Raw genomic sequence first — 72,089 nt, forward strand, 5'->3', positions numbered from 1 at the left:
GCCTGAGATAACTCATTCAACCAGTTTTTGTACTCCCATCCCCAATCATTTTGCACTGCTTTGATTGGTAAGGAAAATTAAGTCTGAACCATGCTTTTAAATATTCGAAAAGAAACAATTGCATGTGACTTGTCCTTCAATAAACAGGCCCATGTATGCCTCCTACAAGCATCCACAAAGAAATATAATATCGAAAACCAGTCGATGGCTCAGGTGAGGGCCTCCAAAGATCAGTAAAAACAAGCTGGAAAGACACATCATAGACTGTGGTAGATTCAACAAAAGGTAACTTGTGACTTTTACCCAAACAACAAGCAACACAAGTGTGGTTCACGTTATTTGGAATGGTAACATCAATGGACTTACAAACATATTTCAAAGTAGAAAAAACTAGTTGCCCTAATCTTCTATGCCAAAGATCAAAAGAGTTATAAGAAACATCAACTGAATGAACCTCTACCTTATTACAATTACTAGATTTACTATCCAACACAAATGTATAAAGACCATCTAACTGCTTCCCTCGAAGAAGAATTTTTCCTGTCACCTCATCACGAACGCAAGATCCATCAACATGAAACTCGAAAAATATGTGATTATCCCTAGCAAGCTTTGACACCGAGATAAAATGTTTAGTGATTTTAGTCACATGTAAAAAATCGGTAAGTAACAAAGCTTGGGATGATGAACATAACATAGATCGACCAACCATATTCATATTAAGGGAAACTCCATTCCCAACCAAGAGATTACTTGGACCATCAAGATCAATTGGGTGAGTAATATTGGAAGCATCATGAGTCACGTGATGCGTAGCACCTGGGTCAACAACCCACTAAGCACCAGAGAACGAGGTCATGGTGGCTTGAGGCATGCCTCCAGTTTGCGTTAAAACAACACCATGCCTGCTGGCACAACATGCACAACCAGGATTGTCAAGGCTAACATAGTTAGCACTACTCGACTCATCCTTGTATTGTGACTGAGCATTATTTGCAAGAACACCTGTAAAATCACGATCAAATCGATATCGGCATCTATCAACCGAGACCGATCTTACCACACAGCTAATACTGTAGTTGTGCTCGACCTTTACCATCAGGTCGTCTATCACGCATCGAGGCTTGATGTTGCTTTTTGTGATCACGAGTATTATCGGATCCTGTAGAGCTGGTGTGCACTTTTCCCTGTACAACATTGGTGCTCATATGAAATTTCTTAGCCTGAGAATCAAAACCGACCAGTTGTGTCTCCGCATTAATCAACATGTAAATCCGATCAAGAGGAAGTGTATCTGGGCTAGTAGTTATCACAGCCATAAACGATTGATACTCTCTTAGTAAACCCTTCAGAATGCTAGCAATGTGCTCGAACTGTGACACCGGGCTGCCACAAGTAGGGGTGTAAACGAGCCGAGTCGAGCTCGAGTATTGTCGAGCTCGACTCGAACTCAAAAACTTTAAATGTAAGCTCGACTCGACTCGAAAACTCACGAGCCTAAAATTTTCAAGCTTGACTCGAACTCGAAAAATAATATTGAAACTCGACTCGAACTCGAAAAGGCTCAAACTCAAAAAAAAATTTCAAAAGCTCGATTGAAGCTCGAGACTCAAGCTCAAATTTGAGCTCGAATAAAGCTCGAATTTAAGCTTAATCTATTATGAAAGGTTCTCACCCTCAAAAATAAATTTAATATCGTATGAGCCATTTACCTACGTATTGAACTATGTTTTGATATAACAATTTAAGGCAAAATAGTTTTTGGACTTGAATTGAATTTACAAAATGTTTTTGGACTTAATTGAATTTATTTAAAGTTTTAAAAGGTTTCAAAAATAATTCAAAGTCCATTAAATTCACATTTGAGCCAAAATACTAAAGGGTGTCAAAGTGCATCCATGCACCCCTGCAGTGCATCCATGCACTCAAACACCGAATGCAATTAGTGCATCGATGCATCCTTCTGTGCATCGATGCATCCTGCTGTGCATCCATGCACGAAGGCTGAAACGGCTAGTAACGGCTAGTTTATTTGAATTTAATGAAGGGGTATCGATGCACCATGATAGTGCACCGATGCACCATGTTATAGGCATCCTTTTTTAGTAGAAAAATCATCCCCAAAAGGCTCCAAAACATCCCCAACGGCTATATACAACATCAAACACATTTCAAGCTATAAATACTAGCTAAGGACACTTGAAGAAAAAAGAGAACAACTATCCAAGCAATCAAACACAAGAGAAGAGTTTTTCAATCTTATTTCATCTTTCTCTTGTAAATATTTTGTTCTTGTGAGCTCAATCTTGTAAACACCTACCTTAGAGAGGTTTTCTTGTTTACTTATTTTATTCTTTTATAAAGGGGAAAGGTTCTAGCTTATCCTCACGTGTAAAATCTAGGGAAAGGTTCTAGTTTAGCCCGGAAAAACTAGGGAGTTGTAAGGTTATCTCTTTGTCCTCAAAAGAAAGAACAAATTAGTGAATTTGTTGGAAAATCCTTGGTGAGGAGATAAGGTAGTGGACGTAGACTTTGGTTTAGAAAGTCAAACCACTCTAAATCGCTGTGCAATTTTCTATCTTTCAATCTCCTTACTCCCTAAACTCAAAAACTATTCGACCCCTCTTTGCAAACCGTTCTGGTTGTCAAATCGAGCTTCCGAAAATCCCAACACTACGTATCAGATATTAAGCTAATAAACACACACTACTCTTGATCTTAGCCAAAAGGCCGAGAAAGATATACTTAAGTTCTTAACACAAGCGTTTAGTCCACTCCTTTTATAACTGCTCTCCAGCGCTCTAACTCTCTTCAGCGCCCGGTGTGGGATTTAAATTCAAAAGGCTTTGGAATAACAATGAGCCTTTATCTCTTCTCTTTATCTCTACCGAGTCCACTATATTACTCAGTCTTTGATATTGCTCTTGTCTTCTCCGTCAACCATGATCCGCTTCTTGAAATATTCGAACTTGAATATAACCCACCACCACCCGCCTGTTCGACTCATCCGTTGCTCAAAATTATCATCATTTCTCTCGCTTTGCAGGGGATGTTGGCAATGATGACGATCTTAAACACCCAGTGTCATGGAAATCGATGGAGGGTCTCTGTCGTTGCTCCGCCAATTACGTACCTTTGTGGCTTTGTTCCCCATTAGCTTCCTGGAGAGAGCTGCAAAGGTTTACAGAGATAGAACATCTCTTGTTTATGGTTATCGTAAGTTCACATGGAGTCTGACGCATCAATGTTGTCTCAAGCTCGCTTCTGCCCTGTCCCAGCTCGGGATTTCCTGGGGTGATGTGGTTCATCTCTCTCTCTCTCTCTAATATAGCTTTCTTCTGCCATTTTGTTTTGCTTTACTTTTGAATCTTATTTTACTATTTGGTGATGGTTGATATCTTCAAGGATTACTTATACTGGATTCTAGTATGATTTTCAGTTTATCTTCTGATTTCTTATAATCAATCCGATGAAAAATATCAAGTTTTTTTTTTAACAAATTTAGTTTCAGAATTTATGGAAAATCAATTTGTATGTTGATTGGACTAAATACTAGTTTAGTTGTAATAAATTCATGATTTTCACTTACACACGGTACCTTTGTGATTGATCTGCCATCAACATTCAACATGCAGAATCAAGCTGACTTATATTCATTTTTAATTCACCCTGATATGTACCTAATGCTTGTCTTTCTCGCCTTTTGCTTTCGTGCTGATGAGAATTTGTTTGCTTTTGTTGAACTTTAACTAGTATTTTATATAATACTTCATGGAGGTGCTGTTTTGAATTATAGAATCAAATGAGATTCCCATTTTTTTTTCTCTTTGTTTAAGCAGGTTTCGACCCTGGCTCCCAATGTTCCAGCAATGTACGAGCTGCATTTTGTTTAAGGTGCATTTACAGAATCAATTGCATATAAGACCCTGTAGTTTATGCGTATTTTGTATTTAAATAATTGGTTTAATTCCAATTTAAGTCAATAATCTTCTTTGGTTATCAATTTTCCCTCAATTATACATTTGAATCGTCCGAGAACACAGTCAAATATTCCGTCAAAGAAACGGTTGCGGTCTGCACAATCTGTTGCTGAGGTAAATCTGTTGTTGATGAGATGTTTCCTATATATTTAGCTAATGTGTTGTAACGAATAATATCAATTAATTGGATTCTTAATTGATGTTTCCAGGTCACATATCCTGCTCCTGCTCATCAAGCTTCATGGTCAATTGATGACCTACCCAAATCTGTTGCTTGAACCATTCACCAGGGATCCAATGCGACAAGCATGTATCGTGTAAGCACACTTAACCCTTAACCTTTAGGATTGTCTTCTTTAAGTAGTTGTGTATATTTATTTTGCATGTTGATATATTTATATATAATTATGCGAATGATTTATTTAAGAGTCAAATAACATCATTTTGCATAATTTGTATGTTAGCTTCATGTGCATAACTTAAACCCTTAACCCTTAGCCCTTAACCTTAAGCTATAAACCATAAACCATAAACCATAAACCTTACACTCTAAACCATAAACCATAAACATTTAACACTAAACTCTAAACCTTAAATAATATACCATAAACCCTAAATCATAAACCCTATCACATAATTATAAAGAATGAGATGTCTTAGTTGTATTATAGAATTTTTAATATATTTTTAAAATTTTATAATTATCAATAATGTATTTTTAATAATGTAATTTTAAAAAATCTAAAATTATAATATAACATTTTTTCGAGCTGCTCACGAGCTTTTCGAGTCGAATATCGAGTAGCTCGTTTCGGCTCGTTAAGAAATCGAGTCGAGCTAGAGTCGAGTCCATTCGATTTGAGTATTTATCGAGCCTTGATCGAGTCGATCTCGAGTAGCTCGCGATCTTTCTCGTCTCATTTACAACCCTAGCCACACGACATAAGAGCATCGCAAACCTCCTTAATACGAGTGAGATACACACACATCGAATCATCAAATTTCCTCAATGATTGAAGCTTATAGTGTAGGTTCATCACCGTCGTCGTGGATTTGTTGGCAAAAACTTAACAATTGTACTCCAAACAACCGCAGCGGACTCAGTACCAACAAAATGAGACAAAAGAGGAGCACCAATCATAGACATAAGCCATGAGGCAAAAGATGAGCACTAATCGTAGACATAAGCCATAAGGTAAGAGCACTGTCTTGTACCATGAAATCTTCAAATGCTTCATTAACAACGGACGCACCATTCACATCAACTACGAGTTCAGGTGGAACCAGCATCTACGAACCGTGAGAAATATCTGTTGTTTTCATAGAAGGAAGTTCGTCTCGTCCAAGATAATGTTTATCTTTTTATTTGTAAACATGACGAATGGCGATGAGGAACTTCCAGCAACTGAAACAGCTACGAACGACACAGAGAAAACACAGCAATGACGATGAAGAAACTCAAGAACCCTTAGCGAAAGATACCGTGTTAAAGAACCCAAGAAATGTGGAAAATTATTACTTATTTTTCTCTAATTCATAAAGTTGCAGTACATCACTTTTATAGCACTCAAGTGCTGAAACTGTTAGATCTAACAACCTAATAATTGAACTTACAACCTAACAACCCTAGGCTTAGCTCACATACATCAAAGTGCACACTATGCACGTGAACCTTAGCACACACCATGCACATTATCTTTCAACATATCTTTTTTTTTGTTTATTGCTTCGATCTTGCTTTTGTTTAAAAATCTCATTAGATGAGAGAAAACTGATGAACAAGGAAAAAAGCTTTCCAATGAATCTTTACAAATTTGACATTCATTGAGGTTTTTCGATGAAAAATCGGTGGTAGATTTGAGTGAGAACTTTTTTTAAAAAAATATGCAAACTCTTTGTTTTAATTCTTTTTTTTCTTTAATCTTATTTTAATTGTTGTATATTTTTTCTTTTATTTTATTCTTAATTTGATTGTGTTTTGAATCTATTAATTTTTTGTTCTTTCCTTTATTTTGTTTTTTTTAATTTGATTTTCTTTCTCAGGTTAGATTTATTTTTTGGGTTATAATTATAATTATAATTATAATTTTCATTTTCTTTCCTTTTTAATTTAATTTTCTAAAATGTTATTTTGTTATTAATCATTTTCTTTTATTTTTATTTCTTTATATTTATAATCTATTTATTTATTTATGGAGTATTTTGCATCAATTCTCGCATATCTTTTAATTTTTTTTATTAATTTATCTTGACATGTGTGATTTGTATTATTCTTTTTATTGTGGTACTCGTGACTCTTTTTCTTATTTTTGCATATTAGACTCAAGTTTTTATTTTTTATATATCCTAATTCATTTATTTTATAGTGAAAAATTCTCAAAGGTAAGTAATTTGGATCTTCTTTAAATTTTGGCTCAAATTTTAATTTTCTTTATTAAGACAACTCGTAATTGTGTTGGTACCGAAAGGGTGATGTGAGGGTGTTCATCATTCTCACACGTAACTAACTCCCGAACCCTTACAAGTGAATATCTGGTAAGACTTAGATCCGGTAAAAAGGTAAAATTTAGGTATTTGAACTTACTTAACCCAAAATATTGACGGCGACTCCAAAAAGGTAAAATTCACTTTAAGTCGAAATATGATCTCGGACCACTCAAATGACCGTTACGATAAAAAGCACCAAGCAACAATCGCTCTTTCACTAACTATGATTCTCCGTCCAAATCAAAAGTAATGAAATACCGATAACGTACGAGATAAACTTATTCTCACCAACACACTTACTAAATCTACATTTACATAGAAGAAACGAAGTAAATATTACCCATGTACTGTTTTTATAGTACCAAAATCCAAATTTTGATGTCTCTTTAATTTCTTTTGTTTGTATAGATTAAACCTAAATCTTTCTTTCTCTATCGATTCCACGAGTTATCCGATCTCATAATAAAAAATTACATGGACTATCCTAAATCGAAACACAGGAATATCTTTTGAGGAGAAAAAGATGGAGTACTAACTTATTGTTTGGTCTCATACTAATTCATGTGATGAATTGCACATCCTGATCAGAGTCCACCTTGTGTGTATTGTTGCCTTTTTATTTTTCTTTATCTTTGCTTTGGAGTCATAAACCAAAGCTTATCTTTCATGACTTTTTAATCACACTCATTTAGGCATAATTGGGTGGTCGGATTAGTGTTGTCTTTTAGCAATTTTAATTGATTCAATGTGTTTTAAGAACAGCTGAATAAGGGTGTTCAAATTTGGGTTTCTGTATTTTCGGTACTCGGGACTTTCGGGTCACAAAGATTCAGCCCGTAGTCTGGCCTGTAAAAGTCAAGTACCCGTAAATCGGGTATTCGTAAAATTCGGGTACCCACATTTTTGGGTCACAGATACCGAATTAATATTTATTTTATTTTATTCTTTTATATTATTCTTTTAAAAAAATCCACATAGAAAAAACACAAAATTTAAAACTTAACAGTTTATAATACATAGCATAAACATAAAATTTATAAATCCAACCTATATAATTTAAAAATAAAATTTAAAAACACAAAATAAAATAAAATTATAAAATAAAACTAAATTTAAGATAACTTGAGATTAAAAAAATAATTTAAATGTTAGGATGAACTAATTTGAATAAATAGAGATTTAAAATGTTATGGTGAAATAATTTTGAAATTAAAATTGAAAAATCTAATTTAAAATAAAATAAAAATAATATATAAAAGGGAACTGGGTCGGCGGGTTCCCGGCTAAGAACGATTTTGTGACTTAGGTCTGACCTGGAAACCCGCTAAAAAGAACAGGTCGAGTACCTGACCTGTAAAATCGGGTATTTACCTCTAAAATACCCGATACTTTTACATTGGATCGACAGGTCGGGTAGTTTGGGCCAAATACTTTTGAACACCCCTACTACTGGAACTTATTTAATAAAGGTAAAGTACATAAATAGTACCTTGACTATAGGACGTTGTTTTGTTGAGTCAACTGATTATTAAAAGTTACAAAATGGTCCTCCGACTATAGGGCGCTACTTTATTGAGTCCTACGACTATAAACAAATGCAAAATGATCACTAGATTATTCGTATGTTCCAAAATTATCATTTTTCGTAAAAAAATATTTGGTAACCTTCTAAGATGGATGTTAAGCTATTGACTAGGACATGATAAAATATGATCTCAAAATTATTTTAGTTGTATTTTGTGAATCAAATCTCTGATTACATTATACCATCGAGCCAATGCTTGAAACATTATGCTGACGAGTCAATGCTTGAAAGTAATGGCGGTGCAAGTAAACATAATTAAAATATGATTTTATCATGTCTCAGTCAGCAGGTTAACGTTCAATTCAGATGGACATCAATTTTTTAACAAAAAATGATGATTTTTGGACATATGAACAGTCGAGTGACCATTTTGTAACTTTTAATAGTCGGGGACTTAACAAAACAACATCTTATAGACAAAAGATCATTTTATAACTTTTAATAGTCATGGAACTCAATAAAGCAAAATCTTATAGTTGAGGGACCATTTGTGTACTTTACCCTTTAATAAAATACATAATACTCATTTTATGTGAAAACTTATTTGTGTATTTACTTGAATGAGATAAAAAATAAAGCTCCCGTTGAAAATAATTTTGTGAAAATAAGATAATACATAATCTTATTCGTAGGCTAAATATAATTCATTTTATTATCTGTAATTTTATTAGAATTATAACATATTAATTTTAATATCAAAGTAACAATATAAGAAAAGGAGAATTAATTTGGACTAAGATTTCCTATTGAGATCATTAATAAATGTTCCATTTATTTGTTTTGCTGCTGCAGGATCATCTATGGTCCCTGTTCTAGTTATAGGGACGAATCTAAGTGGAGGTGGGAGAGTAGAGTTGTAAATTAGTTGAGTCGAGTTCGAGTATTACTGAATTCGACTTGACTTGAAAAGTCTAAAAGGGAGCTCTACTTAGTTTGAAAACTCGCGAGCTTAAAATTTGACTTGAATTCGAAACCATGAATTAAAGCTCGAAAAGGCTTGAAATAAAAAATTCTTGAACTTAACTTGGTTGAAGCTCAAATTCGAACTCGAACCTAAACTTTAGGTACATGAAAACATTATACTCTATTTTTAAAAAATAACACATAAATGTTAATAATTTAATTTTTAAAAATAAAAATATCATATATAATTTTTTTCTAGTTGCTCGCAAGCTTTTCGAGTTGAGTATCAAATAGTTCATTTCAACTCGTGAAAAATTCGAGTTGAGTATTTATTGAGCTTTGATCAAGTCGATCTCGAGTAGCTTACAATTTGTCTCACCTCATTTACAGCCCAGCCCAGCCCAGCCCTAGGAAAGGCAATTGTCTCACCAACTTTGATGGTTTAATTTTTTTAGGTCACACATATTTTTGAAATAATTACAATTAAGTCATTTTACCTCTTAAAATTTATTGGTTTAATTATATTTTGGGACCCTTTCAGTTTTAAAATAAAATTTTGACTTTTAATTCTTCTGGTTTAATTACTTTTTAAGACTTCAATTTTAAAATTAGTAAAATTAAATCATAACTCTTTAAATTTTATAATTTATTCAATTCTAAAGACCTTATGCATTTCAAAGTTAAACAACTCTCCCCTCATAGTTCAAAATGGCTCCGTCCCTGCCTAGTTATGGTGTCTCTAAGTTCTGATTAACCAAATACACATAAATAAAGTGTATGAAAAAATCAATTTATTTGGAGTCTTCGTCTTCTTTAAATTGTTTGTCTGATACTTGTATTTGGCATATTTTCATACATGAATAAGATATTATAAGATTGAAATACTATTTATATTTGGGTATTGGTTTGCAAATTTTTTATATAGGCGCGCGCACGCGCGCGCGCATATATATATATATATATTAACTTCTTGGAGATTACTGCAAATACTGTTTTGTTTTCATAAGCAAAGAGGAAGGTGATGCTCGGACTGAAGAATTGAGGTTTTTGGTGTGATAAGCCAAAGGAGTTGAGGAAGGGGATGTTTGAATATTTCTGTGATTATTATAAATGTAGGTGATGTAACTGGAAATTAAAATAAAATATAGATTTCAACTTCAAGATATTGTTCAAATACTGTATCGAATTAACCACGGGAAAAGACGGTAGTTATGCAGTACAACCTAAAATTTAAGGCTAAAACAACATAACTAGGTGCGACTGAAAATGTTATAAAAATCATAAAATTTAAGTTAGACGCAATAAAAAAATATTACATGTTTTATAATATTTTCATTGGCAATAGAAAAAGTCTGGTCTCCGTTAAATGTTAACGGAAATTAAAATAATAGCTAAGTGATTTGATTGATAAAATTGAAAATTAGTGGTTAAAGTGAAAAGGAACAATAGCTAAATGGTTATAGATATAGTTTACCCTAATTGAAATTAAAATAATATTTTTACTAGCATGTTATGCTTGCTCTTTTATTATAATTTGATTACTAAATTAACTAAATTTAAAAGTAATTAAACGGTGTCTCATGCCTTCCAGCTTAATTATCCTTACAAGAAATGGTTTGCTGACTGTAGAAAGCTGTATATTTCAATGAATTTTAATTTATAATGTTTGTTCATTTAGTTGTTTTTTTAAATAAACAAATGAGAATAGAATATGTGACAATTATAAACATAGATAGACGTAAAATTTTATATTAGAGAACGAGTTTATAAGATTTTTAGAGGGGACAAAATCATAAAATTTAAAAAGTAAAAATATATTTTTAATAGGAAATACTAAAAAAATCTAAAATATATAATAATTTCAAATTTTTAAGAGGAAAACTTTCTCATCCATTTCCTCGATCCATCCTTGATCACAAGCAATTTTCAAGTAAATTTGGTAGGGATGTTCATAATTCGGTTAAAATCAAATTACCCGATTGAATCGATTTTTTTGGTTAATTGGTCATTTAATTTTGGGTTCGATCGGTTAACGTTAATGGTTTTTTCAAACTTTGGTTATCCGGTAATTCGGTTCGAAATCAATTAATTAACCGAAACTATTAAATATTTAATATATTATTTAGATTTAAAAGTGTTTGAACTTCGGTTTTAACCGAATTAACTGACTGAACTAGTTGAATTAACTGAAAATATTTAATATATAATATATATTATTTATAAATTTTGATTAATTCGATTAATGATGAAATTAACCAAACTTAGTTCGATTAGATTAAAATGTTTTTAAAAGTTCAATTAATTTAATTAATGGTTATTCGGTTCGGTCGATAACCGAACTAATCTAATGAACACCCCTAAATTTAGGTACTTATTTTATTGAAAAAGGATCCACAATCTTCTAAAGTAAGTGATGAAATCCAAGGATTTATGAGATGAGATCCAAACATGTTTGTAATGTACCCATACAGCACATGATTGTGACCTACATTATAAATGGTAATGCTTGTGTATATAAAATAGTTTTCTCTAAAAAAAGGTTTAAGAATATTTTTATCCTTATTTTTTAAAATTAATTTTAAATTTTTTATCTTTAAATTTTTAAATTCCTATCAAATTAAATTAGTTAACAAAAAATGACGGATCCACTAAACTGACGTCAATTATTTACTTTTTTTAAGACTGATGTTAATTATTCTTTTGTTATATACAAAAATTAAACTTCAAAAAATAATAAAATATATATATATTTTAAAATAAATAAAAATATATATGATAAAATTATTAAATTTAATATATATTATAAAAAACTATTTTATATTACTCAATTCAATTTAATAAAATTTATAAAGAAAAAATAAAAAAAAATAAAATTAGAATAATTATTTTTAAAATTTCAAATATAAAAATATCATTAGTCCAAAACAATAATAAGTGAAATTATATTTGAAGTGATCGTTGGTTCTTAGACATAGGTACGACTTTTTTTTTGGCAATATGAAGTGTCCATGTAACCCCTAAACCTGACTTAAACGTTAAGCTCAGACCAAGGCTGTCACGTATCGCATTTAGATATTCTTTTTATATTTAAAACAAGATTGAAATCAATGTCTCAGTATAATATGAAATTTATCCATAATAAGGTTTTATACGATAAACATATATGAATACATATTTTAGAAAACCGTATAAAACACATACATATCAAAATACCATAAATACAAATATATCAAGATAGTAGTAACACATGTAACCAAAATATAGCAGAAAGACATATAGAAATATAATGTTTTACAAAAGTAAGAGTAGTCTATCTCCCCTGATGCCAAGTCTACTAGTTTATGTTCTGCTGTTATCTGAAAAGGTTAAAAATTACAAAATGAGTTAAAAAGCCCAGTGTGCTCCATAAAGTGTATAAAAACATACTGATAAAATATTTCAGTAAAATCAGTTTATCAAACATGTTTTAAAAATATGAACACTACATTCATCCAATCACGTCCAAAATGTGTAGGTTCCCCAGAACCATACACCCACCGTCAAGTCCAATAAGGCTCTGAGCACAAAGCCGAGGAGCTTGCATGTATACTTCCTCCAACAATACCCCCCAATGACAGTAATAAACATGTATGTATTTGAGTGAAATTGGTGATTAATCCATTAAAACATGAAAATGTTTCATGCTTGGAAATCATATACAAAAATACGGTAAATCAGATGTCGGATAAATAGTATTCAGAAATCAAGTATCATGTCGTAAAAATATTCATAATTATCACCAATTTGAAACAATTCAAATGATAGTTTAAAAACAGTAGGGTAAAACCGTCAAGAAACACACCTGTAACAGTCTGAGAAATCGGATAGGGAAGCCTACAACTGATTTTGTCGATCACGATCAGCGGCAGTGTTAGATCCTACGAATCGAAAAAATCCATATCAGAATTTTAATATGAATAATCTTAACCTTTATTTAAATAATTTATGGAAACCTACTGGTAATTCTCGTAGAACGCGAACGGATCTAAAGAACGAAAAACACCAGACCTAACTGACCCTCGGTCAGGTGAAACATGAGTACATTCATAAAAATATCTTATTGGATCAATTATATAACTATATCTCAAATAAATAAGAAAATATGCTAAAAATACTAAGCATTTTTGGGTTAACGAGCTCGATTCAGGGCTTTCAGGTCAGAATTTGACAAAACGAACTTCGGAATCGGACTCAGGAAGTCGAAAAACATAAAATATGACTTTTCGAAAATTTTGACTTTTTTTTGTCAAATTCAACAGTCAACGATCAATGGTCAACGGTCAACGTTGGACCAGGTCAAATCGGGTTAGGTCATCGGTTCAGGTCGGGTCAACGGGTTTCAAAGCTATCCACCATGCGGTGGACATTCCCTACGCGCCGCACGAATATTCCATAAAAATTCCTACAACTATTTTAAGGGATTTTGAGACACTTACCAAGCTCGGTTCACAATTTTGAATGGCGGAGAGCTCGATTTTAAAACGTCGAAAACTTTAATTTCCTTACCCCCTCACACGTTGGTGACGACGGAGACAAGAAGAACACCGGTGGACTCGGAACGATGCAAGGAACACGATGGTGCGGGAGGTGTCGAAAAAGGGTGGTTAGATCTACCTGAATCAACGAAAAACCAACGACGATCGAGTTAAAACCGACAAAGGTTCCGGTTGAGATTTACGGCGAATGACGACAATTCACGATGAGATAGAGGTTGGGTTTTGTTCTCCGTTCAATGGTGAATCTATTAGTGGTTTTGAATCGACGAACGGTGGCCCGACGGTGGAGAAATCAGAGTTACAAAAAGGGTTGGCGGGGAGAGGAAATTGGGGGAAATCTGGGAAATCTGAGCACGAGGGGAATTTATTTTTCAACACATAAGAAAAATAGGTAAATTCAGGAATGGGTCCCTGAATTTCTTATACTTCATAAAATGGTCTACTAATTTTGCGATTTTACACTTTAATCCTCAATTTCTTCCAAAATACCACATTAGTTCAATAATTTATAATTTCTAAAATTTAGCACCTAAATTGGGGGGTGATAATTATCCCCTTCTTAAAAGAATTTCGTCCTCAAAATTTATTCAAGTCACAGAAATACAGAATGAAACTTCCATCAATTCTTTCATATCTTCAAGTAGCTTTTACAGAAGTACGGATCATCCACTAATCCTTAACCAGTTGAGTATACATTCTCATCAGAACTCTCCCTCATTCCAATAAAATAATTAGAACGGGTTTATCCTTATGGAATCAATTCAACCTTGGTTACGAGAATAAGTTCGTAGAGTTGTAACTTATCCCAATTTCATTTCTGGAGTCGGGTCAGAATTTCTCGGATAAGTAACTCTCACATTACTCATGTGGTTTTCTACAAAATTTAGACAAACATTACTGATATTTCTTTAAGCAATGATAGAGCCCTAATGAATAGAAAACTTAGGTTAGCTCGTTACAGAGAGGGACTTAACCTTGAAGTTCCGGCTTAGAGAAGTACGATTGTAGTTTAAGGGCATGTACTCATCAGACATCTTTTGACATTCGACCGACCGGTCTATCCAGAAAACTCGACTCAACCTAAGCTTTGATACCACCAAGTGTAACCTCCTAGACCCGGCCTGAAAGTTAGGCCCAGGCCAAGGCGGTCACGTATCGCATTCATATATTCTTTTTATATTTAAAACAAGGTTAAAATCCATGTCTCAGTATAATATGAAATTTATTCATAATAATGATTTATACGATAAACATATATGAATACATATTTTAGAAAATCGTATAAAACACATACATATCAAAATACTAGAAATATAAATATATAAAGACAATAGTAACGCATGTCACCAAAATATAGCAGAAAGACGTTTAAAAATATAATGTTTTACAAAAGTAACAATAGTTGATCTCCCCTGATGCCAAGTCTACTAGTTTACGTTCTGTTGTTATCTGAACAAGTTAAAATTTACAAAATGATCTAAAAAGCCCAATGTTCTCCATACAGTGTATAAAAACATACTGATAAAATATTTCAGTAAAATCAGTTTATCAAACATGTTTTAAAAATATAAACACTACCCTCATCCAATCACGTCCAAAATGTGTAGGTTCCTCAGAATCATACACCCACCGTCAAGTCCAGTAAGGCCTTGAGCACAAAGTCAAGGAGGCTGCATGTATACTTCCTCCAACAATACCCCCAATGAAAGTTATAAACATGTATGTATTCGAGTGAAATTAGTGATTAATCCATTAAAACATGAAAATATTTCATGCTTGGAAATCATAAACAGAAATACGGTAAATCATATGTCGAATAAACAATATTCAGAAATCAAATATCATGTCATATAAATATTCATAATTATCACAAATCTGAAACAATTCAAATGATAATTTAAAAACAGTAAGGTAACACCGTTAGGAAACACGCATGTAACAGTCTGAGAAATCTGATAGGGAAGCCTACAACTGAGTCTGTCGATCACAATCAGCGGTAGCGCTAGATCATACGAATCGGAAAAATCCATATCGGAATCCTAATATGAATAATCTTAACCTTTATTTAAATAATTTATGGAAACATACGGGTAATTCTCGTAGAATGCGGATCGAGCGGATCTGACGAACAGAAAACACCGGACCTAACTGACCCTCGGTCAGGTGAAACACAAGTACCTTCATAAAAATATCTTATTGGATCAATTCCATAACTACATCTCAAATAAATAAGCAAAAATGCTAAAAAATACTAAGCATTTTTGGGTTAACGAGCTCGATTCGAGGCTTTCATGTCAGAATTTGGCATAACGGACTTCGGAATCAAACTCAGGACGTCGAAAAATATAAAATATAACTTTTTGAAAATGTTGAAGTTTTTTTCAAAGTCAATGGTCAACGGTCAATGGTCAACGGTCAACGATCAACGTTGGATCGGGTTGAATTAGGTTAGGTCGGGTGGGTCGGGTCAACGGGTTTCAAAGCTATCCACCACGCGGTGGACATTCCCCACGCGCAGAGGAGACGCATGCGGTGGCCTAAGGGCTCCAAAAATTCCACAAAATTCCTACAACTATTTTAAGGGATTTTGAGACACTTACCACACTTGATTCACAATTTTGAACGGCGGAGAGCTAGATTTTAAAACGTCAAAAACTTTAACTTCCTCACCCCTCACGCGCCGCCGCTGACGGAGACAAGAAGGACACCAGTAGACTCGGAATGATGCAAGGAGCATGATGGTGCGGGAGGTGTTGAAAAAGGGTGGTCATATCGACCTGAATCGACGGAAAACCAACGACGATCGAGTTAAAACTGACAAAGCTTCTGGTTGAGATTTACGGCGAACGACGCTGATTCATGACAGGATAGAGGTTGGGTTTTGTTCTCCGTTCAATGATGAATCTATTGGTGGTTTCGGATCGACGAACGGTGGCCAGACGGTGGAGAAATCGGAGTTACAAAAGGGGTTGACGGGGGAGAGAAAGTTGGGGAAAATCTCGAAAAACTGAGCACGGGAAGAATTTATTTTTCAACACATAAGAAAAATGAGTAAATTCAAGACTGGGTCCCTGAATTTCCCGCACTTCATAAAATGGTCTACTAACTTTGCGATTTTACACTTTAATCCTCAATTTCTTCCAAAATACCACTTTAATTCAATACTTCATAATTTCTAAAACTTAGCCCCTAAATTAGGGTGTGACAGTCCGTTTGATTAACTTCTAAATTAATAATTTTTAACTCACCTCGGTAGTTAAGGAATTTATTGTTATCTTATGATATTTTGAGTTTGAGTATCATATATGTAAAGATATGAACGTTTATTGTCAAAGAGTTAAGTGCATTTAAACATATATTACATTGTATTCATTACAGATTTATAAAAAAATAAATATTAAAAGTTAATTAAATTTAATTTGATTAATATAATAAATAATAATAAATTAAAAAAATAATTTTAGAAGTCATCAAAGTAATTTCCCTTAAGGACTATTATATATGTGAAAGGAAATTTTTAATTTTTTTTAAAGATTATTATGTAAAATTTTTAAATTTCCTATTCATTTGAGGTTTGAAGGGTTATGTTTAATTTAAATATTATTATATATATATATATATATATTATATTTTACAATATAATGTTATAATTATTTTCATTTTTATGTTATGAATTTTTTATAGCTATTAATTTTCTATTTGAATTATTTCTTTATAATGCTTTTTTTTTCAATATTTAAGCAATTATAAATTTTTCAAAAGAAACAGTGGAAATATTTGTTTCTTTTCGAGAAATTTCAAGTATTTCTTTTTAGGGTAAATTTCACATTTAGTATTCAAACTATCACTTTTGTTTCGTTTTGGTCACCTAACTATTTTATTCAAAATCATACCTAAAGTTCAATTTTAATTTTATTTTGATCATCTGCTGTTAAAACAATGATGCTTATTATAAGATAATGTCATTTAGTAATTGAAAAAAATATATTATGTCAACAATTTTGTTATTTTTTAACAATTGGTGATTAAAATGAAATTAAAATATAATATTAGGTATGATTTGAAAAAATAGTTAAATGACCAAAAACGAAATAAAAATAATGATTAGAATACTAAATGTATAATATTAGAATACTGAATGTATAATATTAGAATACTGAATGTATAATTAGACTTTTTGCTTTTACAAAGAGTGAGCCTCCATTAGATATACCTAAAACAAAAAACTGAAAAAAGGGAAACTGATGGAGTGCGATCCAAAATTTTATTAATCCGATATCAATATAAGATATTATGTGTTTAAAAATTATTTGATATTAAACGTTTATATACGTTGTGTTCGAATTAAATATCTTAAAGAATAATAATAATTTTTTAATCAATAAAGACATTTGGTTCGTGTTAAGTGGGACCCAGTTTGACAATGCTTTTAATTAAATCGGACGGAGAATAATAAGTCGTGACAGAGATCATCACGCGGGACGGTGGAAATTAGGTTCATTCTTTTTAACAAAAAAGCTAAATTATCAACATCATGTCATCATCACACCAACAAAAATATTAATTAATTAAAATAATTTTTTAGGAAAAAATGATAAAATTATGTTTATAAATATTAGTATTAAAATGTTTTAACTTCGGTAGATAAAAAAATTCATTTATTATAATTTTTAATTATTTTCTAAAAATAACTCTAAAATATATATTTATCATACAGCTAATTTGTTTCTAAAACTTAAAAATTTTGGTTTAAATTAAAAAAAGTCACTAAGTTATAATTTTTTATTTTAAGTCTTTGAATTATTTTTATTATAAATAAATATTTAAATTATTTATTTTTTTAAATATTTAAATTGTTTTTAATTAAAATAAGTAACTAATTTTAGGCGACATATCAAGTTGAAAAATTTTATTTGATTGAACTTGTTAATTAGTCTCAGTGGTTGAACGGACTTTTGTTTTCCCTTGAGATCTTAAGTTCGAGCAGTTACGTCTGTAGGATATATGTACATTACTAATGATTAAAAAAATATTATAAAAAATATTATCTTATAATCATCACATACTATTCAAAAAATATTCTGATTAAGAAAAATAAAAATATTTAAAATAATTAAAAATAATAATTTAAAATTTTAGTTTGAACAAAAACTAACTTAAATATTAAAAAATTATAATTTATTTTTTAAAATTTAATCTTAAAAATTATAAACAAAATAAAAATTTATTCTATAAAACAATATACTTAGTAAAAGAAGGTGAAAAGCCAAACAAATTCTATTTAATTTGATTTAATTTTTTTTAATTTCTTGTGGTGGCTTTTCCTTTTCTTTACTCATTATTATTTTTCAAAATTTTATTTTTATGAGAATTTTATTTTATAGACATAAAAAACAAAGCTAAAAAAGTCTATAGTCAACAGGATATAAGCAATAAAATTCCTTATCCTTCTTTGAACAATTTTCAATTTCTATTTATTATTACCATATTATTTTTTAATCTTTGACATAGTAAATTTATGAATGAATAAATGGTAAATTACATATTTAATATCTAAATTATTACTTTTGTTTCATTTTGGTACTTAAACTTTAGTTTTTTTAAAACCATACCTAATGATTTTTTATGTTTCATTTTGGCACCCTATGTTAAAAATTTAACGATGATGTTGATGTGTCGTCATAAGATAATACCACGTCATCATTGAAAAATAAAAAAATAACATATCAAAAGTTCTATTAATTTTTTAACAATGAACACCAATATGAAACATAAACTAAACATTAGGTATGATTTAAAAAAAAAAGAAATTTGAGTTCGAAAATAGAACAAAAATTAATAACTTACGTACTAAAAAATTTACCCATAAATAAATAATGCAAAAGAAAGTTGAACAAATTTACTATTCTCTTTTTTCTTTTTCTTTTCACAACCATTTATTAGATTCCTCTCCAATAGTTTTTCTTTTTCGATTTTTTTCTTCTTCATTGGAGTGTTTTCCAAGCTCACATACCCATTTGTAAAATCCTCAAGTTCTTCTTGATTTTTTTTGGTATTTTTGGAAAATTTGTGTTTATTGGACTGATAAAAAAAAGACATAAAACACTTCTGGGTATTTTTCATTTTTATGACATCTTTTATGTTCTGCAAACTGAACTAGATTTCTGGGTTTTTGAAGAAAAGATTTTAATACCCATTTGAATATGTCATATAAAGTTTGAAGAAACCGATCAAAGTTTTTGTCAATAATATATATATATATTTATTTTTTCCTCTCCTTTTTTGTTTTTAAATTTGATCTTTTTTAATCTGTTTTTCTTCCCTTGAGCAAAAGAGAAAAACATGGGTAAGCAAGGACCTTGCTATCACTGTGGAGTTTCAAGTGAGTTCTTGTTTCACCAGTTAATTGTTTGAATATGAAGTCTAAAAAATGTTGAAGTCCTTGGATATATGTTAATGTTCAACCTTTCTATATGAATTAGTGGTTTGGTGTATGATTTTATATGCTTGGATAAATAGTTCCATCATTGGAATTAGGGAGTAACTATATGCAGAAAATGAACAGATTACATGGGAAAATATAATAAATTCTTGAATTTCTGCTGTTCTTTGTGTTATTCTGTTTGGTTATAAATTTTGAGCAACAGTTTTCCTTCTTACTCAATCCATGGAAGGCTTTAAAGTTGAGTTTGTTACTGAATCGAGTTGTTTCTTTCAACTTCATTCACTTTCTCTTCATTATATATTATCTCTTGGAGTTGGTTTTCTTTGACTCTTGTTCAGAGTTCCAGCATATCTCATAAAAGTGACTGAATTCTACTGGATACAGGAGAATTGCAGAGTCTATGTTGTTGAATGCTGTCCAGTTTCATGTTCAACATGAAATTTGCATTGATTTCCCATTGCTCCTACGTGTTCATAAGCTTGAATGTCAAATCAAACCTCAGTCCTCTTGGACACCTTTATAGATGCAATTACCATGGAGTTATTGATGGATTTCTTTCTCATTTTCGATTCTTAAATAAGATATTGTTCAATGTCAAATGCTGAAAACTTTCTTAGCCTTTGTTGATAAGAATTGTCGACCTCGGTTGGACTGGAATTCTAATGTGAACCACTGTATTACTCTTTTTTCCTTTCTTGATAACATTGAATTCTGTTTTGAAGTCCATTGTTTTGCCTCTGAAGCCTTGAAACATTTCAACCTCAAAGTATCATTGTGTTTAAACACTCTGACTTAAGAGTTAATGTTAAATTATTTGTACCATTCTTCAAACATTTTTAAGTGTTTGGAACTTACTGTATTCTATTGTTTCTGTTCACAGAATGAGTGCTGAATTTTTTTTTCAAGTAGAAATGTTAATAGAAGCTCCATTTGTCCTAGTTACCTTGATTGAAGCAAGAGCGAAAATTCTAAATTGTTTTAAGAATTGTTTCCAACATTAAAGCCTTGAAAAATGATTGTGTCAGATGTTGTCTTTTCAGGAAAAATGCAAGTCCCTCTTGCCTTTGGTTCTTACTCAAGTCTTTCCTTGACAATGTTTATCCTATTGACCATAATTGGAAGAAGTCTATACAATGAATTCGGTTTTTATCTAATTTCTATTCTATTCACTCTAAACCTCTATAAAATTTGGCTGATGACTATTGTATAAGCATATCTTGATTATAATTTTTTCCCGTAATTAGTCTATACTTATTAATAACAATGCATTGTGATAGGCACTCCTCTTTGGCGTAATGGACCTCCTGAGAAACCAGTATTGTGCAATGCATGTGGATCACGGTGGAGGACTAAAGGGACACTTACTAATTATACCCCACTTCATGCCAGGGTTGAACCTGATGATTATGAGGATCATAGGGCGTCCAGATTGAAAATCATATCTATAAATAAGAACAAAGAAGAAAAACTGCTGAAAAGAAAATTAAATCATGATAAAGCAGTTGTTTTCCCTGATTACAATCAGGGTAACCATAAGTTTGTGGATGATGATACTAGTAATAGATCAAGTTCTGGGTCTGCCATATCTAATTCTGAAAGCTGTGCTCAATTTGGGTATGCTGATGCTAGTGACTTGACAGGTTGGACATAATTCCATCATGCTCCTCATTACTGTTTCGACTGTGGTAGTATGTTGCATTTTTTTTCTGGGTCATCAAAGGAAAGACCCAGTGATCATATACTTCATCCAATGGAATATACTCAACTCTGGAAAATGGTTGTATATCTTAAAAGCATAAGCATTAGTTTAATACTTGTACTTTCCGAATTTCCGAATGCTCAACCGAAGCTACAAGGTGTATCATATCTTTCAGGTCACTAAATTTAAGTCGTAGTTATAAGTGAAAAGTTGTTGACAGCGTTATTCATATTTTACCTATTATGTTAAAACCCTTCCCTTACAGTGGTCCATCTTAACTCATGCATTCCAACTGCATATTTGAAGTTTTAAAACACTATCAATGATATACTGATTTAAGTTGTTTTCTTTTCTTTCTTTCTCCAGGGCCTGCACAATCTAATGTGTGGGACTCAATGGTACCTTCTAAGAAAAGAACCTGTGTAAATCGTCCGAAGCCATCTCCAATCGAGAAACTCACAAAAGATTTGTATACTATTTTACATGAACAACAGTCTTCATACTTTTCTGGATCTTCTGAGGAGGATTTGCTTCTTGAGAGTCAAACACCCATGGATTCTGTTGAGTTTGGACATGGCAGTGTTTTAATTAGACATCCAAGCTCAATAGCTCGGGAAGAGGAATCGGAAGCTAGTTCCCTCTCAGTTGAAAACAGACAGTGCTCAAGAAATGAGGCTTATTCGCATTCTTCAAGCTTCCCTGCATATAATGATAGTAAGGGCATCAAATTTTCAGGACATGGAATTGAAAGGGCTAAGAACCTTGCTGTGCAAGGCATACAGCATGAGCAACATGATAGGTAAAACCTTTTCACAATAATATTTTACAAGTTGCAACAATGTCCACCAATTACGAAACTAGAATTGTGTGGACCATGTGTTTTTCACTGAAGATATTAATTTTCCAATGCCACTTAAAAAGGTTAAGAAAAGGTACATTTCTTCAATGCAAGGCATGACATTAATCTCAAAAGCTTCCAAGTACTAATGACTCCATTTTTCAGGAAAATTTTGGTATCTACTGTCATCATTACTCATGAGTCATAGGCCTTACAATAAAGCTCATAGCTGCTGTGCAATGGGAGGAGAAATTGGCAATGGTGATAACATGTTGATTAATTTCCTTTTTTTTCTTTTAATTTGATAGGGACAAAGCACAGAATGAAAAATCACTACTGCTGGAAAGTCATAATTCGCCACTGTGTAACATAGATTTGAATGTAAGTTCTCTTATTTATGTATTATTTCTTTATTCTGGGAAAAACCTTTAGAAATGAATTCTACAACTGTGATATTATCAAACCTGTAATTCTTTATATCTTTAGTGACTGAATGTTTCATAAATCTTTCACATAAATACTCCATATTTAGCAAAAGTTGAAGAGTTTCCATAAACAATTCACACCATAGAACACGATTATTGTCCATTGTATGATGATATTTTTTGTATGGCGCAGGATATTCTCAACTTTGAGGAATTTGTGAAATATTTAACAAAGGAGGAGCAGCAACAGTTACTGCAGTATCTACCTCTACTAGACATTGCCAAACTCCCTGATAGGTATCCCTTTTAATCTATTATCAAGAGGTCGAACATAACATCTATACAGTTAATGTTTTGTGTATGGCGGCATGCATTTACTGATAATAATCCTGTTTTTAATTTGAAGTGTCTGATGCACATAAAATGGAAGTTAAGATATTTAAGGAAACTAATAATGGCTATTAGTTACCTATAGAGATGGTCAATAGCCGAAGACACAATAGTGAATCACTGATTGTTGTCCTTGCACCTGCAGCCTCAAAAGCATGTTTGGAAGCCCTCAATTCAAGGAGAACTTCTGTTGCTTTCAGCAATTACTTGAGGAAGGGGTCTTTAATATCTCTTTCCATGGAGTGAAAGCTGAAGACTGTAAGACATTGAAAAGACTTGCATTGTGCAACTTGACAAAATCCCATTGGGTGGAACGTCGCCACACGCTTAAGGTATGAATGAATTGGTTTCTCAAACATCTTGACATGAACATATTTTGCCTATTGGATTACTGAACATAGTAGCATTTATTTGGCTGTAGAAATGTAGAAGTATTCAAGGATCTATGACTGCTAGGGAACAAAATGCTATTGCTTCGAGTAATTTGGCAAATATGAAGAGATCACATGACAACCAAATTCAACATTTTCCAGGTTTGTTATTGTATTGTATGAAATAAAATCTTGTTAAATTTTATTTCAGATTGGATCACTTGGGTTTTATAACAAGGAAAAAGTTAAAATAGTCGTACAAATTAATCAATAAATTGAGTGAAAGTAATAAAGTTGACATGAAGCCGTATGAAGAAAAATTATTTGACTAAATAAATTTCCCCTTTTAAGTCGAGTCTTAACATTGTGAGCTTTTCTGATTGTTTTGGGTTACACTGGCAATTTGCTTAACAAAAACATGTTTTTCATTTTTCAGAATCAAGGACTTTAAAGAGCCCCAAAAGGGTGATTATGAAGGCTGCTTGTGAAAACAAAGAACTCATAGACAATGATGGTTCTTGCTTTAGTCCGAGAAGCCTATTCAACTTGCCTCCTGATGGTCGCTCTCTCGTGCTGGATTCCCTTCATTTTGTTGATGAAAGCTCCGACCAAGATTTGCTGCTGGATGTGCAGCCCAACGGCTCATTCCCACAGGCAGAGCTGCTTCATCCTACTTCAAGTTTTGGGCAACAAGCAAGCACTAGTAGTAGCTCAGCACACTGGCATCGTCTTTGGTAATTTTCAATATTTTGTATGCAACTGTCAATTTTTTTTGCATAGATACATAACTTCATGTATCCCTTGGCCCATTCTCAGCTTATCCCCTTTGGTTTTGCTGAGAGGGGAGTGAACAATAGAATTAAAGGTATATCAAATTGGTGCCTTTTGGAGGGTACTGGATACATATTAGAGTAAGATTAAGTATTTGCTCTGAATTATTTTAGTCTATTTACAGCGTACATACATTTTGCAAATGCAATTATTCAAACATGAGTTTTCTAAGAAGAACAACATTCCCTTCTACAACTAAGATCATTGAATGGGTTCTGGTTTTAGAAACTTAATCTTGTTTATAGGATGCAAAAATCTCATGCTTACATAACATGTTCTAAAATATCAGATCAAACAAGTGATCAATAATCCATGCCTTCCCAAAGGAAGAAATGCTTTTGGCTCAGGTCTAGGTCAGAAATTTTTGTTCTTTTGCCAGTGGATAAGAAATCGATAAAGAAGACAATATTGTTATTCTTAAAGAATTCGAGTTCGAACAATTGCATCTCCAAGCGTATGCGTTGTCAATTAATTAAAACAAATTATGAATATATATTATTTTACAATCTCCTCATATTATTCAAAAAAAAAAATCAAACCATGGATTGTTTAGTCGGTTAAGGAAGGCGACCTTTTGCTTTGCATATCCGGAACTGGTCTACCAAGTGGGTGCTGGAAACTAAACTAAGCTTTGTGGGTACTTCGATACTACATATCCCTTAATTGATGGCAATAATAGGACAAAATGTAGCTTTCACCTTTTTCCTATGTTATCTGAGGTCCTGAATTAAGACTTAATTCCCCCCCCCCCAACAAATAAATCACTAATTTTATTTAAAATAAAAAAATATTTCAAATTACAATAAATATTTATAATCATAATCGTAAATTAAACACATAAATAGAATAAATTCCTATAATTATTGAAACAAAACTAGCAACTTAAAGATCACATAAGGATCATACAAGAAAAAATTAAAATCTAACTAAGAAAACACGAATAAAGATATATACAAACATATCTGATCACATAGCCAATCGAACAAAAAAATGGGATCAAGCTACTGAAAGAACACCGACAAACCGTAAATCATACTCAACCGACGTAAAAAACTATCCACGAATACATAATGAGTATCCAAATCTAATCTAAAAATTATTTTACCTTAGCGGTACATTTCCATTACTCGACCAACCCATTAAGGCATCATCACTATGTTGTGTCCACACAATAAGGATACCTATTTCCTTTTTCTCTCAATTTTTTATCCTTTTTTGTCATTCTCATTTTGTTAGCCCAAAGCCCCTTTTTATAACAGTCTCGATGTCATTAGGCGTCACTTGACTCCTTCCGATCTCTTCCCCTCATTCGATAATATTATTGTAACTACATTATGTAGACTTAATTGTTCGAATTCAATAACTTTAAAGAGAATAATATTTCTCTTAATCATTGAGGTCGTTTAATGGTTTCAATTATTTTTTTTCAACTCATTAAATAGTTTTAGTAATAAAAAATATATTATTTTTTAGAAGGTCCGAGTATGAAAATTTACATTAGCATGTGTATACATTATCAATGACCGAGAAAGATTTTAGATATATATTATCAGAAATTTAAATATCAATCAAATTATTGAATAACAACTGCTATATAACGATAACAATGTCTTTGAAATCGTTATTCTAAAAAATATCAGTGTGAAACGAAACCACACTAATAATAATAAATAGTAGATTGCGTCCACAATTTAATAGATAACGATTATTGTGACAATAGTAAACTACTATTTCCGTTATTATTCCATTATGATAAAATTAAAAAAAATATCATAGTCTATTACAATAATTAAAATTATTATATTTTACAATAATGTGTGTGAATTAATAAAAAATCACGATAACAATACTCACAGTCATCATAATAATATCAATTATATTACAATTGCGATACACATAAATCAACAAAAATGCAAAATTTAAATCTCTATCTCGACATTACTGCCGTCTAATCTATGATTTTTTTTTTATTTGAATCAAACACGTGATCATCCACAAAGACAAATTTATTAGAAAATATGGACATAGAAGTTATATAAAATATTTTAGAGGGTACGAAATTATATAATTAATAAAAAAAATTAAAACGTAAAGAAATTTAAAAATTTTAAGGGTGCAATTGCATCTTTCGATTCATCCTTGATCATAAATAAAATATTGCATAGAATGCTCAGGTAAAATATTTCAAATGTTGCATTCATATAAATGCAATTGTTCAGGCAAAATACTTCTTTGCAGAATCATACACATAATCATACCCTCTAATCAGCCCAAGAAGGGATTGCCTGTTTTCTCTTGTTATTCCCCTCCACCACACTAGAGTTTGATCCAACGATGAAATTATAAATATATTTTTTAGAATGAGTATATATATATATATATATATATATATATATTAAATAATTAGTAAAGAAGTTAGATTTCAAAGTAACACGTATTTATCCTGAATAAAACATACATATGTCGTTTGAACCACTTTTATCAGATTTACGATCATCCAGAGTTAGTTATAAGGGAAGTGCCTTGAGCGACTGCTCAGGGACTATTTTTTATGTGATCTTAAATTTTTTAATAATATTTTTTTATTTTTATAATTGAGATATTTAATATTTTTAATTTTAATTTTTTATAATTAAAACTCCTATTTTTTATAATCTCATTTTCATATTTATAATTAATGCTTCTATTTTTTAACGTTAGTTTTTATCTTTATAGGTGAGATATCTAATTTTTAAATTTTACTTTTTGCATTTATAATCGAGATTCGAGGCTCATAGTTTTTTTCCATTATACATTTTATCTTTATAATTGAGGACTCTAATTTTTTTCAATTTCATGTTCTACCTTTATAATTGGAGCTCATAATTTTTTAAGCTCACTTTTTACCTTTATAATTGAGGTCCTAATTTTTCAATCACACTTTTTACTTTTATAATTTAGGCACATAATTTAATAATTTTTTAAGATTTAATTATGTAATAATAAATTATCGTTTAAAGTAATAGAATATTAAATGACTCTTTTACCGCAGGGTTGTTGCAGTTATCATTGGAAGGGGGGGTTTCGACCTGAACTCCGCTGTCGTGAGAGGATGACATATTTACGATGAACGTTTTAGTTGCTGGTTATTTAGGACTGAACCTTGTTGTTTCATAAATAAAATATTTCATAGTCGAGAGTGGTTTAATAAGAAGAAGAAGCAGCGTTAAGTGACTGTATTGCAAGTATTAAAAGTTAAGTGACCAAACTGTAATATAGCAAAAGATTGAGGACTATTTGTCTATTTTACACAAAAAGTTATTGTGTAGTCCCATCGACTGCCGTCGATTATTATAAGAAAATTGATTCATAAAATAAAAAACTGTGCCTTATATGGACTATTTTTTTCTCACTGCCTTATCCAAGTAAAATTGTTCAATTAGAAAAGTGTTACGTCTGTGTCTCATAATTAACGACTACAAAAATTTAAAAATCAATAGTTTGATTGACACTAAAATGAAATATTAATAACTTGATTGATAAAATATTTTATTTATGATGAGGATAAAACTAACCTCATAATTTGATGACTAAATGAGCCCCATAATTTTATTCTGTGGTCAAAATAAAATTAACCCATATTTAAACTTTTACTTATATTTGTTTTTTGGTTGAGAATTCTTAAAAACAACAATAATAATAAAAAAAAAAACTGAAGAGAAGAAGAACAACAAATCTCCCGTTTTCGACAATTTCTCTCTTCTTCTTCCTGCACTTTGGTCCTTAAGCTGCTATACGATTTGAAGAAAATTGTTGGTGATTATTTCATCCTAATATATTTTTCATATTTTTCTTAATGTGTTTGATTCTATTGCAAATTATTGATTTTTATGATACTTATTTTTGTTTCAATTGAGAGATACCCCATTTCTATGCAGATCGACTTTTGACTTTCTGATTCTGGTTTCCGAGTATAGTTGAGGAGAACATTAGGTTATTCGGTTGAGTATGCAGTTTGATTTCATTATTGAGAATTACTAGTTTCTTCATTTCCCCCTTTTCAATAGACATCTTCTTCAGTATCAGGGCATAACTTTAGGTTATTCGGTGGTTTGATTTGATTGTTAAAAGTTAATTTTAGAAATTAAAGTCTCGTGGACATGAGTTTCGTTTTCTTTATTTTATGATTTTAGCTTCATTCATGGTTAGAAAATTGAGAATTACTTTAGTTTTTTCGTTTAATTTTTTAGCTAATAACAGTCCAATGATGTTTACAATTACATTATTGTTTTTTTTAAAGAGATTTATGTTATTGTTTCTTTGGTTGTTTTTGTGCATTTTATAATGCGAGTTGAAATGGGGTTTCTTTAAGCTAATGGCAGCCGAGTGATATTTATATTGTTGTTTTCTTAGGTTGATTTTTTGCGATTTGTAAAATATGAGTTGAAATGGGGGTTTCTGATAATATGCTGCATAAAGAGATATCAAAGTTGGCAAGTGGTGGAAATTCTGAGGGAAGGTTGGGAAGGGTGGCAACTGAAAATGGTCACGTTGCCCCAGCACCAATGTTTAAGCAGCGTAAAGTTTCGGCTGTTCGGGATTTTCCGCCGGGGTGCGGAAGGTTGGCTGCACTAATAACCAAACCATGTGAGCAAGCAGGGCAGGCAGTTTCCGATTCAGAAAAGCCAGCATTATTGTCTGACTATGCAGATAAGGTCCAGTGTGAAAAGCCAGCGGTGTTGCCAGATAATGCCGAAAAGGTTCAATGTGAAACGGAGTTTTCGGGAGGCTCTGAAGTTGCGACCTGTTTGATAAATGAAGTTTCTGGTTCAGAGACGAATTTGCCAGAGGAGAATACTGCCATTTCTGACGAGGAGGTTCCACAAAGAGGTGTGAACTTACATCTTGGTGAGAGCAGTTTAGAGAAGACTTCAGCAAGAAATTATCGTCCTCGACAAGGAGTCACTGTTGTGAGAGACTTCCCTCCATTTTGTGGAAGAAATGCTCCACCTCTTAGTGAGGAGGAGCGTGCAAAATGGCTTACCTCTTTAAAGAACAAGGGTATTAATATAGAGAAGTTTGTAAATAAAGAAAAATCCCTGGTAAAGACCTTATGTACTGATGTGAGACAAGTAACAGAGGATGTTAAAGTAGAAGGTAGTGCCCCTAGGCTCTTTGTAGAAGGTATTCATTTTAAACCTGAGGAGCCAGTTTCTGACAAAATGGAAAAGAAAGGTTCATATGAAGCCTATTCCTGCAACGATATGGAGGAGGATGCCGGAAATATGAGTAAAAACAGCATCAAGCCTTCCTGTGAAGCTTTTCCAAATGAATTTGATTGGAACTCTGTAGAAGGTATTCGATCTAAACCTGAAGAGCCAGCGTCTGAAAAAATGGAAAAGCAAGGTTCATATGAAGCTTATTCCTGCAACGATATGGAGGAGGATCCTGGAAATATGAGTAAAAACAGCATAACACCTTCTTGTGAAGCTTTTCCTAATGAATTTGATCGGAACTCTGTTGAAGGTATTCATTCTAAACCTGAAGAGCCAGCTTCTGAAAAAATGGAAAAGCAAGGTGCATATGAAGCTTATTCCTGCAACAATATGGAGAGTAAGAACAGCATCAAACCTTCTTGTGAAGCTTTTCCAAATGAATTTGATAGGATCTCGGAGAAATTAACTGAGACAGGGGATGTATATGCTACAGGGTTGGAGGAAAACCCTATTCTTGATATTGTTGTCTATGAAGGGGGCAATAGTTTTGAGAAAAAGCTTCCTGATTCATCATCTTTTGAGGATCAATTGCTAGAGGATGGTCACATTGTCATCTATAAAGAGGAAAACAGTTTGGAGGAAAAGCTTCCTGATTCGTCTTCTTTTGAGGATCAATTGCTGGAGGGGAAACCCAGGAGTCAAGAAATTTTATCAAATGTCCCTTGTCGACAAGGGAAAGTCACCTGCAAACCTGACCTGGCTGGTGGTTCATTAAAAAGAAAAAAAGAGAGCAATTCTCTATTGCCACCACCACAAGCAAATACCAAGAAGAGTTCTTCCAAGAAAAGGGCTCGTAAAAGTCGTGGTCAGGTCATTGTTTGGAACAAGGAAGACTCGTTGCAGCAGGATGAGCAATCCACAAATGATAATTTTGCTGCTCAGAGATCATGCAGTTATGATGTGAGTCTTCCTCCTTGCCCAAATAGTACAGATCATAATAATGATGCAATGACTACTCGAAACAAAGTGCGAGAGACTTTACGCTTATTCCAAGCCATCTTTCGGAAGCTCTTACAGGAAGAAGAATCAAAGATGAAGGAACAAGGAAAGGCTAGTAAGAGGATAGATATCCTAGCTGCAAAAATTCTCAAAGAAAAAGGGAAATATGTTAACACTGGCAAACAGATCATAGGAACTGTTCCGGGAGTTGAAGTTGGTGATGAGTTTCAGTATTTTGTTGAGCTCAATATTGTTGGCCTTCACCGCCAGAGTCAGGGTGGTATAGATTATTTAAAACGAGGTGAAAAGATTATTGCTACCAGTATCATAGCTGCGGGGGGCTATGAGAATGATTTGGATAGTTCAGATGTCTTGAGTTACATGGGCCAAGGTGGAAATGTGATGCAGAAAGGTAAACAACCAGAGGACCAAAAGCTTGAAAGAGGAAACCTTGCTTTGGCCAATAGCAAAGTTATTAAGAATCCGGTAAGGGTGATTCGTGGTGAAACAAGGTCGTCGTCTACTTTGTTGGAAAGTAGAGGTAAGACATATGTTTATGATGGACTTTACTTGGTGGAGGAGTTTAAGCAAGAACCAGGACCACATGGTAAGCTGGTCTTCAAATATAAGCTAGTCAGAATTCCGGGTCAACCGGAGCTTGCTTGGAAAGTTGTAAAGAAATCTAAGGCGCGGGAGGGGATCTGCGTAAATGATATTTCACAACGGAAGGAGAAAACTCCAATTTGTGCTATAAACACCATAGCTGGTGAAACCCCCCCATCATTTGTGTATGAACCTCACATGATCTACCCTGACTGGTGCCGCCCTATTCCTCCCAAAGGTTGTGGTTGTATTAATGGATGTTCAGAATCAGGGAATTGTTCCTGTGTTATGAAGAATGGAGGAGAGATTCCGTACAACCATAATGGGGCCATTGTTGAAGCAAAGCCCCTTGTCTATGAATGTGGTCCTAATTGCAGTTGTCCTGCTTCTTGCCATAATAGAGTCAGCCAACATGGCATAAAATTTCAGCTTGAAATCTTTAAAACTGAATCAAGAGGCTGGGGTGTTAGATCCCCAAATTCTATCCCTTCTGGAAGTTTTATCTGTGAGTATGCTGGAGAGCTCCTCGAAGACAGGGAAGCTGAAGAAAGAAAAGGTAGTGATGAGTATCTGTTTGATATTGGAAATAACAATGACAGTTCTCTCTGGGATGGTCTTTCAACCATAATGCCCGATGCACTTTCAAGTTCTTGCCAAGTTGTACAGGACAGTGGTTTCACCATCGATGCAGCACGGTATGGCAATATTGGGAGATTCATAAACCATAGTTGTTCACCTAATCTGTATGCACAAAATGTCCTTTATGACCATGAAGACATGAGAATCCCGCACATAATGTTCTTTGCTGCTGAGAATATCCCTCCCTTGCAAGAGTTGACATATCACTACAATTATATGATAGATCAGGTTCGAGATGAGAATGGTAACATAAAGCAGAAAATGCTACTGTGGTTCTTCTGAGTGTACTGGTAGGCTGTATTAAAGCCTGCCTGGAAAAAAAAACTTGCTTGGATTCCTAAAGGAGCCCTGAACTTTTTCACCGTACGTGTATTTTCCCCTCACATCCTCTTAATTTATTGCATGCTTCAGTCTTCACTTTGCAGATCTTGTGGATTTAGGTTTGATACAATTTTAATGCAGTGTTTTACTCAGCTTTATTAGTCCAGGGCATATGGATGCTTTGCTAAAACACCTCATGTTTACCAGCTACTAATGTTTCTGCTGCATGTTTTTGTAGGCATTGTAGACTCGTAGTATTCGGATGCTTTACTCTAAGCTTCATGTTGCTGCTTAAATTTTGTAGTTGAGAACACCAAATCAATCATCCATGACATCCCTCATTGCTTGGGATCAATTTTGAGGAAACAATTTATGATTTTGTTTTTCAGAACCGTTCGTAGAGTAATCGAACGGTTCGGCAAAATGCTTCTAGTAATTATATAATGAAGTTTTAGTTAATTGCAGTCTTGATCACATAAACCTGTATTAGGTGCCATGCAATGATATCGATGTACTACATGACAATTTGGGTGTCATTATGTTCATGAATTTTTTTACTGTCATAAATGTGTTTAAGCTATTTTAATTTTTATAAATTTCGGTATGCTAATATTTCGTATTTTGTAGATTTCAAAAATTTGTGGTAGTGTGTTTATATTATTATTATTATTTTCTCTTGTCCTGTATTTGTATTGATATTGTCAGGTTTATTTCTTGCAGACAATTTTGAGAAAAAAGAATGCAAATTTATAAATTTTCCTCTTGAAATGTTCTTGTTTTTGGGTATATTTGCAATGTAGAGTTGGAAAAGTGCAGATTATCTTCTGCGTATTGCAAGGCTAATAACTATTTTGTGTGGTTAACTAAACTTTAATTGTATTCCTTAATAGAGTTAATTGCATCACATGTCCTCAAAGTATGAGCTTTATTTTAAATTGGTTTCTAAGCTTTTAAATGTTCCAATTACATTCCTAAACTATAATTATTATTTTAAATGACCTTAAACTTTTCAACATTTCAATTTTATCCTCAAACTATGAGTTTATTCTAAATTGATCCCTAAACTTTTTGAATATTTCAATTTCATCCCAAACTATTCGTATATACTAATTACATATGTTGTTAATAAAATTGTTAGGCCAAGTTATATTATTATATGTTCGAAAAAATAAAATTTAGGGTAAAGTATATCAATGACCACTTAACTATAAGCCCTTTTACTTTAACTTTCGATCTTTTAATTTAGTCAATCAGATCATCTAACTATTTAATTATTATCAATCAAGTCACTAGCAATTAACATTTAATGGAAATGTTGACACGATAATTAATTTATTGAATTAAATTAAAATTATTGAATTGAATTAAAATTAAGATTAAATTTATAAAATATGATAAACATAAATGATTTTGATATATATATATATATATATATATATATATATATAATTTTTCCAAACTTTAAAATAAGTTTTCTAAGTCCAAAATACGTCAAAAAAATCACTCAAACATTTTAGATTATTTTTTAAAGTTACATTTTTCTCAAAATATAAAAACTCACAATTTTAATCAAGCTTTGACCGATAGTTTCAAAACTCATATATGTTTCGAAACTTTAAAAAACAGGATGCTCAGAAGTTTCGAAACTTATCAATAGTTTCAAAACTTACAGTTCCAACATTCAAAAAATTTATTTATATTTTCGAAGAGTTTTGAAACTTTCCTTAAAGTTTCGAAACTTCTTGTGCATGTTGCTTTTAATGCGCGAATTTAATACTTCAAATGACTCCAAACTTTCTTCAACAACCTCAAACGATTAGAAATCAATGAGAGCATATAAAATAGATCTTCAAACAACTAACAAAATACAAGAAAACTATTCCAACAATCAAAGATCAAATAGAGTCAAATTTGTATTCAATTTAATCTTCTTTCATTGAACATTATTATATTCATTATCATTCTTATTCTAATGTTTTTGGGTGTGTGAGAGAGCTTCAAGTTGCAAACAATACATCATTGTGAGGATATTCAAAGTTTGCTTATATATAATTTCTTCTTAAGAAGGGTTGTGCACTTAAGACTTTGGGGTATAAGTCTTAGTGTTTTGTAAGGTTACACATTGTCCTAAAAGTATAGAACAAATTAGTGAATTTGTTGAAATCCTTAGTGTAGAAGCTAAGGTAGTGGATGTAGAATTCATTTAGGAAGTTAAACCACTCTACAATTCTTGTGTCATTTTTTCTATTTCTCTCTAAAGCTTCCAACAAATTTTTATTGTCAATTCACCTCCTCTTGGCCACATTCCTCGATCGATTGACTCAACAAAATATATAAATATTAAGAATCAAATGTGTAATTATATAAATTTTATTAACTGTCAAGTCAACACTTTCGTTAAATGTTAACGGTTAAATTGTATGATTAACAAAATTAAAAGATTGATGGTTAAAGAAAAATGAGTTTATAATTAAGTGATATAATTTACCTTAAATTTTACAATATAGGAAATAAACATCAAGAAAAAACTACAAACACGCTCAACTTTTATTTTCAGCAGTAGACCAACTTTGAGCACTTTTCTGCCTTAAATAAACACACTTAACTTAACGGCATGATAAAAATAATAAAGCAACTATAATTGAGAAAGTAATCGACAAGTGCAACTATGATGTAGTTTAATAAAGCTGAATATCCGTTTCATACGCAACTCCTGATTTCCAATCACTAGGAATAACATTCGGTGCCTGCACCCATGTCAAGCCGGCGCTACCTCGCACCTGGAACCTTAAAGTAATGGCTCCATATGGCGGATTCGCCGTGTCGAAAACTGCCCCATACGCCCTCCTCATCCCTATCCATTCTTTACAATCCTCCTGCATATCACCATCAAAAAAGTAAATTACTTCAACTCCATTTTTAAAGCAATGTAACATCAGAGGTTGTTGGCATAAAGTAAGAGCATTTTGATTACCTGCCAAATATCAACTGAAAGGATTTCATTTTTGCCAGCTTGGTACAACATTACAATGGCCAAGTAATTTGGGTATTTGCTATGTTCTTTAATCTTGACCTGCAGCTTGTAACCAAAGTACTGGCAGGAGATTCTTTGGTATTCGACATCAACAACGCCGTAAGCAAACAGATGTGCAGCGAAGTCTGATTGTGCCATCATCACGTATGCACGAGTACTGAGGATGAAATCGGTGTAGTCGCCTTCACCGTAGTCGGTCACCACTATTTTCACCCCATTATCAGTACAGATTTGAGGATTTGTGCACCTAACCTGATGGTTATTTCATCAAACAAATATCAAGGGTCATTAGTGACCGACATAAAATAACAACCCACTTGCTAATTTGATTAGTCCAAAAATTTTAAGGGTCTTGAAGATTTACTTGATAGCAATTACCACAGCCTGTTCCATTCTTGAAGAGCTTGGAAACGCCAGCAACATTGGCATCATTGACAGTTCTTCCATATTCTCCAAATCCACATGCTCCACCTAGAGTGACATGATTGTTAGTTCATAACTGAAAACATTTAGTAATAAAACAAAGCATGCATATGTATTATTATAGAAGAAATGTACATACTTGGAGTCGCTAAACAATCAGGACTGCCATAGTACGTAGCTCTGGACTTCACGAAATACTCCTGAGAAATACACAGAGCAGGCAATAACACCATGACTGACACGAGGCAAAACTGAAATTTTAGTGAGAAACCCATGTCTCTGCTACAAAATGCAAGCAACAAACTATAACTTAAACTTAGGAGTAAAGGAGAGTGAGGCAGTTTGTATAAGAAAAAAAGAATATCCCATATTTATAGCAGAGAAGAGGGGCTGTTGTTGAGCAAATTGCAAACACCTTTTTCTTCCACTAATCAGCAGTAGTTAGGCCAAAGTCCAAAAGGAATTTTAAGGCCTGTAGGATTAAGATGAATGATATGTAAATTGTGTATGCAACGAATGTACCATATGCAGTAGACCCGTTCCCTTGTTTGAACATGGGATATTTGTTTTATTAACAATTCTTCTGCCTAACTTTTGTCGACATTCCCTTCACTTGGAAGGTTCGTGTCGAAATCTGCAGGTCTATGTTGAAAATTTACTCATGACTTGCTTTTGGGATTAGGTTATTTCTTTATGCTATTGATTTAAGATTCAGATAATTTGGAACCTGTAATTCAATATTCAATGACATGGAGGAGGTACTTGCCATTTGATTTGTTATAAAAGTTTCATTTCTACAAATTCAAGTTATGTCCTGCAGACTGCAAGTTTAGTCGGATTTAGAATTCAATCCTACCACAATAAATTCATCAACTTTGTAATTCTTGGATAGAAAGTCTTAGCATCTTCATTGGATGATCTTCTTTCCTTTTCCTGTAGATACAATTGGATTATACTTCTAATATTGGACGTTGATTAAAAGTAAGAAACTAGTTTAAGTAAATCTCTTATTATTTAGATCTCTTTTGTATCAAGTAATTATTCATATAAGTAGATACTAGAGATTAGAGTTAAAAGTTAAGTCACGATAAAACGTAAATCCTCTTGTATTCTTCCTTTTTGATATTACTAAAATTTCTCCTCCTTTGATCGTGTTTTTTCATGTTTAGGACTTTTTTATATAGAATCTCGAGTGAAATCACTTTATGAGATTCCCTCGACTATGAGAGAATAAAATGTTATACCCCGGAGATATAACTCCTCTAGAGATGCAACTCCCCTCCCTGCTTACAAAGGCCACCTCAAGAGGGACCTTCCCACAAATGAAGTTCTCATACCAACTCAAAATCATTGACAATATCTTCTATAAATTCAACATATTTGTCAGAGTAAAATCTGCTAGTTGACGGCTGTATTTATATACTTGGTTGGCCTACATTTAAGTATTGATTAACTTATGTCTGACATCAGTACATATAAGTGATAAACCCTTGAAACAGAAAAAGGAAGACTTCTTCCGAACATTCCTCTTAGACTTTCTTGACATAACTCTTCTTCGTCTCATCATCATAAAATTATCGTCTAACATCCGTCTGATAATGGACTATGACCCTTCATTCAAATTAAAAAAACGAATCATCTACAACAGTTATAACCAATTTATTGCATGAACAACTATAAATTCAAACAACAATTAACTCAAAATATTTCTAATTTCTAGTCAAAACCAAGTTTAAACCAGTACGTATCATCTTAATTAAGATGATAAGGATTGTTGACCGACTAAAAAGAGTCGGCTAAGTATATTAAGAAGTGCAAAAAATCCACCTAAAAGCTATATTCTAACGCACTAACATGACAGTCAAAGTGGTAAGCGACCTAAGCTCAGTACGACCACTGTCACTTTGAGGTGGAGAAGTTCAAGTTAAAGACTTCAAATATTAGGGTTGAGAAATCTCATTGCTTTTTCTTTTTTTTCCATTTGCTGCCTCGACTTAGTAGAACAAATTGATTTTGAACGATTATTTTCCAAAGTCTAGGCACGTTTAAATTTATGCAAACAAGTGTGAATTTTCAATAGGATAATTGTGGATAACTAAAAATAATGAAGTTGAAATATTTTATTGGTGAAGTGGAGCGTGGTAGGTGGCACTTCTTGCTGTTCTTCCGTCAGGCGAATGTCAGCACATTGGGTTGTAAATACCAATGAAAAAGAACCATAGGCAGAGATTAGGCTACTCGTGGTTTTAGAATAACATCTAGTCACTTGGATCAGTTTTTAGTTATCTGATTTCTCTTATTTCATTCTTTTCTACTTTCATCTCTCTCTTTTTACTTTAATTTTGACTCATACCAAGGCATTTAACATATATATATGAAAATGCCATGTCCTTTCGATCAGGGATTTGCTCGCAACTGAGATATTTCCATTTCCATTTTCCAGCCTTGGTGATTAAAATTTTATTTACTCTCAGTTGTTTGAGGAAACCATTGCTGTTTGTTCAGCTCAATTCACATAGCAGCAGTAAAGTAACATATCAGAGAAGCTAGAAAATATCTACAAATCCAGATAAATTCCAACTTTAAGTCTGATATTTCAGAAACATAGAGGGAAAGAGTATTTGAGATAGTGACAGCCAATTTTTTTTAATTAATCAAGTGTATTTAATCTATTGACCAAGTAATTCAGACTGAATTTTACAGAGATTTAATGGAAACGACTTTCCAAACTCAATTTGCTCCCTTCGTAAACGTCAAGGTTCGAACTCTTGAGACCTGACTTTGCTTAAAAAATTTAATATCTTATCTCATTAAACCAACTAGTTATTGAGAGTGGGAGCCACTTTTTATTGGCTTAAATACAGAGATCACTCTCCATTGCCAAGTACCGGCCGCTTTGAGCAAATAATGGAGTTGGCACTGTTGATAATTGGAACAAACTGTACCTATTTTCCATTCATCCAAAATACCATCTTCCACTTACAAGTTACAATCACCTTCTGACACTTGTCATGTTTAAGATTAGGAGGGGAGCAAAAGGTAATTTAATTGAGCTAAACTAGCAGAGCAGACCACTATCCATGTTTTCCACTAAGGTCATTCTCAATACAACCCTAGCAAACTTAAAGGTAAATGCAAAGGTGTATAGAAGTAGCCATCATGACCATAGGATGGAAAAGTGGCTACTTTTCTATTCCAGGCAGCCCTAGGGCTATTATCATGTGGAAGTTGAAAGAAGGGCACATGATAGGGATTGGAGACCTATAATGTCACGGCCCATAATCCGGCCTATAAAGTTTTTGGGGTCAAATTGAAATGAATGTGAAGGGGTGATAATTGTTATTTAGAAAATCTTGGGGCATTTATGTGAAACCTAAGAAGTTGGTGACACAATTACTTTGGTTAAGATCTTGTATAATACTGTGCAAAAACCGATCGATTGAATTGCGAGAAATCCAACGGAGAAGGCACTTTTGGGATAAAAACTAGGTGTGTGTGATTTACACCAATGTGGAAGGGTTGTCCATTGATGTATTTATCCCAAAAGACCTGGTTACCAGCCCTAAGAAGTTTCTTTACCAATCGAACAAGCGAGAATAGATGGTTTAGCTAATGCTTCTGTGCACCTGTATATGATGCATAACTGGAAATCCCATGAAGAAATTTTAAAAAGGGAAATATTAACGTAATTAGAGAGAGAGAGAGAGTTGAGAGGGTAAATAGAAGTGAGGAAGAAGTGATGACTTCTTGCAATACCTTCTTGGACCAAATTGTGAGCATCAATGATCCTTTCTCTGTATGCAAAACAGGCCTTCCAATCTAAGCTGCGGGAAAGCTCGTTGCATTTAAAGACAACCTCACGGAAGGACGGAGCCGGGGGTGGGGGGAGGGGGACCTGGTACTTTCAATCCAACTGTCCAACAACAGCACATTAGAAGCAGTATAGAACCAAGCCCTGCCAACACTGCAACTCAGCAACCACGAAAATGCTGACACACTAGACAAGAGTCCAACAACTAAACACACAAACAGTCCATAATCATGAGATTATTAATCCAATAGTGCCCCATACTAACAACAATAGGACCGACTAACCAGCAAACAAAACTAATTCAAACGATCCTCCATAATCATGAGAAAATCAACAGACCTGTTAATACCCTGGCTAGCTAGATCATGAGCCATACAATTCTGCTCTCTATGGGCGAAACGCTCGACCCAGCTCTTGCTTGAACACGTGGAATGACGCCGCTTTACCCATTCCGCGAACTCCACCGGATCAGAGGACGGATTATTAATCCAATTTACCACAATTTTTATTAAAAACTAAGGATTATTTTGGTTTAAGTTTCGATATTTCTTATTAACATGATATTATAATTTTTGGATGTATTATTTTTAAATTATATTTAAACTTCTTAAATAAAAGGTTAAATACTAAAATCATATTGCTTAACGAAAAAAATGATTTTGTTGTTTAATAATTGAAAATTTTGGATCTTAAAAATTATAAAATTTTAATTATAAACTGTAATCATAATTAAATAAAAATTAGTTATAAAATATTTTGATGAATTATAAAAATTCATTAAATTAAAAATTAAAAATCTATTTTTATAATTTTGGTAGGAGGGAATGTTGTTCACCCTAGAGGTCTCGGGTTCGAACAGGGTATATGCATTGTTAATAGCTAAGAAAAATTCTGAATATATACTACATTGTAATCAAAGACTATTAAAAAAATATACTTTTACAGTTTTAAAAATAAATCTATATATTTTTAAAATTTATTTTTAAAAAAATAATTATTTAAAATATTAAAAAAATTAAAATAAATTTTTTAATTACAATTGGGATCGAATAAGAAAATCTATATTAATTTAATATGCTATGTCACCCCTTTAATAACAGTTAAATACGTGATACTCATTTTATAATAAAATTAAAAGATTAACTCATAAAAAACAAAAATTTAATATCTATTATTTTATTGGATAATGTACACAAATGATCCGCCGACTATACGATACTATTTTGTTGAGTCTCTTGACTATTAAAAATTACAAGATAGTTACTCAACTATTCATATGTTCCAAACTCGTCTATTTCTGCTAAAAACTTGACGACCATCTAGTTGAACGTTAACCTAATGACTGAAATATAATATAATCATATTTTTAATGATGACTACTAGCATTGTCGTTGCTTTCAAGCACTGATTCGACGTCATAATGTTTCAAGCACTGGCTCGACGACATAATGTAAACAGAGAGTCGATTCACAAAATACATCTAAAACATTTTCGACATCATATTTTTATCAAATCTCGATCAACAAATTAACGTCCAACTCAGATGATCATCAATTTTTTAATGGAAATGGACAAATTTGGAACACATGAATAGTTAGGTGATCATTTTGTAATTTTTAATAATTGAGAGACTCAAGTAATAGTATCCTATAATCAAGAGACCACTTGTGTACTTTACCCTAATTTATTTTGAAAGTTCAATATCAGAAAAAAATCATTTTTGATATAAGATAAAGTTGAAGAAAAGGACAAAATTGCTGGAGGAAGCTTTAGTAAATGGTTGGACAAAAAGAGCCCAAAGTGCCAAACTTGAAATGGTTTAGACTTTAAAGTGAGATAGTTGGATGGCTGAAAACCTCAAATAAGACACCGTGTGGCTCTCCATACAAACTACACTCAGCCATGAACTCAAACTGAAAAGGGTAACTCGTCGCTTCTTCTTCTTCATCATCATAAAAAACCCAAGCCTCCTGAAGCAAAACAAAACTGAAAATCTAAAACAATGTCCCTATCAATGGCCTCGTTTTCTCCTCCTTCTACATACTTCTCTGTCAACCCCAATTTCGCCCACAAATCCACTGCTTTTCTCTCTCTTAAGAGGCCCTTTCTTTTGCTTTCCACTCCCAAGTCTTTACCAGACAATGGAGCTGGAGTTTCAGCTTCAGTCGCTGTCGTTGAAGACTCAAAGCTCAACCAGGAAGACCCCACCCTTGAAAAGGCCGTGGAGAGATCTTCTGGGTCTAACGGGTTGGCTTTGAGCCCAGAATTTGAGGTTTTCAGCAAGTTTGAGGACCCTAGGTGGATTGGTGGAACTTGGGACTTGAAACAGTTTGAGCAAAAAGGGAGTATTGATTGGGATGCCGTCATTGATGCTGGTAAGTTTTTTCACATTTCTGCATGCAAAACCTGAATCAATTGTTAATATTTTTATTGCTTAATGATACTAAAAAGAAATACGATTATGTTTGTGAGTTTACAAATAATCAACCGACTGCAGCTGCATGAGTGGTTGAATATTCATTACAGATTACCCTGAAAGGCAATAATTTCTTAAAGTTTTAAAAGGTTAGATATTTGGTACTTGTTGGGATGGTAGTTCAAAGTGGGGTAAAGTTTTCTCCTATAGTTTCTATCTTTCGTGTTCTACAGCCGTGTTGTTTTGCTGAAATGGGGATGTGGTACAAAGAACATAAATGCTACTATTGTTGTAGATTTCCTCAATAATTGCCTGTTCACATATGCATTAAGTCAAGTGGTTGAGTATTGATTCAAAACAGATTGGCCTTAAAGGCTGTATAGTCTTAAAGTTCTGAAGGGTTAGATATGCATGTTCTTTTGTAGTTAGGTGGTATGGGTTGTATTCATTGCAAGTTCTACTTCCCCATTTGAAACCGAATTAATGAAAAAAATATTATTTCGACAAACCCTTTGTCGAAATAGACAAGTGTCTGTGGGCCTGTGCTCCTGCAACATCTAAATAGAGAAGGATATTCATCAAAAGAACCCCCTACTTGGAGACCACCAACATGAAATGAAATAGATATTGGTTTGTGACTACGCCTGAAGGAATCCTTTTGTGATTAGATGTTAAGCCCAGACAGGTGTTTTGTTAGTGTAACTGCCTCATGTTTCTTATGCCCTTGCAGTGTTAAACTAAGTGAGTTCCCATGAAAAATATGCTCTTCACTGAATTCATATATTAGCTGGGGAGAAAACAGTTATAGGATGTTAGTGTCTCCAGCGTTTTACTAAACAATATGCTTGTTTGCATATATTATCTTCACTTGTTTTGCTGAAATGGGGATGTGGTACAAAGAACATAAATGCTACTATTGTTGTAGATTTCCTCAATAATTGCCTGTTCACATATGCATTAAGTTCAAGTGGTTGAGTATTGATTCAAAACAGATTGGCCTTAAAGGCTGTATAGTCTTAAAGTTCTGAAGGGTTAGATATGCATGTTCTTTTGTAGTTAGGTGGTATGGGTTGTATTCATTGCAAGTTCTACTTCCCCATTTGAAACCGAATTAATGAAAAAAATATTATTTCGACAAACCCTTTGTCGAAATAGACAAGTGTCTGTGGGCCTGTGCTCCTGCAACATCTAAATAGAGAAGGATATTCATCAAAAGAACCCCCTACTTGGAGACCACCAACATGAAATGAAATAGATATTGGTTTGTGACTACGCCTGAAGGAATCCTTTTGTGATTAGATGTTAAGCCCAGACAGGTGTTTTGTTAGTGTAACTGCCTCATGTTTCTTATGCCCTTGCAGTGTTAAACTAAGTGAGTTCCCATGAAAAATATGCTCTTCACTGAATTCATATATTAGCTGGGGAGAAAACAGTTATAGGATGTTAGTGTCTCCAGCGTTTTACTAAACAATATGCTTGTTTGCATATATTATCTTCACCAATGAAAGTGAAGGGGAAAACACAGGCATATGTTGATTCTATCATTCATTTCTCTGTAACAAACTTACTTGAACTCCTCAGAGGTCAGGAGGAGAAAATGGCTCCAGGATAATCCTGAAACTACCAGTAATGACGACCCTGTAGTGTTTGACACTTCCATCATACCTTGGTGGGCCTGGATGAAGAGGTTCCATCTACCCGAAGCGGAATTGCTTAATGGTTAGTGCAAATGTATGTCATTTGACACTATGGCTCATGTAGTCGCCTTACTGGTTTGTTTAATTTTGATTCGGTATTACAATTTTTATGCAGGCCGTGCAGCAATGATAGGGTTCTTCATGGCATATCTGGTCGATAGCCTGACTGGAGTAGGTGTGGTCGACCAAATGGGCAACTTCTTTTGCAAGACTCTATTATTTGTTGCTGTTTCGGGAGTGCTTTTAATCAGGAAGAATGAAGATTTAGATAACATCAAGAAGCTGATTGAAGAGACAACCTTTTACGACAAGCAATGGCAAGCAACTTGGCAAGATGACACCACTTCCAACAATAACTAGTTCAATTTCAATTTCTTTGTGTTAACACTTCATGTCTTGTTTAACTTTTCACCAGTGCTGTATTTCTGAGAAACAAAACTTTAAATCTGATTACTTTCTACATGCCTAGTTATGCATTGTGCGTAATTTTGGCGTTGATGAATATATTATTTATTATATATTCATAGTGGTATATCTCACAAACATTTGAAAACTTTACATCTTTCTTTTGGCATAATCACAAAAAAATCTCGCGAGTCTAAATAGTTATTTTGGCTCATATTATTTTTTTTTTGGTATATTTTGGCCTCCAAATTTTAAGAAAAAATTGTTTCTAACGTTTGACTAAATAATCACTTTAATCCTTATATTTTTTTCTGGGGATCATTTAGGCTCCTTGACGTATTATTTTAGGACAAAAAGATTCTTATTTTGGATCGTTTAGTGACTACTGATTTTCACATATGTGAAAATATCACATCAACAATATAGGTTGGCATTTACTTAACTATTAGTTTTCATTTAATATGGTATGTTTTGACTAAAAATTAAAATGTTGGCGGATTAAAATACTCCAAAACAGTACAAAGTAAATTGACCATTTTTACAAATGTTGAAGATAATTTTATCATTATGTTTTTATATTTTTATAAAAACTTTATATGTATATTTTTGGTTAGGTGTATACCTTTTTGTAAAGTTGAATGGCAATGTCAAGAGGAAAGCAATGCAACAAAAGATTAATGATTCATCATCAACCACCTGTTCATGATAATGATATTTTGCTCCCAAATTAATTATATTGTTAATTATAGGTAAATTTTACCTATATCCAATCTTAACTTCCTTGCTTGGGATTCACTTTTTTTTATGGCCAGGATCAATGGTGTTCTTTAATTTGCATAAATATCATCAAACAGTTCTTATATTTGGAACCATTTTAGCAACAAAAAAGACAATAGGTAAGTTGATCGATCCAACCGATGATTTCAAGGTCGGCTTTCTCCGATTGGCTTTTGTAATATCTGTGGTTTGCAACATCAAGTATGGCATCTCCCCATGATTTCTCCAACTCAAATTCTCTCGTTGTCAACAACAACATGCCAACCAAACAAGTAAGTGCCCTCCATGTCCATGTTAATGAGCTTCATACATGATGAAGCAAACTAACGAATCGGGATAAGTTTCAGGCAACACGCTGTGAACGGAAGACGGTGTTTGTAACCGTTTGTGTGGAGAAACCACGGAGGAGGGCACCGTACCGTTATGTTCATCACACCATTATGAAACAACAGCTGATTCAACAGAAGCTTGGAGGCGCAGACAAAGGGTATGACAGAAGAGCTCAGCTTCTTCTCTACTCTCGGCGCTTAAGGGAGTCCGCTCGATCATCGACATTCAAAGCTTTACAGTCGAAGCCTGTTTCTTCCACTGATCACCAGAAACCTTCAAACAAAGTATCCCACTAAACCTTACCTTCCATCAATTGATTACAAGCACAAGAATAGTTAGAGAAAAAAGCCATTTGATTCAACTAAATGCTTGTCTTTGTTGAGAATAATTTTTTCCCCCGGATATGGTAGATTGTGGGTGTCCAAAGAAAGGTAACACATTGCAGGACACCCGGTTGTTTTGACAAATGGAGAGTGATGGTCCCATGTTGTTTGACAAACTTACAAGCTAAGAAAAGTGGCAAGAACAGGAAAGATGAATCCAAAACAAGCAATACTATGATCAAAGCTATAATGAAAAGCCTACAGGTGATATATCTGTTCATAATTTTTTTTAGTTGCAAATATAATTTTTCAAATTCAGGACCTCTACGTAAAATAACACTTTTTTTTAATTCGTTTAGCGGGTTCACAATGACTTACAAGAGTTATTCATTGCTTCATTGTTATAAACGAAATGACCCCTCTCTCGTTCTCCCAGGTGCAAAAGAAACGGAGGTTCTTCTCAAAGCCGATCCCATTGATGCAAAAGAATCAGCATCTGTAAAGCACCAATTTTAGCTGGTTTATTGTTGACATATTTTGAGAGGTGGACTATTTGGGTTGAATATAGAGTAATATTTATTAGCATAAATTTTTATATTCTTTTGTAGCTTGTAATACTTGTGGTTTCTCCATTTATTGTTGTTTCAAGTGTTTGGTGTCATGCTTGGTGTCAAGTTATTTAGGTTGGATTCGATCAGTAAATTTTTTAAAATGAAATATTAATAATATTGATATTTATATGTTATTTTTTTAAAAGAAAATACAATATAAGGCGTCACATCAGCTATGTATTCCAGTATTAGAGTTGGCCTTCAGATAATATTTGTGGTATTTTATTCACGATCCCAACGTATTACATTCAATATCGAATCCAAAAATATTTTCTAGAACGAGTACACATATAAATTTAATAAAATAATTTTATATAAGGCAAACATAAGTAAAAATTTATAATTATTAATACAATAAATAATAATCAAAGAAAAATCAAATTTAAAAAAGCGGCGAAAAATCTATTGATAAAACAAATTATTTTGTAAGTTGGTGTGGGGACACTTGGAATATGAGCCAATAATATTTGTCAAATTTAGACTTAAATTAATTAAGTCTTAAAATTTATTTATAATCAAATACATAATGTTGGGTTCAATGAGTTGGATACACATTAATGGACCCTGCCCCAAAATGGGATTGGACACCTTCAGAGGTAAACTAAATCGATTTAGTTGGAAAAATTTTCAAAACTAAACTCAACCTGATTTTCTCTACCTTTTCTCGAATTGATTGATATCCCTTTGGATATTCATCATTTTCTTTTTACTACTCTTCTTTGTCAAATTTTCTTCCCGGTTAAACGTTTATATATAAAAAAGGGGTTAATTACACCATATGTCCTCAAACTATAATCCTTATTTTATATTAATCCTTAAACTTTTGAATATTTCAATTTCATTCCTAAATTATGATTCTCATTCTAAATTAGTCCTTAAACTTTTGAAAATTCTAATTTCATCCTTAAACTATGACCCTCTTTTTAAACCAGTTCACAAACTTTTGAATATTCCAATTTCATCCCCAATGTCATCCAAATATGTAATTAGTTTCAACCATAATTTTGTTTTTTCAAACATATAATAATATAACTTGGCCTAAAGATTTTATTAACAAGAGACGTGATTAGTACATACGTATAGTTTGAGATGAAATTGGAATGTTTAAACACTTTGAGGACCAATTTAGAATGAAGGTCGTAGTTTAGGGATAAAATTGAAATGTTCAAAGTTTAAGGACTAATATAGAATGATAGTCATAGTTTAGGAATGGAATTGTAAAATTTAAAAGTTTATGGTCAAGATGTCTAGTTCTAGACATTTAGCTTTGATTTAATATATAGCATATTCCCATTAATATATAAAATGTTGAAACATACACTCCCTAGAAAATTATTCAGCTACAAAACCTGTCATTTAGCCAGCCTATCAGATACAATTAATTACTTTTACTAGTTCCTTTGTGAAGTATAATTGCATATTCTTTCTAATTAATAAAACTAATTAAAATTAGTACGAATCAAGCGACTTTAAGGGTTAAGGGTGGTTGTAATTCCTATAAGTTTTAGGTTTGAGCACGACATTTACAAGTGTGTTTGAGAATTCGTTATCAAATGATTGAGAATCTTTTGAATATATACTATTTTATAATCACCCTAAATTAATTAAAAACATGAAATTAATTAAAATCTGAAACCTATGCTAGGATACCCATTAAAATATAAACTTAACGCATGACAGAGAACTTTGGAATCATTTATACAATATTTTTATTTCAAGATCACCATATGTTTAACCTTTGGAAAGCTAAGAAAAAAGCTTGCTTCCCTACGATTCCATGGAGAGTGGTGAAGAAATGGATCGAATTGAGGACGGTAGTCCAATTTTATTTATTTTAAATAATTTTTATAAATTTTTATATATTTTAAATAATTTTTATTGATAATATATTTTTGTCTCTTAAAATATTTTAAATTCATCTTTTAAATTATTATAAATTTATCATCTAACATAAAATCTTACGTATATCTTTATGGCTTATGAGAGATTAGCATTGGGAGTGAAAGTATCGATGAGATGCCACAAATATAAAAGCAGCCATTAGCCTCCACCACCGACCCATTCCCTTCACCAGTCCTTTGCTCCAATTTACACCTCAAAAACTCTTGGGTGGGAAGCTTCAAATCAAGCTTTACCAAAAAAGGAATATTAGGATAAACATTATCCATCATTTGTTGTGCAAGAAAAGTTAATGATCTTTCTCTTTAATTAAAAAAAGAAAAAGAAAGAAAACTTATGTTTTTCCTTAAAGCTATCATTAGTGGCATTAATATGTCACATATTCCCCTTCCTAATGGCTTTTTCTTGGTCACCAGATTCCCTTCCAATAGCTCTTCCTTCCCGATTATCTCCCTTGCTAATCTAATAGCTACTTAACTATTATTATGAAACAATATCCTTTTATTATTAACTTAAATTTTAATTAAAAATTAAAGTATTGTTTTATTTTATTGTTACTCGGTGATTAAATTTATTTCATAATTCTTATAAAATAATGATTTTTAGTGACCAAGATTTAGCATCATAAATAAAGAGTAGGTCTTAGTCATTAGAATTACGAGAGAGAATTGTTTTGGATATTTCTTTTGTAGTTTTTGTAATTTTTGAGGTTTATGTTGCAAAAATGAATTTTGTAGGAATATTGGAAGAGTGTTTCGGGATACATGGGTTTGAGTATATATATTAAATTTGAGATACATGTGATATCATATATTTGTATTCTTTGAGACCACTATGCTTATACTAAATTATTATTCTTCTCATCTATGAAGATAAACAAAGTTAAAACCACGTTAAATGTTCCCTCATAAATACGATATGTTAAATTCCTATAATTGTATTACTATTATATTGTGTGTATGTATTTGTATAAATGATATGCAATATTTTGACAGATATGAGCTGTGTCACAATGATAAAATAGAAAGAAAAAACAATTTGCTAAGATGCAACATAAAAGCTTTCTCCATAATTTGTGTAGAATTATCTTTGGAAAGTGTTTACTGAGGACAAAAAACAAGTGGTAGCTTTTCACAGTTGCTTTCTCACCCTATCATTGTGATGAAGGGACACCATTTGTAAATTTAGTGTGCACTAAGGCTTGCAATTTGATGCAGATTTTACAAATGGTTTCTCTTTTCTCCCTTAAAATACATTAGTCCCGTTTAAATCATGGGTTTTCCTTTTCCTTCTGCATAACTTGATATTTTTCAAATCCAATAGTCCAAGAAAAGTGGAAATAATTAGGTATAATGATTTTATCAATCTTGCCAATGTCTAAATATTGTTGTTTTCTGAAAGAACAAAAAGATAAGTAATGTACACATGTTCGAGCGATAAGGTAATTTATTTTCTAAATCTCAATCACGTACGATATGACAATTAATGATACTCAAACTTAAGATGAGTGTACGCATATATATGTTGTGGAATTCGGGTTAATTTCCATCAATAATAACAAATTCACCTTGAAAACTATTATTTAGGTGACTAGTGTGAAAATGATTGTACTAAAAATCACACTAAGGTAGATTCCCAGGAAAGAGGAGGGGTCATAATGGTCCCTCTTAAAACCCACTTTCCTTAGACAGAACTACCAAGACAAGTAATTTTAATAGGACAATAATTAACAACAACTATACCCGACAATAGCTATTAAATAGACATAAAAGAGAACACCAAAATTTAACGAGGTTAGGCCAAAATTTTGCCTACCTCCTCGAACATTACTAAAATAATATTTCACTAGTAGAGGAAATATTACAAAGAGAAAGAAAGAATACAAATAGCCTTTAATATAGAAGAAGGCTTATATTTGTGGGATGATAAACTAAGGAGGAGGAGGGCTCTATTTATAACAAAAGAATTTCCCCTCCTCCTTATACAAAACCAATGTGGGATATTTGCCAAAAACCAACAAATCTCCACCTTGGCAAATTCCACACACGTCTCTTAAAAATCCAATCTTCAGTAGTGTCTGCAAATTCATCTTTCAATTTGTAACAATATTGACCAAGTCTAAACAATGTTTAAACTTGACCGCAGTTACCACTTTTGTCAACATATCAGCATGATTCTCAGTGGTCTGAATCTTCTGGATTATGACTCCACCTTCTTCTAGAATCTCTCGTACAAAGTGATATCGAACATCGATGTGCTTCGTCCTTACATGGTAAACTTGGTTCTTTGCTAAATGAATAACACTCTGACTGTCATAATGCACTTTGATGTGCTTTTGTTCCATTCCCAATTCACCAAACAACCCTTGAAGCCAAATTCCCTCCTTCACAACCTCTGTAACTGCTATATACTTTGCCTCTGTAGTAGACAAAGCCACTGTTGACTGTAAGGTGGACTTCCAACTGACTGGTGCTTTTGTAAATGTAAACACATAACCAGTAGTTGATCGACGCTTGTCCAAATCACCTGCATAGTCTGAATCACAATACCCAACTACACAGTGACCATCTTGTTTGTCATGCTGAAAGACCAAACCAACATCTACGGTGTTCAGAATATACCGCAGAATCCATTTCACAGGTTCTCAATGCTCCTTTTCCAGGATCATGCATATACCTGCTCACAACCCCAACTGCCTGTGAAATATCGGGTCTCGTACACACCATTGTATACATTAAGCTACCAACAACACTTGCATACAGAACCTTTGACATGTATTCCCGTTCTGCATCATCCTTAGGTGACATGGATGCACCGAGCTTGAAATGAGGAGCAAGAGGTGTACTAACTGGTTTTGACTTCTTATTCATGCCAAAACGTTTTAGTACCTTCCTCGGATATTCTTTCTGGGACAAAGAAAGCCTCCCCAATTTCTTATCTCTTGATATCTCCATGCCTAGAATCTTCTTTGCTTCACCAAGATCCTTCATCTCAAACTCCCTGTTCAATTGAGTCTTTAGTTTCGCAATTTCTGTCTAACTCCTGGAAGCTATCAGCATATCATCAACATAAAGAAGAAGATATATATAGGATCCATCTTGTAGCTTGCGTAAATACACACAATGATCATATTTGCTTCTTGTGTACTTCTGCCCTGTCATAAACTTGTCAAATCGCTTGTACCATCACCTTGGAGATTGCTTCAATCCGTATAACGATTTTTCTAATTTGCACACCATCTCTTCTTTTTCAGCAACTTTGAATCCATCTGGCTGAGTCATGTAGATTTCCTCATCCAAGTTTCCATGTAAAAATGCAGTTTTTACATCCATCTGAACTAGTTCCAAATCCAACTGTGCTACCAAAGCCAACAAAATTATGATGGATGAATGTTTTACAATTGGAGAAAATACTTCATTATAATCAACTCCCTCCGTTTGAGCGTAGCCTTTAGCCACCAATCTTGCTTTGTAGCGGATGTTATTCTTGTCAGGAAATACATCTTTCTTTGTATATACCCACTTGCACCCAATTGCCTTCTTTCCCTTCGGAAGACTAGCTAGTTTCCACATCTGATTCTTTTGAAGGGATTGCATTTCTTCATTCATGGCGATCCTCCACTTTTTATGTTCTGAACTTTGGACTACTTCATTAAAAGTGGCAGGAGCGTCATCAATTGCAATTGGTGATGCAAAAGAGACCATATCAGCATAACGGGCATGTTGTCTAATGGTCATCTTTCCCTTTCTGAGTGCAATTGATTCATGTTGCTGTGGAGGTTCTTGGGTCTGAACCTCTTATTCATATGACTCTTCTTCTACCATAGGAGAGTCAATATCAGTTTTTTACTGGCTGGGTCAATTCTGCTTCCTTCAAACTCCACCTGTTTTGGAGTTCCATCTGTCTGCTCCAATTTTTCTGAAGTCACCTTTCTCAACATGGTAGATTCATCAAAGGTAACATCTCTGCTGAAGATTATTTTCTTTGTTTCTGGACACCAAAGACGATAGCCTTTCACACCAGAGGTGATCCCCATAAAGATCGCCTTCTTTGCTATTGGATCCAGCTTTGACTCCTTAACATGGTAGTATGCAGTGGAACCAAACACATGTAAGGAATCATAATCTGTAGTAGGTTATCCAAACCATTTCTCTAATGGTGTTTTACCACCAATAGCAGTCGATGGTAAGCGGTTGACAAGATGACAAGCATAGACCAAAGCCTCAGCCCAAAATTCTTTACCTAACCCAGCATTAGACAACATACACCGAACCTTCTCCACTAATGTCCGGTTCATATGCTCTGCCACCCCATTCTGTTGTGGTGTACTTCTGACAGTGAAGTGCCTGAAAATACCTTCTTCTTCACAGACTTTCAGAAATGGATCATTTTTATACTCTCCACCAATGTCTGTACGGAGACATTTGATTTTTCTGCCTGTTTGAGTCTCCACTATCTTTTTCCATTTAAGGAAAAATCCTAGCACCTCATCCTTTGTCTTCATTGTATACACCCAAACTCTCCAGGAAAAATCATTAACAAAGGTGACATAATAGTGTGTTCCTCCCAATGAAGTTATCTTGGAAGGCCCCCATACATCTGAATGAACATAATCCAAAATACCTTTAGTATCATGGATTGCTGTTCCAAATTTCACCCTCGTCTTCTTCCCTTTGATGCAATGCTCACAAAAAGCTAATTTAAAATCCCGAGCACCCTTGATCTATCAGTAATTTCAAGGATTTTTCACCAACATGCCCCAAGCGCATATGCCATAACCTGGTTGCTTCTGAATCCTGTTCATCAGTAGAAGCTGCCACTGCTGATGTCCCAACAATTGTACTACCCAAAAAGTAATACACATTGTTTCTTTTCCGGATTCCCTTCATTATCACCAGTGCACCAGAGATAATCCTCATAATCTCATCTTTTGCCCTCACTTCTAAACCTTTTGACTCTAAGGTTCCCACAGAGATGAGATTTCTCATTAAATCTGGTACATAATGGACACCTGTTAAGGTTCTATTGATCCATCCTGATTCCTCAAGCGAATTGAACCAATCCCAAGTGTGTCAAGAGGGGAATTATTTGCTGTGTAGACAATTCCACCTTTTAGTTCTTTAAAATCAAAGAATCATTCTCTATTGGGGTCATATGGTGGCTACAAGCTGAATCTAACAGCCATGAACTGGAACAGCTGGTTGATGGTGTAGCAGCGAATGCGAAATCTGAATCTGCATCATCATACTCGACCACATTTGATTCTGAGACAACTTTTCCCCTTTCAGGTTTGCCTTTGTTCTTTAGCCTGGGACATTCTTTCTTCCAGTGCCCTTTTTCTCGACAAAAGACACATTCATCTTTGCTCAATCTGGACTTTGACTTCGATCTCCCTCTCCTTCCTTTATTCTGACTCTTCGAACTGCCTCTAACAATCTGCTTCGACACTTGTGTTTTCTTGTTTGTCTTTCTTTCTCAATTCATAACTATACAAGGCAACAGTTATTTCACTGAGAGACACATCAACTTTCCCATGAAGTAGAGTAGTTTCAAGATACTCAAACTCATCAGGAAGTGATCCCATCAACATCAGAGCCAGATCTTCATCTTCAAAAGTCATGTCCATATTCATCAGATCAGTCACCAACTGATTAAAGCTAGTAATGTGATCATTCATAGTAGTACCTGGTACATAGTTGAAGCGAAACAATCTTTTCATGTAGAGCTTGTTCTGACCGCTTTTCTTCAAAAATTTCTCCTCCAGTGCCTTCCACAATTTACTTGCAGAAGTTTCCTTAGAAAATGCATACTTCTGCTCTCTAGAAAGACACGATCGAATAGTACCACATGCCAATCTATTGACCCTCTTCCATTCTTTCTCCTCAACATCATCTGGTTTCTCTCCTTCAATAGCAATGTCTAGACCCTGCTGAAATAGGGCATCTAGAACCTCACTTTGCCACATGCCGAAATGATCGGTGCCATCAAAAATCTCCACTGCAAATCTAACATTTGTCACAGCTGTTGACGACGATGTGGATGTTTTTATTGCGTCTGCCATTTCTGCTACAAATTCTATTTAATAGCTGTCAATGCGGAATGCCAATTATCCCAAGAAATTTTTCTTGATGTGGAAGATTAGCCTAAGCCGCAACCACAGAGCATACTAAAATAAACCAAGAGCGCTGATATCAATTGTTGTGGAATTCGAGTTAATTTCCACCAATAATAACAAATTCACCTTGAAAACTATTATCTAGGTGACTAGTGTGAAAATGATTGTACTAAAAATCACACCAAGGTAGATTCCCAGGAAAGATGAGGGGTCACAATGGTCCCTCTTAAAACCCACTTTCCTTAGACAGAACTACCAAGACAAGTAATTTTAATAGGAAAATAATTAACAACAACTATACCCGACAATAACTATTAAATAGACGTAAAGAGAACACCAAAATTTAACGAGGTTAGGCCAAAATTTTTCCTACCTCCTTGAACACTACTAAAATAATATTTCACTAGTAGATGAAATATTACAAAGAGAAAGAAAGAATACAAATAACCTTTAATATAGAAGAAGGCTTATATTTGTGGGATGATAAACTAAGGAGGATGAGGGCTCTATTTATAACAAAAGAATTTCCCCTCCTCCTTATACAAAACCAATGTGGGATATTTGCCAAAAACCAACAATATATTCTTGTTTTTCCTTTTGCATAAATTTTCTATGATTTAAAAGGATCATACCTTGTATTTTTTTCCTCAAAAAATATAATAATTATAGATAGACATAATCACTTTACTTCTTATTCTTTTTTTTGAAACATTTTACCTCTAGTGTTTTAATTTTTAGTTAAAACAAACTCTGTTGGATAGAAATCGTCAGTTAACTAACGGTTAACACATATTATTAAGGTGATATTTTTTACACGTGTTCAATTGATTATGTGACATGTACTACATCACCCAAAATGATGACATGGTACGTGCCACGCCAACAATCAGATACATGTGAAAAGTTAACTGTTAATTAACTAACAATTTCCATCAAATAGAGTATGTTTAACTAAAGATTAAATTGTTGAGAGATAAAATGTTCTAAAAAAAATTAAGGAACAAATAGACCATTTATGCAAAGATTGAAAATAATTTTATCATTATGCCATAATTTTATTGGTAAAAGATTACCAAAAATCCGATTTATCAAATATAAACAAGCTTGATACGACTCCTTTAAGAATTTTAACTTTCTCGGCATCCATATTATAAAATCCACTCTCATCCATTTAAATATTTTTCATTTCTATTTTCGAGATCGACTCAAGTTTGATCTCCAATAACAAACACATTTCAACCCTTCACGACCTTAATAGATTTCTCACCACTGATCCTTTAATATTTACATTTAATACTTTTATACAAACTAACCAACACACTCTAAAAAATAGTGACTTACCTAATAACATAGAACCGTTTTGATTTGTGGAACATATGTAGAATCGAAATTTATTAATCTTATCATTTACAATTTATGGGGTAGTTCTGTTTGGAACGATTTTTAAGAAAATGATTTGGGATGATATTTTATTTGGTTTGTTGATAATTTTCTTGCTAGAGCTATTCAATCCAACATGTATCCGTTATGTTTTTCATGTTTCCTTGCTTTGAAAATGTGTTGGGGGTTCGAAATCAGCAAGTCACTCCATCATCGCCACCTTAGTATTACAACATGAGTCAATTTTGGCCACACATTCTCTTCTTAACTACGAACAATTGTCATGATTTTTTTAGTATCCATCAAGGCATGTTTTGGTTTTAAAATTAGTTTCTTAGGCCACTGGTTTCTATCCATTCCCCACCCCTGAATATGGGCTTTTCTTTCTAATAAAATATTGGGGGAGGCAATGAACATATAATCATTCCCTAGAATTTGCTGTCATCATGTTGCTTTCTATAATTATAAAACATCATTAGTATTACTCAAATGTGATTGTATCTATTTTTTATTCAAGATTTTTAGATGAATTATTAACTTTTTTATATATATAATCATTATATAATATCAAGTGATTAATTTTTTGTTACAATGATTATAAATAAAATTTTAATTATATGTTTAATTTACTATTATAATTATAAATATTTTTTATTTTTAATAAAATTAACTATTTTTACTTGGAAAGATAGGTGTCCTCTTCATGCTTTACTCTGCACACTTATCATTGAATAGCTTCGGAAAGCATGCTCTGCAAGTTGGTAGCTCCTACCCAATTGTTAGATGAAACCTAGGCATTGCGACTCTCATGATTAACGGGCGGTCATGTGTAAATGTTTACGTGCAGCAGTCTTAATATACGATTAAAAGAATATTATTAATTTTATTATCATCTAAATAATAAAATCGGTAAAAAATGATCGAAAATATTATTATTTATATCGATTTTGTTATTATTGGGCGCTTTACCGGATTTAGTAAAACACTACATGTTTTATTATTTTTTTTACCGATTTTGTTATTGTTACACACTTTTATCGGAAATGTTAAAAAATTGATGTTTTAGATAAAAATAATAATATTTTAGGTAATTTTTTATCGATTTCGTTATTATTTAAATAATAATAATACCGATAACATTTTTTTTTAATCTTATATTAAGGTGTTACACTGTATAATTTCCTGGAAACCTTATATGCAGGGATTGACATAAATAGCCGTTACAAGTACGGTCGCATCACATAAAAATTTTATTTTTTATATTTTTTTATTAATTATTTAATTTTACATCCTTTTACATTTTATAATTTTGCACATATTAAATTTTTAACATATACCACCTAACATAAATTCTTAGATCTTTAATATAATTTTTTATACTCACACTACCTTACGTAAATTCTAGCGACTGTCCTTGCTCAACACTTTGAGCTTTATTCGAAGTGCAGGCTGCTAATCATGATATAGTAATTTTTTTTTTTGGATAATTTGTTATAGTAATTCTTCATCAAGGGACGTTGATACATATTAGTGTAGCCTCCTCTTCCTTCTACTTTCATCTCCTTGGATCATTTTTCTTTCCAAGTTATACATCAAAGTTCAATTAAGATTTAAATAGAAGGCTTATGTACTATTTTAATATTTAATTCTTTTCTATATTTTAATTTTATGATATTAAGTCTTTGTGCTATTTTTTTATTTGAAAATTATGAGTACTTCATCAATATATGTTCGATCTTACTCTTAATCATTAAACTAACCGCTATAAAAAAAGGTAAAATCATTTTAGTCCTATAAATTTGCATTTTTATCAATTTAACCCTATAAATATGGGTGATTGAAAATTTGCAATATTCAATTAAATTTTTTTTAAAACTTTTTTCTGAATCAAGCATCACATTAATAATAACTGTAAACATATGGAACTAAAATTAATATTTTTCTTTTAATTATAAGATCAATAATTAACCGTCAAATTAAACAAAAATCAAGAGAGAAACTAAAAATTTCAATTAAAAATAGTATAACAGTAATATATCAAAAAATTAAAGTACAAAGAAAATTTTTAAAATTTAAAATATAATATAATGCACCTCGCATATTTAAACCTTTCTCTTTCGAGTTATTAAGATTTCAAACCCAAATTTACAAGGATATTCAAAATGATTATATAAAAATCTATTTAAATAATCAAGTTTGAAATAATTAATTTCCTCAAAGAGGCAAATATCAATAAGACACCTAATCAGTGGCTACTTAGAACTTTGTTCGTATAAAGAAATTAATATGGCCATAATGTAACTATACTAAAAACCAATTTATTTAACACAAACCAAGTTACCTCAGTGGTAATAAAAATGATTATTATCTCTAGAGGTCCTAGATTCGAACACCAAAGACTACAAATGTATTTGAGCTTTCATTGTAAAATGATTGAAAATCTTTATAACATATACTACTTGTAATCACCTTAATTAATAATAAAAATATCAAATTGTTAAAAAGATAATAACATATATAATAATTTTATAATAAAATATAAATCGAGATTTTATCTGCAAAATTCCACTCCCCCTAATGCTCTACTTCTTGTTGTGTGAATATGCTTACTACAATTTCACAGGTTTTAAATATATTTTCAGTCCCCATTTCTCAGTTTTCTGATTATATAGTTTCTATTTGATAAAAAAAAACATGGTTTAACTGTAACTTGGACATTTTACAAAGACAAGAATGAGTATTGTTGAGACAAAGAATTTTATATGCTCGTCAGAAATTAAGATTAATCTGCAAGTTGCAGAGAGATTTTATGTTTGGAGTCAGACATGCACTAATTATGTTGTCAATTTGTAGAAAATGGTTGTCTTTTCTTGAAATTATTTGTAATGAATTCAAGATATAGCAGTCTCTTCTTGTTTTGTTCCATGAAGTCAATCCTCTTAATAGATCAAATAAACAAAATTAAGGGTTGAGGTTCGTTTTCTATGTCCGACATACAATATGTTCGAGAATTATAATATTTATCCCCTGACAACTTGCAATTGTATTCTTCGAAATTTTGATTTATATTCGACAATATCCACTTAAAGACTCATGATTTTAATTTGAATCCTAATTAGTATTTTTAGATAAACCACTTGAAGCCTAAGCTATAATCTGGATTATGGATTTAAATTGTGATTATGGTAGTGTTTTTGGTTGTGTTGCATTTATCGTGATTACGAACATAGATAATGTTATTGTATTTATTACAGATATCGCGGTTGTGTAATAACGATTTCAGACGACTATGATACCACTATATAACTACCATTATTCCAATAACATACTACTATTGTGATAATGGATCTCTATTTAAATTTGTAATACCCAAAAATATGGTTAGTGGCCAAAATGAATAAATTGAAAGTTTGGTGGTTAAAGTATAAAGCTGATAAAGTTTAGGGACCAAAGTGTATTTTTTAAAAATTGTATAACATGGTCTCATAAATGAATAGTTTACCCCAAGAATGACATTTTTCGTGGGTTTTAGATTTTTCATACGGAGTTTGTGTTAAAAGTTATAAGTGTGAAAGTTTGAGAAAAATTCGGATAATTGAATTGAAAATTCAAAATTTTTTGAATTGATGTATAAATCAATAAATGGTTTAAATTTGAATGCTAGAAAATTAGTTTGTGCATTCTGACTCGTATTTCCCATATGAATTGTCATGATTACCTCCAGACCGAGAAGTGGAATTTGCAGGCTCGTGGGAAAAATATCTTCCATTAGCTGAGTTTGCCTATAACAATAGTTACCAATCAAGTTTAAAGATGGCACCCTACGAGGCATTATATGGAAGAAAATGTCGAACACCATTAAATTGGTTCGAACTAGAGGATCGCAAAATCATTGGACCAGATCTTGTTTAAGAAGTAGAGGACACGATAAAGATAATTCAAGATAATCTCAATGCAGCCTCTGACAGACAAAAGTCGTACTCAGATCTTAAAAGGAAAGATATTGAGTTCGAAGTCGGAGACAAAGTATTTTTAAAGGTTTCACCTTAGAAAAAGGTATTACATTTTGGACGAAAAAGGCAAACTTAGTCCAAGATTTATTGGTCCTTATTAAAATTTGAAAATAATTGGTACAATGGCATATCAACTAGCATTACCGCAAAAAATGAGTAAGATCCATGACGTGTTTCATGTGTCAATGCTCTGAAAATATCGATCAGATCCTTCGCATATCATTACACCAGAGGAAATTGAAATCCAACTGGACTTGACATACGAGGAAGAACCCATAAGGATCTTAGCTCGTGGAGAAAAGTAAATAAGGAAAAAATATTCCTCTAGTTAAAGTTTTGTGGAGGAACCACAAAATGGAAGAAGTTGCCTGGGAAACAGAACAGGTAATGAAAGAGCAATATCCACATCTATTTTGAACCAGGTATGTTTAAAAAATTTTGAGGATGAATATTTCTTAGGGGAGGAAGAATTGTAATACCCCAAAATATGGTTAGTGACCAAAATGAATAAATTGAAAGTTTGGTGGCTAAAGTATAAATTTGAGAAAGTTTATGGACCAAAGTGTATTTTTAAAAAGTTGTATAACATGGTTTCGTAAATGAATAGTTTACCCCAAGAATGGCATTTTCGTGGGTTTCAGATTTTTCATACGAAGTTTGTGTTAAAAGCTATAAGTGTGAAAGTTCGAGAAAAATTCAGATAATCGGATCGAATCAAAAATTCAAGAAATTTTGCAAGATGATAAAGAAAGGGCAAAAGTTGAATATTAGTCATTGGATTAAAAAGGACAATATTATAATTTTGGAATTTTACAAGGGTAAATTTGTAAAGTATTCATGGTTTAATTTAATCCCTTGGATGATAAATTTGATATGTGGCATGATTAGGATCATTAGATTTGAAGGGCATAATAGTCATTTTGGACTAAAATGAATTTTAAATTTATTTAGGTTATAAAATAAAAAAAAGACTAAAAAAATCAAGAAAGCTCTTGAATTTGCTGCTGCTATGGGTAAAAAAAAGGTAATTTTTTTAAGCATTTTAAGTTAGATTTAAGGTTAAGACATAATCCAATTTTGTTCTCCATTGAGTTCTCTTTCATTTGATACCATTTGTTCATGTCGTTCAAGCTTATAACCCCAAATTCATAAAAAGGGTGGATGAAGGGATGATGAAATTTAAGGTTTCAAGGCTTGAAAATGATGATATAGGTCCTGTGATGTTGATTTCATGCTCCATGTAATGGAAAATCTAATAGTTTTCCTTTAGGGATCCATTTGGAAATGATGAAAAGTTAAGTGGTTGATGTTTTAAATTGATTTTTATGTTAGATATGATGAGAATATTATGTTATATGCCTTAGCATGTTTATTCGAGCTTGAAATGAGGAAGAATGGTTGAATCCTAATAGTGATCAAAACGACACTTTAGGAAAAATTTGGAAATTATATTCAAAGTTTGAATTTGATGAAAGTTATGGTATAAAATTACAATACATGTTTAAATTCGTTGTTTGGATTTTGAAAACACCTTGGAATGTGATGGATTATATTAGACCATATGGTTTCTTAAGGAAAAATTTATAGGAAAATTCAAGTGACTTATTTATGACAATTGTTATCTTTCAAGGATTAACTTAATGATTAAATTATTGGATTTAGACTTGAAATATAAATTTTTTATATGATTAGTCCTTAAAGCCTAAAAGAAAAAAATAATGATTTAAGGTGAAATTGTGGTTTTAAAGGAAAATTCAAGTAAGTTATGGTGGAAATGAAGTATAGGAAACATTGTAATTATAATGTTGTGTTGGAATGAATATTATGATTTTTCCTACACTATATGTGCATGGGTTAGATGGATTCTAACATGTGCTTTTGATTATTTGTGTTATATGTTTGATGTAATTATAAACAACAATAAATAACGAGATCTAACTAGAAACAAAGGAAAGGAAAAAGATCGAGCTTAAAGCTTAGTGAGGCTTATATTTTGACTTGTATAAAAAGTGTCAAGGTGAGTGCAATGCATACATAACATGATACATGGATGTTTTATATATCATTAGGAAGACTTGTGATGAGTCTACCTTATTTATATTAGCATGATACTTATGTCATTAATAATGTATTTTACATATGTCAAAAGTTATTATAAAATGCATTGATCCTTAGTTTATTTATGATGTTATATAATGAATGTTATTTTGGGTATGAACTGCCCAATATTGAATTATGTTTATATACATTACCATGGATGAAATAAATGTAGAATATATGCCCAAATATGTCATTGAGGGACAATGGTGTAGTAGCCATACCATAGAGTCCAATAGCAGGCTGCATATTTGATTTAGCACTATAGTGTATATAAAGGATACTTAGTGCATATGGTGGCCACGACCTTATGTGTATTAGCACTTCGGTTCATATTTGACTCGTGTACCCAGGGTTTTCATAGGCATATATTTGGGCTATGGTTTATTGGTTAATAAATGATAAACATGTGAATAAGCTTATGAACTTTTGAATGGATGAAAAATATATTGGTAAGAAATTTTGTATGTGGTTATTTCATGTTAATATATCGTAACATGATTGAAATACATGTAAATTGATCGTAATGCATTGAGTATTGTTATTTATTTATATTTATGTGTTGTATTACATTGACTATTATTATGATATCCTCACTAAGTGTATACTTAGCGTGTCATGAATTTTACGCGTAGGTAAAAAGCAGAAATTAGAGTAAAGAGTATTCAACATCGTAGCCATTGAGGGGTATATCTCCAGTATCAGTAATGACGATTTTTCGATGTATTTTGATTTTCTAGTTGGCAGTTTGTAATGGTTTACCTAATAGTAGTTTAATGAATAGTATATAGATTATGAAAGGTATAAAAAATGGATTACATATTAACGATTCGGTAAAAAGAATTAGAATTAAATCGGTATTAAGATAAATTTTAGTTTAAGTAAAATGTAGACAATTTTATTTGTTATATGTTATAATTTATGAATCATTAAGTTACTGCTTGAAAATGAAATTAGTTTGGTCGACGAAAAAAATTGAATTGATGTATAAATCAATAAATGGTTTAAATTTGAATGCTAAAAAATTAATTTATGGCATTCTGATTTGTATTTTAGAATTAAATACGGATAAGAGTGTTACAAAATTTATGTTATGAATACACTTTATGCATGTAACCCCCTCAGACCGATGCAGGTGGCCCGATCCGATCCGAGGTGTCACATTAGGGCAATCAGAGTGATCCACTAAAGAAAATCTCATAAAATTAATTTTTTTATTATTAAAACATGTAAAATCATATATAAATACAAAAGAATAATTTACAGTATTCAAAAGTAAAATAAATTCCAGACTCGTATGTAAAACAAATTACAACCTACATGCCCCCTAATCACATGCACCGTACTCCGCAAGCAACGCCGGTGGAACTCCCTTACTGATGTCGGAAACTGCACTGGTACGATTCTTTTAACCTAAAATGGTGAGTAACAGAGTGAGCTTTGGGAAGCTCAGTAATACAATACTACTAGCTGATGCTACAGGACATGCAGATAAATGGAAAACCATAAAATATTCTTATTGACTCATACTTATACAGGTTTTCGAGATGAGCTGCGGTACCACTAATATTTATTCGAGTAACAAGCATGGAGATTATAGTTCAGAGAAAGCATTCAAAGATCTAGGTTCAGGGAATCAGAATAGTGTGTCTAGTGTGTTCCAACCAAAACCAATGAAAAGATATAAATATTTTAAAACAATAATTGTTTAAAACATAATTTCAAAACCATAGCGGAACCCTCCAACCGGAAACCGTTATACATTTCCCCATAATTGCATCCATAAGGGTTTACTCTAAGCACACATCAGAGGAAGCCACTCTAAGGGAATGCCTTGGGGCTCGAGAACCTACCCAAGAAAGTTACTCGGGGCCACGTGGCCTACCCAAGAAAGATCTCGGGGCCTCGAAGCCTACCCAAGGGTCACCTTCGGGCCGTAAGGATTTAACAGTTGGATCAGGGTTGAACCTCCATACTCTGAAATCCTACCCATATAAAATCCAGTAGAAATCAGTTTTAACAATAAACCATAATATCTGGATCGTGATCCAGTAAAATCTCATAAATGTGACATTGGAATAAACCATATAATTGCTCTCTACCTGTACACCATAGTAGTCCCATGATTAACCAAAGTGAGTGCCTTGGGGCCTGAGAGCCTACCTAAGGGTCACCTTAGGTCTGTAAAGATTTACCAGCTTGATCAGAGCTGTACCTCCATACTCCAGACTACCCAGATAATGTCCCAATAAAATAATTCAAATAGTAACCAGTGAAAACAGGAAATCCATAGTTCATAACTTAGTAAATTCCATGATTCCATAAATCAGCAACAATTCATATTTTCCAGTGAAAGCCGTAATCAAAGAGCACATACCATGTTGCCATGGTTCATAAACCAGTAAAGCAATAATTTTGTTAAAACTCATTTCAAAACATATAAAACCGTCATGTAGTACATGTGGAACACACTAGAGAATCCAAGTATTTTTCAAAGGTGCTTGGTAGTTTATCAGCAATGGAAAACATAGAACTGATGTAATTTGATCAGATTACAGGAACAATGTCTTATTGAAAGTGATCGATTACTAATGGATTTAATCAGATATTTAGAGTTGATACTTTAGAATCCCACTATGATACAGGTGCATCAGGAATGTGTTCAGGAACCTTTATAGTGAATAAATTATAGATTCAGATTTTCGGAGAGTGATTCCATTACCCAAATCATCTGAGGTATTCAGAATTTTATATTGAATTATCAGGATTTTAAGTCCACTGAACCAAATGGGGTATTCAGTATCCTTGCATCTGAGTTACTGGTGTGATCAGATATAATCGGAGTGATGTAAAATGATAAGGAAGAAATGAAGGTTCAAGATATTTACAATCTATGTCGATCTATCGGATTATCGAGTTAACTCGAGCTGAACAACTCCCAGAACTAATACATGTCTATCAGTCAATTCATTGCCCTTCTATGGTATTTACTCTTTAATACCAATAATTCTTGTCCATTGATCACCTTTAGAATCATCGTTGAATAGATCTTAAGGAGACGAATAGATATTCCAATGGTCTTTATTTCATTCCCACGTTATAACATTATCAGGAAAATGTTAATATACTTGATTCGTGGTTCATAACCCATGAGGACAGTACATCATGCAATCTCATCAATGTTTCCAGACTTATCCAAGTCACTCACTTAGTCCTAAGTCATTGAGATTACTTAGGTCATTTAGTATTCGAGGTTGATTTGTTCATTTCAGAGTTAAGAGTATTAGTTATTCTAGGGTTTTAAAGTACTTTAAGTCATTTTACACTTTAGGGGCATTTTGTTCATTTTACACTTCAGGGGTAATTTTATAATTCCAATATAGATTCGGAATTTAATTTAATGATTCTAGAGCTCAAGTGTTTCAAGATGTGAGTTCTCAAGTCATCTCCATAACGTAACCAACTATTGTGCTTAACACCTTAAGTGTATCATCGCTATTTCATTCAAATATGTCAGTGGCATACTTTCGATAATTTAGGCTTGGATGAATTCTAGTTCCTTTAGCGCTCATAGTATTTTGTTCCTTTGATCATTACAGGTTATTACCGATATTACGAAGTTCAAGGACATTTCAGTAATTACTTTCAAGTCGATCAAATGCAGTTTTTCTTATAATTAGCCAAGTTATCCTTTCAGAGTTATGATTCGCCATCTGGAGAAGTCTTGATCTTATTCCATTACAATGACATTTTCGTAATTTTATCTCATGTTGCTCTTTTCGGTAATTTCATATCCAGTTAATCCCGATATTTAACCTTTTAAAGAAAATTTATCAAACTTCACGAATCTTAAAGTCAAATAATTTATTTTTTTCGATTAATCTTACTTTTTCTTAAGTGAGTCATATAAGTCATATTCGGTTACCAACTTTTTTTTATAATATTAGGATCGAGTTTAGGAAGTGATCACTACATGCATGTGACCATACACATCCACGCAGAAACCAGTACCAACATGTTCCATAAAGCATGAAACATGTAGTAATATATTACCTCGATTTATGTGCCATACCGATCGACCATTTAAACTTCATTCGATCACCCTCGAACTTGAATTCAACATCCAATGATTCATCAGATACAAAGCAACCGAATTTACGTCAGAAATTAAACTCAATTGAGAAATCATATTGAATTCCGAAGGTAAAAAATCAAAACACAGCTTACCGGGTGCGAATTTTGCAAAACGGACTTCGGATCCGAACTCAGAACATCGAAAAACATAAAATATGTCATTTTAAAAAAAAGTTGACTTTTTGGTCAAAGTCAAAGTCAATGGTCAACGGTCAACGATCAACGGGTTGACTCGGTCAAAGTCAAAGCTTAACGGGTTGACTCAGTCAAAGTCAACGAGTTGACCTGGTGAGTTGACTCAGCCAAGTTGACTCGGTCGGGGTCAAGCGGGTTAGGTTGGCATGTCGGTGAGGGGGGTCGGGTTGACCGGTTCTGAAAATTTTGAAATGCTTACTCGACGTTCCGGCGATGAATAACAAAATCAATCTCATCAAAATATCGAAAATAGAATAAAATATTTGAAATGCTTACTCACGCTGGCGATAGGTGAAAACGGCAGCAATGCTTCGACCCACTGGTCAGGTTTTGAGCGGAATAGGCTGGAGAACATAAGGGGAAGGGCGGTGAGACTTGACACTCATTGATTCAGCCAGAATCAAAGAAAACACATGCGGCGGCGACGAGGTTTCTTCGAAGCTCTTCTCATTTGATTCCCGATGAACGTAGGCCGATATGGGGTTGATAATGGTCGGGGTTTGGTCCAGGCGGGACGCCGATTTGATTGTTGGTGACGACGCACACTAACGACGGCCGGACGACGACGGATTGAAGCGGGAAGGTGATCGCGGGGTTGGGGGCTAGGGATTTAGGATTAAAAATGGGGAGAATTTTGTGGATTTCATTGGGAGAGGGTTTTAATTTTCACTACCCAACAAAAATGGAATAATTCAGGTTCAAGTCCATGAATTTCACAAAAAATTTAAAATCGTACCAAAAATTTGAAAATTTTATAATTTGGCCCTCAATTCTCCCTTAATACAACTTTAATTCGATACTTAAAATTATAAAAAAAATCCTCTAAATCGGGGTGTGACAATCCAAGTGGGCTACTTTGATTCTTGATAACCACTTCTCCACAAGTATTGAAATTCATGTTGATGTCGACATATAAACAGGTGAATATGTACGTCCCCATTGTCACATTTAAGACACGTAGACAACCATGGACTTTGCTCAATATCAACATTGAATTCCTTTGGTTACGTCAGAATGTTGGCTTTAATTTGTTTAAATGAAGAAAAAACAAAAACAGAGATGAGTAGATAAGCGTGCTTAGAAATGGTGGTAAATACTAAATACTATAAATATAATAGTTTATAGTTGTCTCAGCACCTCCCCACTTAGGTTTTAATACTAAACTCCCTGTCTCAACTATTAACTCTAAAAAACGACTTGAAAGTTACATAAAGATCTTTTAGGATGTTTATGCAATATCCTCCATCTTATACGTAAATGTAGGATGTCATATAATCACCCTGAACTTTTAGCTTAAAGTATACATGTTAATATGAGTTATGTCAATTTAGATCAAATTTCTCATTTCCATTCGTATTTAGATAATTTTGAATTCAAGTCATTTATATTAGAGGCTCATGTATTTTTAAGTTATTATGAGTTTAAATATTTTTGAGTTACTTGTTTTAGTAGGGGTGTAAATGGACAGAGCGTTTGGTGAACTGTTCGTGAACCGTTCGTATAACGTTCGTTTGTTAAACTAAATAAACGACTATGAACAAATTTGTTTATGTTCATTTAATAAACGAACGAACACGAACAGAGGTGTGTTCGGTTCATTTATGTAGACGAACAATCTCGTTTATTGACTTATTTATTTGTGTTCATGAACAAACTAATTTATATGATTCTCCTTTTCCTTTTATTTATTTATATTTTAAATATTGGTGAAGGTAGAGACTAAATTGAATAGTACATGACAAAAGTTGAAATTTAAATTATGAATTTTAATGAGTTTAAGCACCAATGGTGTAATTTTATCATTTTTCTTTAGCTTGCAAATAAAAAGGTGAAACTAAAAATTGAATATATAAACAAACGATAAACGAACATGTTCGTGAATGCTAAATGAACACGTTTGTGAACATTAAACGAACATGTTCGCGAACAATAAATAAACGAACACGGACAACTTAAAAAATAAATAAACGAACACAATATTAAAAATTTAAACGAACATGAACCGAGCACAAACACCTTAAAAAAATAAACAAGCGAACATGAACATAACATTATTCGTTCAAGCTCAGTTCATTTACACCCCTATGTTTGAGTGTTATTACTTCGGGTCAAGTTTTAGGTTTAAATTATTGAAGGATCTCTATTGCCTTTTTCAAACAAAGTATTGTCGTCCGACAATTTGATTTTAGCCCTAAATTCCAAATCAGAAAGGATTAACATTTTGAGCCATTAACACTAACGTTGCTTATCATTCGAGATAAATTCGAATTGATTACATCAATTCCAATAAGGGCACATAAATTAAAACAAGTAAATATCAAGATTCGAACATACACTAAATATGTTTGTGTCAAAGAGTGCCCCAACTCGGACTATAACAGAACAACACCAATTAAAAACTCATAATCTAGGACCTAAGAAAGATCCCTTTTCCCACTAAGTATGTTCGTCTCAAAGAGCTTATTAATCTCCAAAATGCATCAATGATCAGAGTTCTTTTTCGAATGGGTGATGCTCCCTATCTGAAAAGATGGGTGATCGTTCTTTTGTTTTTGTTAAGTATAGAGGTATTATATTTTAAACGTAAATATTAAGATTCAAATATACACAAGATGAGACAACATAAGTATATTTGACCACTCAATCAATTATCAGATCTCGGTAATCGTCTCTTTTAAGGTCGTTAGCCATCAGCCAGTCCACTTGGCATACATATCCTCCTAATGACATGGTTGAGTTGCTAAAGATACATCCCTAATCTTTATCACGACAAGGACATATTATCTCCTAGAAATAAACATAGGATTACGTTGATGTAGTTTCCATGAATCTTGAGATAAATCCTACATTTGCTGCAGATAAAGCCACCAGATATTTATCAAATAATATAATTTAAAAAAGTTATAAACCAAATGGTTAAGATTAATGGCCACGGTTTTTTTTTTAATAAATATGGGTGAATATAAAATATTATATGTTCAAAGACTCAACACTTTGACAATAAACTCGCATACCCTTGCTTAATAACAATAAATCTCTTAATTATTGAAGTCGTTTGGCTCGTGCAACCACTCCTTTATTTTAAATCTTAATTATCAATAATTAATCGTGAAATAGGGATCGCCATATAGAGATAAAAACATGTATATACTCTATAAAACCGAAGCCTCTAGGAATTAACAAGACAGAAAAAGAAAAGGTTCATTCAGGAAGATAAAATCAAATCTTGATAAGTCACAAGGTTGGCAAGTGATATATTCCAGATGCTTTAGAATATGAATTACTTGCTTGTATCGGCCAACTGATTTTATTCCTTTGAGCCAATTGTCAAAACCATGCACTTTAGCCAAAGGATAAGCTAAGAGAATCATCAAACTTAATATTTTTTTTACAACGAAAGCATAATATACCAACAGTTAACTCCATTGGTATCTTTTTTATTGAGGTGTGAAATTAAACCCAAAAGCTATATTTTCATATCTTTTCTCTTTCGGTTCTTTTGTTATTTTCCTTTGATTAAAAACGAGGTTTTTTTACCTGTTCCGTTTTCCTGCTCACGTGGTTAAATTAGTCTCCATAATTAGAAATTGACCGAGAGCGCTGACACTGAAAATCTCAAATTCTTATATAATTTAAATATTTTTTTTATATTTTCTATTGATAATCTAATTTTACTCTAAAAATTGATAACTTATTATTTAAAATTTTATAAATTCATTTCTTTTAACATAAAATCGTAGTATCTAACCATTGAAATGACCATCCAGCTCAGTTGGTAGAGCACAAGGTTCTTAATCTTGAGGTCATGGGATCGTGTCCCACGGAAGGCATTTCATAATTCGGAGGTCTCTTACGGAAGCTGCTCTCAACCTGGTGTTGGGGATAACCTACTATCTTACTTCCCCCTTACCCCATACATATATATGAGAAAAAGGGACAGCCATTCGTAGTACCTAACCACATTGCATCAAATGGTGAACAAAAGATGTATACAGCCTAGCTGTTGGAACGGCCATTAATGAAGTATAGTAACATGAAGCGCCGAAAGTTTTGGTTTCTGAATGAGAAAAATGCGATACGCATCAGCTGGCACAAGATTTACAAATTGTAATACATATTCTTAGCGGTAGGATTGAATAAGACTCGATTTGATTTGAAAAATTATTTTTTTATTTTAATCAAATTGATTCGATTAATAAATTTATAAATTCAATTTGACTTGAAAAGGTTTCAAATCTGATTCAGGTTATAAAATATGTTGGATATATGAACTGCAAAACTACACCGTTAGCATTGACTAGAAATATAAACAGTAATTAAAATGAACAAATTCGTAAACCGTGTCGTGGTAAAAACCACTGCCTTAGAAACGAATTCGCCCCGATGTGTGTAATCGTTGCAGTAGGCGGACCGTCCCCCGAGGTTAACACGGACGCTCCGAATTTCGTACACCCGAAATCGGAGTGGACTGCTGGAAATAGGGTTAAAATCGTCCATAAAATTTCAGGATTAAATCTCTTCTTTTGTAACAGCTGAAACGTCTAGATGAACCACGACCACGAGACGAGACGGACGGACGGCGGCGGCGGTGCGCGAGAGTCCCCCTTGTTTTCTATCACTCAACAAGGAAGTGGGAAAGCCAAGCCTTAAATACTATTCCCAATAGTGTTTCCAATACTATGTGAGATTGAGCATTACCAACAAAATAGAACTCGAATAACTCAAAACTTTTAGTAATTAGTTGATCGATTTTTAAGTTTGAGTCAAGTCTCTCAACTCTGTGATATATGTTTTTTCTTTTTTAAAAACAAAGTTTTGTATTACCAAAAGAATACAAAAAAAAACAACTAACATGAGCCTTATTTAAAATAAAAAATTTCTTATTCTTAAATAGAGAAAAAAGAGTGCACCATATAGTAGGAATTGACAGGTCAGAATTTGGAAACAACAAGGCTGTATACACAGCAGCTCACAGACAACCAGAAACAACACATACACCACCCCATTAGCACAAATTCAAGAGGCACTCCATCAAGTTTGAACCACACGGCAACAACAGCCCACAAAAGAGGCAACACGAACCAAGCAAAAGACTATACAGCAGCAAGAGTACACCACACCAGCTAAAACAACACCGCGCTGCTGCTGCACCAAAGATGAACAAAGTAGCTCCAAAAAGCAATAAGGCAAACTTTTATATTTGATTCTTTAAGTTACAACAGTTTATTTCAACAAATTCAAAAAACTCAATTCGACTCGAATTTTAAAACTTGACTCGAGTATATTTTAAATAAAGTTTGAGTTATAAAATATAACTCATCAACTCAAAATTTTTTACTAGACAACAGAATGCTCACCCCTAGTTAATCGCATGATCGATATTCAACTCTGAATATTAACCTAGGCCTTGTTGTTGGCGGTGGCTAACACAAGAGGGATTAGTGAGAGCCATGACCATCCAAAATTTAAAAAAATTATAATTTAAACCCTTAAAATTTTAAAAATTTTAATTTGTTCCCCTCAAAATTTTTAGAAATTCAAATTAAACTTTAAGTTTTTTTAATGATCTAAATTAAACACCTCACATAATTTTTAAAAATCCTCATTAAGCCTCTTAAAATTTTAAAAGTTTTAGTTAGATCCTTATTTTTTTGGAAAAAATATAAATTATACCCTTCAAAAATTCTAAAAATGTTAATTTAAACCTTTAATTTTTTTTTAAAGTTTTAAACTAACTATATCAAACTCTATTACCAAGTTATGTCACTAGCCGTTAAAAAAGCCTTTTTACATGTAGTATTTGATCAGAGAGTTGATTATATCATAGAAGGTACCACATAATTCACCATAAGCAAATATTATATAAATATACATTTTTCATGATAAACTGGAATGGTATCATCTTGAATATTAACACATGAGAAAAATGGGTCAGCACCGGTTACTGCAGTTTTGGTAAAATAATTAGAGAAAATACACTGTAGAAATTCAAGATTTCGTGGAAGAAGTTTTTGCTGTATTGTGATGTGTAGTCCAATTATTGTTGAAAACTGATGGTGAAGCAATTTGCTTTTAACAAAGTGGATGGGGATGCTTCTCACTTCTTTTTCAGATGAGCAAATTCCTATAGATCAGGTCAAACTCTCTCACTCTAAATATTGTTATTCCTCTCACAAAACACGT

General features: G+C 32.7%; 5 protein-coding genes and 1 pseudogene across 5 annotated transcripts; 4 read left to right on the forward strand and 2 right to left on the reverse strand.

Moving 5' to 3' along the window:
* Window positions 1-2,630: 2,630 nt before the first annotated feature.
* On the reverse strand, window positions 2,631-2,743 carry LOC120162737 (annotated as a pseudogene).
* Window positions 2,744-19,537: 16,794 nt separating this feature from the next.
* Window positions 19,538-48,070, forward strand: LOC120162689 (GATA transcription factor 26-like). Its single transcript, XM_039172796.1, has 10 exons — window positions 19,538-19,872; window positions 21,213-21,575; window positions 22,001-22,433; window positions 22,781-22,853; window positions 23,091-23,194; window positions 23,433-23,619; window positions 23,709-23,820; window positions 24,095-24,385; window positions 44,097-44,105; window positions 48,060-48,070. The coding sequence occupies exons 1-10, from the start codon at window positions 19,833-19,835 to the stop codon at window positions 48,062-48,064; spliced, it is 1,617 nt and encodes a 538-aa protein (XP_039028727.1). The 5' UTR covers window positions 19,538-19,832; the 3' UTR covers window positions 48,065-48,070.
* On the forward strand, window positions 28,510-32,236 carry LOC120162688 (histone-lysine N-methyltransferase, H3 lysine-9 specific SUVH6-like). The gene is made up of 3 exons (XM_039172794.1): window positions 28,510-28,567; window positions 28,882-29,652; window positions 29,995-32,236. Exons 2-3 carry the CDS (start codon window positions 28,917-28,919, stop codon window positions 32,205-32,207), a joined length of 2,949 nt encoding a protein of 982 aa, XP_039028725.1. The 5' UTR covers window positions 28,510-28,567; window positions 28,882-28,916; the 3' UTR covers window positions 32,208-32,236.
* LOC120162691 (expansin-like B1) lies at window positions 34,924-36,032 on the reverse strand. Its single transcript, XM_039172798.1, has 4 exons — window positions 35,843-36,032; window positions 35,645-35,751; window positions 35,221-35,532; window positions 34,924-35,122 (listed from the first exon to the last, which is right to left on the reverse strand). Exons 1-4 carry the CDS (start codon window positions 35,976-35,978, stop codon window positions 34,925-34,927), a joined length of 753 nt encoding a protein of 250 aa, XP_039028729.1. The 5' UTR covers window positions 35,979-36,032; the 3' UTR covers window position 34,924.
* LOC120162690 (light-harvesting complex-like protein 3 isotype 2, chloroplastic) lies at window positions 41,368-44,087 on the forward strand. The gene is made up of 3 exons (XM_039172797.1): window positions 41,368-41,889; window positions 43,512-43,649; window positions 43,743-44,087. Exons 1-3 carry the CDS (start codon window positions 41,517-41,519, stop codon window positions 43,985-43,987), a joined length of 756 nt encoding a protein of 251 aa, XP_039028728.1. The 5' UTR covers window positions 41,368-41,516; the 3' UTR covers window positions 43,988-44,087.
* On the forward strand, window positions 44,819-46,040 carry LOC120162692. Its single transcript, XM_039172799.1, has 4 exons — window positions 44,819-45,081; window positions 45,157-45,423; window positions 45,550-45,726; window positions 45,899-46,040. The coding sequence occupies exons 1-4, from the start codon at window positions 45,013-45,015 to the stop codon at window positions 45,962-45,964; spliced, it is 579 nt and encodes a 192-aa protein (XP_039028730.1). The 5' UTR covers window positions 44,819-45,012; the 3' UTR covers window positions 45,965-46,040.
* Window positions 48,071-72,089: the final 24,019 nt, after the last annotated feature.

Source organism: Hibiscus syriacus, unplaced genomic scaffold (assembly GCF_006381635.1).
Source record: "Hibiscus syriacus cultivar Baekdansim isolate YM2019G1 unplaced genomic scaffold, ASM638163v2 tig00111403_pilon, whole genome shotgun sequence".
Taxonomy (NCBI): Eukaryota; Viridiplantae; Streptophyta; class Magnoliopsida; order Malvales; family Malvaceae; genus Hibiscus; species Hibiscus syriacus.

Bases quoted from the DNA above. Each gene is read 5' to 3' on its own strand.
- LOC120162689 (XM_039172796.1), top strand. From the start codon at position 19,833: ATGGGTAAGCAAGGACCTTGCTATCACTGTGGAGTTTCAA. The intron at 21,576-22,000 runs GTTGGACATAAT...TTCTTTCTCCAG, and splicing joins TGATGCTAGTGACTTGACAG to GGCCTGCACAATCTAATGTG. The intron at 23,620-23,708 runs GTATGAATGAAT...ATTTGGCTGTAG, and splicing joins AACGTCGCCACACGCTTAAG to AAATGTAGAAGTATTCAAGG.
- LOC120162688 (XM_039172794.1), top strand. From the start codon at position 28,917: ATGGGGGTTTCTGATAATATGCTGCATAAAGAGATATCAAAGTTGGCA. The intron at 29,653-29,994 runs GTATTCATTTTA...ACTCTGTTGAAG, and splicing joins CCCTAGGCTCTTTGTAGAAG to GTATTCATTCTAAACCTGAA.
- LOC120162691 (XM_039172798.1), bottom strand. From the start codon at position 35,978: ATGGGTTTCTCACTAAAATTTCAGTTTTGCCTCGTGTCAGTCATGGTG. The intron at 35,752-35,842 runs GTATGTACATTT...ATGTCACTCTAG, and splicing joins TGATTGTTTAGCGACTCCAA to GTGGAGCATGTGGATTTGGA. The intron at 35,123-35,220 runs GTAATCAAAATG...GGTGATATGCAG, and splicing joins TTTCAGTTGATATTTGGCAG to GAGGATTGTAAAGAATGGAT.
- LOC120162690 (XM_039172797.1), top strand. From the start codon at position 41,517: ATGTCCCTATCAATGGCCTCGTTTTCTCCTCCTTCTACATACTTCTCT. The intron at 41,890-43,511 runs GTAAGTTTTTTC...TGAACTCCTCAG, and splicing joins GGATGCCGTCATTGATGCTG to AGGTCAGGAGGAGAAAATGG. The intron at 43,650-43,742 runs GTTAGTGCAAAT...ATTTTTATGCAG, and splicing joins CGAAGCGGAATTGCTTAATG to GCCGTGCAGCAATGATAGGG.
- LOC120162692 (XM_039172799.1), top strand. From the start codon at position 45,013: ATGGCATCTCCCCATGATTTCTCCAACTCAAATTCTCTCGTTGTCAAC. The intron at 45,424-45,549 runs GTATCCCACTAA...CGGATATGGTAG, and splicing joins ACCAGAAACCTTCAAACAAA to ATTGTGGGTGTCCAAAGAAA. The intron at 45,727-45,898 runs GTGATATATCTG...TCGTTCTCCCAG, and splicing joins CTATAATGAAAAGCCTACAG to GTGCAAAAGAAACGGAGGTT.